General features: G+C 44.7%; 1 long non-coding RNA gene across 2 annotated transcripts; it reads right to left on the bottom strand.

The window, feature by feature from the left end:
• Nucleotides 1–19,739: 19,739 nt before the first annotated feature.
• LOC132394592 (uncharacterized) lies at nt 19,740–53,593 on the bottom strand. 2 transcript variants are annotated; one of them, XR_009512383.1, is made up of 4 exons: nt 51,046–53,593; nt 37,982–38,222; nt 33,701–33,803; nt 19,740–21,665 (listed from the first exon to the last, which is right to left on the bottom strand). It is a non-coding gene; the product is annotated as an uncharacterized LOC132394592 (long non-coding RNA). The 2 variants fall into 2 exon arrangements; XR_009512384.1 differs by lacking the exon at nt 51,046–53,593 and having other exon boundaries at nt 37,982–38,345.
• Between the last annotated feature and the right edge of the window lie 10,361 nt (nt 53,594–63,954).

Raw genomic sequence — 63,954 nt, 5'->3', positions numbered from 1 at the left:
CTTTTGCAGGGCACTGCAGCTGGAGTTCAGGAAGTATACCCAGCCTTGTTGAGTTGTGGTCGATCATTGATCTCCGAAATTGTGACTAAGATGCCGCCTCATTGTAATATTGTCAACTGTTGGTGTGGCGGCAAAACAAAATCCGAAATCAAACTGAACAATTGTCACCAGCCTACGACCCCAGACAGAGTTGTTCTACCTGCTTGACTCACCCTCGACTCCAATTAAATGTGTGTTCCAAAGAGTCTAATCAATATTCGATTCTTTATTAGCAATTAGAAAACATGCAATATCGAAGCAATATTAAGTGATATTAAGCAGTCAGCAAAACTAATCTGTTGACTTGTTTGATTGCTTGACTAATCTGTTGGAGTTTTTTGAGGGTGTAACAAGGATGTTAGACGAGGGTAAGCCAGTGGATGTTGTGTACCTAGATTTTCAGAAGGCATTTGATAAGGTGCCACATAGGAGATTGGTGAGTAAAATCAGAGCTCATGGCATTGGGGGCAGGGTTTCAACATGGATAGAAAACTGGTTGGCAGATAGAAAGCAAAGGGTAGCAGTGAATGTGTGTTTCTCGGACTGGCTGGAGGTGACTAGTGGGGTACCACAGGGCTCTGTATTGGGACCACAGCTCTTTACGATTTATGTCAACGATTTAGATGAGGGCATTGAAAACTATATCAGCAAGTTTGCTGACGATACTAAACTGGGTGGCAGTGTGACATGCGAAGAGGACGTTAGGAGAATACAGGGAGACTTGGATTGGCTGGGTGAGTGGGCAGATACTTGGCAGATGTCATTCAATGTGAATAAATGTGAAGTTATCCACTTTGGAAGCAGGAACAAGAGGGCAGAGTATTGTCTGAACGGTGTAGAGTTAGGTAAGGGAGAAATGCAAAGAGACCTAGGAGTCCTAGTTCACCAGTCAATGAAGGTGAATGAGCAAGTGCAACAGGCAGTGAAGAGGGCAAATGAAATGTTGGCCTTTGTTACAAGGGGAATTGAGTACAAGAGCAAGGATGTCCTTTTGCATTTGTACAGGGCCCTGGTGAGACCACACCTGGAATATTGTGTACAGTTTTGGTCTCCAGGTTTAAGGAAGGACATTCTGGCAATTGAGGAAGTGCAGCGTAGATTCACTAGGTTGATTCCTGGGATGGCAGGGCTGTCTTACACAGAGAGATTGGAGAGAATGGGCTTGTACACGCTGGAATTGAGGAGATTGAGAGGGGATCTGATTGCAACATATAAGATAATTAAAGGATTTCATAGGATTGAGGCGTGAAATATGTTCCAGATGTTGGGAGAGTCCAGTACCAGAGGGCATGGATTGAGAATAAGAGGTCAGTTATTTAAAACAGAGTTGAGGAAAAGCTTCTTCTCCCAGAGAGTTGTGGAGGTGTGGAATGCACTGCCTCAGAAGACGGTGGAGGCCAATTCTCTGGATGCTTTCAAGAAGGAGCTAGATAGATATCTGATGGATAAGGGAGTCAAGGGATATGCGGACAAGGCAGGGACTGGGTATTGATAGTGAATGATCAGCCATGATCTCAGAATGGCGGTGCAGACTCGAGGGGCCGAATGGTCTACTTCTGCACCTATTGTCTATTGTCTAAAACATGAACTCTGCGTTTCCAAGCTATAACATACAAAGGAATAAGCAACAGTATGATACTTATTCAATTTGCTTTTACCAACGCCCCACTAATGTGACCACTTATTATAATAAAAATAATTAACGTGCAGCACAGAAATCATGAACTTTCACTGGGGCCAGCTTCATCAGTGTTTGTATCTCTAATTTGGTTGAAGTTCATTTCACCCTGGTTAGAGTTCGGATCACCCTGGTTACAGTTCGGATCAACCTGGTTAGAGTTCGGTTCACCTTGGTTAGAGTTCTGTTCACCCTGATCAATTATGGTGTGTCTCAGATTTGAAATTAGCTGTTTGGCCTGCACAGTTGCCGTCTCTGCCGCCATATTCCCCAACTCTACCTTCATCTTGTTCCATTTCTTCTTTTCCAACGCTTGTTGATACTTGAACTTGTAATATCCCTCCTCGGTATAGTCACAATAAGTCCATCTCGGAATGAATTTTACTAATACCAGTAAGAACACAGATACACCCAGTATAATGCTACCAGTTTTCTGTCAAGATATAAAAAAACAAGAAGCTTATAAACAGATATTGAGCTTGTGCAGCTGCTGAAATTGATCAGGTATTTTTTCAATGAGGTCATCTATTGCTCCAATACTCATTCCCTGTACTAAATCCATATCATATTATTCCGTTCTAATCTAAAGAAAGCCATCAATCGCTGCTTTGTACGCACTCAGAGTGAGCCAGGTACCAACTGGTGAAGAACTGCAAACTGTCACTACCCTCAAACTAAAGAGCTTCCCCCTTTGTATTTACTTTGAATGCCCACAAGGAAATGAATGTCAGGGTATGAGAGGTTGGAGGTGTTGTGAACAGTGTGGAGGGGTGTCAGAGGTTACAGCGGGACATCGATAGGATGTAAAGCTGGGCTCAGAAGTATAAGGTGGAGTTCAACCCAGATAAGTGTGAGGTGGCTCATTTACGTGGGTCAAATATGATGGCCGATTATAGTATTAATGGTAAGACTCTTGGCAGTGTTAAGGATCAGAGGGATCTTGGGGTCAAACTCCATAGGACACTCAAAGCTGCTGTGCACGTTGACTTGGTTAAGAAGGCAAACGGTGCACTGGCCTTTTCAACCGTGGGATTGAGTTTAGGAGCCAAGAGGTAATGGTGCAATTATATAGGACCCTGGTCAGACCCCACTTGGAGTACTGTGCTTAGTTCTAGTTGCCTCACTACAGGAAGGATGTGGAAACCATAGAAAGGGTGCAGAGGAGATTGACAAGGATGTTGCCTGGATTGGGGAGCATGCCTTATGAGAAAAAGTTGTGTGAATACATCCTTTTCTTTTGGAGCGACGGAGGATGAGAGGTTACCTGATCGAGGTGTATAAGCTGATGAGAGGCATTGATTGTGTGTATAGTCATTGGCATTTTCCCAGGGCTGATATGGCTAACAAGAGTGGGCACAGATTTAAGGTGCTTCCAAGTAGGTACAGAGGAGATGTCAAGGGTATGTTTTTTACACAGAGAGAAGCGAGTGTATGGAATGGGTTGCCGGTGACGGTCGTGGAGGCGGATGCAACAGGGTCTTTTAAGAGACTCCTGTATAGGTACACGGAGCTCGGAATAATACAGGGCGATGGGTAAGCCTAGTAATTTCTAAGGTAGGGACATGTGACATGTATATCCTTACATAATAAATTTACTTTGAACTTTTGAACTTTGACCTTTGCCGACTGCGATGCCCTTTGACACTAACCCCATTTCCCTACATTTATTCCGTATCCCTTACTCTTTTCGTTTGTAAGTACTTAAATTTAACTATTTCTGTCTCCAACGCCTCATCTAGCACCTCTTTCCAGAATTTCACCACCATTTTGTGGAAAGCCTAACGTTCAAATCACCCTGTAAATGTCTCCTTCTCACTTTAAACCTGTGCAATCATTTCTATGTCAGTTCTGGGCGCTTTCTCGCATCTGAATTATGATGCGCCGGGGCGGTAACGGCGCGGATAGATCCACTGGCCAGAGACCTGCACTGTTATAATCGCAGACTTTAAGCAATATCTGACGATACTCACCCGGGACCAGAAGCAATGCTCGAGCAGAGAAGACGAAGTTTCGAGGCTGCAAAACTCTTTGCAATTCTGATGGCCGTGCGTCCGGTTGACTGAAGGGGCGAAATAACAGGCGACATAGTCCCCATCTTGTAGTAAAATAACAACCCATATGACAGATGGGATCGATATTTGCATCAGTGTGTTAATTGCAAAACAAACTTGGTTGAAGGTGTTCCAGCAACAACAGCATCCATTGTTACTTTGCGACTGTGAATCACACTTTGGACAAGAAGTGCACTTTCTACAATCGCAATCACACTTTGGACATCATCGCAACATCCACTGTACGTTTCACACTTGAGAAATCGTTTGCACTTTCCACACTCGGGACATCCACTGCACCTTCCACACTCGGGACATGGTCTGCACGTTCCACACTTAAACATTCGCCGCGAACGGGGTACCATCATCATACTGATGAGAAGGAGGACGACTGTGGGTACACTAAAAGCAAGATCCGAATGGATAGCGTTCCATTCCGGATCACAGGGACATGGGCTGTTTTTCTCCACCAGATACTCTAGTCCATACAGAACTGCTGTTAATGCTGTATTGCCGAGGAAGCTCAAAGCGGTGGGAACGAGGTTCGACAAGAGTTCTTTTAGGTCTGCCCACTGATCCATCGCAGTCACACAGTTCTCTGGCTCTCACACTCTTAGTAAAGCAACCGTCACAGCACTGGGCGCAGAGATGAGCTGGAGTTCTTATTTAATCCGCAGAAGGGGAGGTTACGGAAGGGTTGTTGCAAACTCCTCAGTAAATTTCGGAACACGCCTTCCTTAATACAGATAAAATATACATTATGCATTGTGCATAACTTTACTTACATTCAGTATGTCGTTCGGCCTAAATATTGAAGATGTAATTGGTTCTGTACATTTGTAGTGTCAGCGCCTCTGTCATCGGGTCACTGTTACCACTCACGCTGTTGCTTCTGGCCAAGGAAGAAATTTCCAGTGTTTAGTCCCTCAAAGTCTAATGCGAAAGGAGGTTCAACGGTAGACCGATATGTGTCCCCGGGAACAGCCAGTAAATCAGGTAACTCGTTTGAACCCCTTGCATTCTCCTGCAGACCTTCCTTGCAAATCGACTCTCCGTACGGAAACTGGGCATTGATCCACGCATATCGCAGTCGTCCCGAGGGCCGTGCTGTGTTGGTAGTGTGACTGTCAGCGGGATTCTTGTTGCTAAACATCCTTTGCCTTGCTCTGTTCCCTGCATGGTAACTGACTTCACCAGTCCCTGGTTATTCTGAATATTTAAGCTGTGAATTGTGCTGTTCCTCACTCAGTCAATTAGCCAACGCTTGATCGTGTGTCTGTCTTGTAATCGAGTGCGCTTTCCTTTTGAATGTTTTTTTGCCTTGCCTTGCAATTTTTATATTGTGGACTGGTTTGATTTTAGAACTTTTGATTCAGTCTGTTGTGTATTTTGGAATTGCTTGCCTGTTACTCTTTTACTCTTAACCATAAAACCATATAACGATTACAGCACGGAAACAGGCCATCTCGGTTCTTCTAGTCCATGCCGAATGCTTACTCTCACCTAGTCCCACCAACATGCACTCAGCCCATAACCTTCCATTCCTTTCCTGTCCATATACCTATCCAATTTTTTTTTAAATGACAATACCGAACCTGCCTCTACCACTTCTATTGGAAGCTCATTCTACACAGGTACTGCTCTCTGAATAAAGAAGTTCCCCCTCGTGTTGCCCCTACAATTTTGCCCCTTAACTCTCAACTCAGGTCCTTTTGTTTGAATCTCCCCTATTCTCAATGGAAAAAGCCTATCCAGGTCAACTCTTATCTATCCTCCTCATAATTTTAATTAGATCTATGAAGTTCCCCCCTCAACCTTCTATGCTCCAACGAATAAAGACCTAACTTGTTCAATCTTTCCTTGTAACTTAGATGTTGAAACCCAGGTTACATTCTAGTAAATCTCCTCTGTATTCTCTCTATTTTGTTGACATCTTTCCTATTTTTCTTATGTCCGGCCTTCTGATTTAGTTTATTGCTTTTGTTTGGAACTGCGCTGGAAGGCAAAATATCCAGTAAAGTACTTGCCTTTGACCATCCCACACGGACCGTTCCCCTGCAGCGACTGCTGGGCATTCCGTGTTAAGACCATAAGGCATAGGAGCAGAATTAGTCCATTCAGCCTATCGAGTCTGCTCCGCCATTCCATCATGGTAAATCTCGGATCCTGATCATTCCCATAACCGTTGATGCCCCGACCAATCTGGAAACTACTAATTTTCGCCTTAAATATACCCACGTTCTTGGCTTCCACAATTGCCTGTGGCAGAAGATTCCTCTCGCTGGCTTCACTACTCTCTGGCCAAAAGAAAATCCTCCTTACTTCTGTTCTAAACAATCACCCCTCAATTGCGAGGCCATGTCCTATAGTTCTGGACACCCCCACAATCGAAAATATCCTCTCAATATTCACCTTATCTAGTCCTTTCAACATTCAGCAGGTTTCAATGAGATCCCCCGTATTCTTCTACATTCCAGTTCCTCTTGTGTTAATACTTTCAATCCCAGAACCATCCTCATGAACTTCAGAGGTCAGAGATTGACAAGCCGCTGAAATTGTATAGGTGAGGAGTGAAATCTAAGTGATTCAGGTTCACGGGATAGTGGAGAGAAAATATGGGATTAATGTGGGGAAAGAAATACATTAGAGAAAATATTGACTTTATTCGCCACATGCACTGTACATCGAAACGTTCAGTGAAATCCATCACCTGAGTCAATGACCAACACAGTCCCAGGATGTCCCGGGAGCATCCCGCAAGTGTCGCAGGCTTCCGACACTGACATAGCATTCCCACAACGTACTAAGCCTAACCCGTACAGACAGTACTGTGCAGAGGTTAAGGAGCAGATATATAGCTAAGGTGCCTAAAGCTTTTCACAGTACGATGCTAATTGTATGTATTGTACTATACTGTTGCCGATAAACAAACACACAAATTTCATGAAATTTCATGCCTCTCATGCCTCAAGAGGCTGTATAGTCCGCATATGCCTCATTTCTGTTTTACACTTTCTGTCAATTATTACACTCCTGAAAGAGCCGTTTATGTACTTTGTTCGGTCCTCCAGGAATTTACTATTCCTGCGCTGTTCTTCTTTCTTCTGTCTCCCGTCTAATCTCTGACAATCTTTTCATGCCAATTTGCTTGACCAAACATGCTGTCCAAATTCTGTTATCTTTCTGTTTATCCGCCACTATGTTCGACGCCCAGATGCTTCTTGCTGCACAGTTGTTATTCGTTGTTGACGTTTCGTAGCCATGGAGTTTTCTTCTATTTCTCAACATCGTACAAGTTCAGATGCAAACGCAACAATGCATTCGACTTCAAAGTAATTCTTGCTCAAACACTGGTTCACATAACTTTCTTTTTTCCCCAATAGAAATAGGACAACCTGAGTTATTCTATAGATAGTGATGCAACCTCTCCCTCAATGTCACAAAAACAAAGGAGCTGGTTGTCATTTACAGGACGAATGCAGATGGGCTAACCCCTATTGTCATAAATGGATCTGGGCTTGAGAGGGTGAACAGCTTTTACATACCTCAGCATTCAAATCACTGACGACCTCAGCTGGGTGTTGAAAAAGGCCCTGAAATCCTAAGCACTTTCAATAGGGGTGCAATTGAAAGCATCCTGACTGACTGTATCACTGCCTGGTGTGGGAACTGTAACTCCCTCAATCGTAGGATTCTGCACAGAGTGGTGCAGACAGCCCAACAAATCTGTAGATGTGAACTTCCCACGATTCAGGACTCTTAAAAAGACTGTTCTGTAAAAAGAGCCTGAAGGTTTATTGGGGACCCGAGCTACCCCAGCTACTATCTATTCCAGCTGCTACCATCCGGGAAATGGTACCGCAGCATAAAAGCCAGGACCAACAGGGTCCAGTACAGCTTCTACTAGCCCACCAGACTGATGAGCTCACACTGATTTGAGTGTATTTCTATGGTATATTGTCTGTTCAATTCAATATAAGTTATTATAAATGACTATGATTACACATTGCTCATTTAGACAGAGATATAACGGAAAGATTTTTACTCCTCATGTTTGTGAAGGAAGGATCCAATTTGGTTGAGCAATGGCTGCTTAATCTCAGAACAAAGCAGTCCAATATTCAAAGGAAAAAAGTTTCTTTAAACTAAGATGCACTGCAACTAACAAAACATACTGGCAATAAGTAGCACCATGCTTACAAGAAAGCACAGAAGAATCATCTGGTGCAAAACTGAGCGAGATTGTGAATATGAAGGAGGGGGTGTAGAGCTTTGAATCAGACAAACTGAGTGAATGGTCAAGAACATAAGAAGAATTATCAATAAATTGGGAATAACTATGTAATTGACTTTTATTGAAAACAGCACGTGTTAATTTTATAAAATTGGAGATATGACCATGTTCATGTTGAAAGATACCTCGGTGTGTTTGCACTCAATATCAATGTGCTGGTGCACCACATGAGAAAAGAGAAGGGTCTTGCCCCAAAAATTCAATTGTTTACTCTCCCAGAGGTGACGCCCACTCACTGAGCTCCTCTCGTATTTTGTGTGTGTTGCTCAAGGTTTCCAGTACCCGCTGAATCTCTCCTGTAAACAGTATGTTGGTCTTTATTATCAACAAACAAGGGAAAATCTGCAGATGTTGGAAATCCAAGTAACACGCTCAAAATGCTGGAGCAACTCAACAGGCACAGCAGCATCTACGGAAAAGAGTACAGTCAACATTTTGGGCTGAGACTGTTCAACACGGCTGGTGAAAGGTCCTGCTGAAGGGTCTCAGCCAGAAACGTTGACTACTCTTTTCCTTTGATGCTGCCTGGCCTGCTGAGTTCCTCCAGTATTCTCTGTTTTGCACTTTATTATGATAGGACTGAGGTGGGTAACAAGTCCGATTGCAACCATAAATATGGAATAGGCAAGAAAGGCAAGTTTTCTTGCCTTAACCAAAAGGAATGTGCTTTCTGGAGAGTGAGTGTGGTGATGAGTTGTAGTTCTCTTAGCTCAGTGATTGATTTGACATATGAGGAGAGATTCGGATGAATAATGGGCTTCTAATTGATGTATTGAACATAGAACATAGAAACCTACAGCACATTCCAGACCCTTTGGCCCACAATGTTGTGCCGACCATGTAACCTACTTCAGAAACTGACTAGAATTACCCAACCGCATAGGCCTCTATTTTTCTAAGCTCCGTGTATTTTCTAAGAGATTCTTAAAAGACCTGAAGGTGTATCTGCCTCCACCACCATCGCTGGTAGTGTATTGGAAGCACCCACAGCACTCTATGTGAAAAACGCAGCCCAACATTCCCTCTGTACCTACTTCCATTAAAATTATGCCCCCTCATGTTGGGCATTTCATCCATGGGAAAACGCCTCTGGCTGTCCACACCATCAATGCCTCTCATCGTCGTATACACCTCCATCAGTTTACCTGTCATTCTCTGTTGCTCCAAAAGGAAAAGGCCAGGTTTATTCAACTTACTCTTGTAATGCATGCCCTCCAATCCAGGCAACAGCCTTGTTAATCTCCTCTGCACACTTTCTCTAGTATTCACATCCTTCCTGTAGTGAGACTGATTTATTAAATTGGTCCCACCCCATCACAGATATTCCCATGGTCTAATTAGGGAGAGCCATAATGGCCTTGTTTGGGTCAGATTGTGTTTTACCATCTTGATCGAATTTTTTGACAAGGTGACAAGAGACATTAATGAAGGTAGGGTAGTGGATGTTGTTACATGAATTTCAGTAAGGCGTTTGACAAAGTCCCTCATGTGACGCTAATCCAGAACATTGTGAAATATGGGGTCTGCAGTGAATTGGCTGTTTGGATTCAGAACTGGCTGGCGCACAGAGGACAGAGTGTCATGTTTGAAGGGGCTTATTCAAGTTGGCGGGCTGTAATTAGTTGTGTTCCACAGGGATCTGTGCTGGAACCTCCACAGAGAAATGGCAGATATAATTTAACACAGATTAATGTGAGGTACTGCACCTTGATAGGACAAATTCAAGGGGACAGTAAGGCAAGATCCTTAAAAGTGTTGCTGAGCAGAGAGATCTTGGGATCCAAGTTCATAGCTCCTTGAAAGTGGCTACACAGGTCCACAGGTGGTTAAGAAGGCTGATGGAATGCTTGTTTTTGTTAGTCAAAGCATTGAGTTAAAAAGTCGAGGTTATGCTGCAACTTTATAAAGCTCTATCTAGGCCACATCTGGACTCTTGCAAACAGTTCTGGTTGTCTCACTATAGGAAAGATGTAGAGGCTTCGGACAGGGTGCAGAAGAGGTTTAATGGGATTCTGCCTAGTTTAGAGGGCATGTAACACCACGAGAGGCTGAACAAGCTTGGGTTGTTTTCTCTGGGGTGGCAGAGGCTGAGGGGAGTTCTGAAAAAGGGTTGATTGATCAGAGCATGAAGGGCTGTGGGGAGAAGGCTTGAGATTGGGGCTGAGAGGAAGATTGGATCATCCATAATGAAATGGAAGAGCAGTCTCAATTGACCAAATGGTCTAATTCTGCTCATATCTCTTATGGTCTTATAAGATTATGTGAGGCTTAGATAGATTGGAGAGAGAGAGTATCAGTTTCCCAGGGTGGAAATATCTAACACCAGAGGGCATGCACTGAAGGTGAGAAGGGTAGGTTCAAAGGGGATATGAGTGGTAATTTGGTGCTCAGAGAGGGGTGGGTGTCTGTAATGTGCTGCCTGGTACAGTGCTTGAAGCAAATACTTTAGAGACTTTTAAGAGATGCTTAGATAGGCGATGAATGTGAAAAAGATGGAGGGATATGGACATTGTGTAGGTAGGAGGGGTTCATTATTGTGTGTTATTGATTTACTTTTTAGGCACAATGTGGTGTTCTACATTCTTGTTCCACCTCCTATGCTGCAAATCTAACAGATCCCCTGTAAAAGACCTCTGTCTCACTTACTAAGCCTACCTTATCTATGCCTCTCATAATCATTAATACATATATTATGTCTCCACTGAATTCCCTTCATATGATTCAAAATGATAATTGTGATTCATATCATTCTCTGTTCTATGACTCGATCTTGGATCCTTTCCTTTCCCTTCAACACAGAGCTGATTTTCTGGTTAAACATGTGTGAAATGCAGCTCACCTTTATGTTCCCACCTGAGCCGCTGTTCCCATGAGGGGACAATCGATGAGCCTCAGCAGAGGTCAGGGCAAGTGCAACACCTCCCAACTCAACCTATTGCCCACTCAATTGATTTAATAATTTATACCTTCTACCCCACTATTGTAAGCTGATGAAGTGTGTGAGAGAGTCTACGTTGATATTTATTTATTTGTTTGTTTATTATCACACTTTTATGGACCTGCTTGATTAATTATTTATTATAATAGCTTTGCATTTGGCTTCTTTTGCACATTAGTTCTTTATCTGTCTTGGCCTGTCGTTTTTCATTGATTCGATTATATTTCTTTGTTCTACTGTGACTACCAGCAAGAAATTGAATTTCAAACTGGTATATGGTGACATACTGTATAAGTACTTTGATGATAAATTTACTTTGAACTTTGAACATCAAAACATAGAATTAACTCTCAGATGGATTTCTGTCGTTAGTAGTCTATGAATAGGACAACAGTTGCACTGTATGGCAAAATAGTATTGGGAGGGAAAGAGGAGAGAGAGGGAGGGAGAGTGCAGGAGGGGGAGTGAGGGCGAGTGAGGTGGAGGGAGAGGGGTAGAAGGGGGAGAAGGGGAGAAGAAGGAGGCGTGAGGAAGAGGAAGAGAAAGAAAGAAATAGAGAGTGCAAGAGAGAAGGAGGCAGAAAAGAGAGAGAGAAATAAGTGAGGGAGGAGAGAGAGAGTATGAGTGAGAGAAGGAAAGAGAGAGGATAGAGAGAGGAGTAGAGAGACAAAAGGAGAAAGGAGGGAATTGATGCACCATCAATAACTCTTGGAGGCAGGAAGTGAACGATAGGCTTTTATTAGCAGCAAAAAGGGAGCCCACTACACCTCTGAGACTGAGGGAGGACAGTGCCCCAATCGCCTTTATACAAGGGTCTGTGAGAGGAGCCACAGGAGCAGTCAGCAGAGGGCGTGTCCAGACAGGTATACATAGTTTACCACAGGAATAGAGAGAAGAGAGGGAGAGGAGTGAGAGGAGGGGAGAGAGGAGAACAGGAGGAGAGAGAGTGAGAGTTGGCGAGAGGGAAGGTGAGAGGGGGGATGAGGAAGAGAAAAAAGAAATAGAGAGAGAAGGAGAAAGTGAAGAGAAAGAGGGAGAGGGGCAGAAGGGGGAGACTGAGGGAGAGGAAGAGAAAGAAAGAAATAGAGAGGGAGAGAGGAGGAGAGAGAGGAAGAGTAAGAGGATAGAGACAGGAGAGAAAAGGAGAAAAGGGAAAGAGGAGGAGAGACAAAGAGAAAGGAGTGAATAGAGAGAAGGAGAGAGTGAAGAGAGAGGAGGACAGAGAGGTGAAGAGATAGGAGGCAGAGTGAGGAGAAAAGAGGTAAGGAAGAGAGAGAAAATAGAAAGAGAAGTAGGAGAGAGAGGAAAAGTGAGGGAGGAGAGGAGAGAGAGAGGAAGAAAGAGGAGAATGAGAAGGAGAGAGGGAGAGGAGAGGAGGAGAGAGAGAAAGAGAGAAGAGAGAGAGAAAATAAAGAAGAGAGAGAAGAGTGGCAAGTTTAGAAGGAGAGAAGAAAAGTGAGAAAACAGAGAAGGAGAAATGAGGGGAGAGAGAAGCAGAGAGAGAAGGAAAGGAATAGGAGAGGGAGAAGGAGCGAGAAGAGGGTGGGAATGTCAGAGCAGAAGGAGAGAGGAAAGTGAGGGAGGAGAGAGAGAGAAAGAGAGAGGAAGGAGAGAGAAGAAAAGGAGAGAGAAGAAGGGAGGAAAGAGAGAAAAGAGGAGTGAGAATGAGCGAGAAAAGTGAAATAAAGGAAGAGAGAGAGAAGAGTGAGAGGGAAGGAGAGAAGAGAAGGACATAGGAAAAGGAGAGAGAGGAGGAGAAAAAATTGATGAGAGGCGAAAGTGAAGAGAGAGAAAGAGACAGATGAGAGAGAAAAGAAAGTATAGAGAAGGATACAGAGGTAAGGCGAGAAGGATAGAGAGAGGAAGAGAGGGGGAAGGAGGAGAGAGAAGAGGGAGGGAAGGAGAGAAGAGAAAGAAGTGACAGAACAGAGAGAAGCGAAGGAGAAGGGAAGGAAAGAGAAGATGGAGAGGGAATGAGTGAGAAAAGTGATAGAAAGGACAGAGCGAAGAGAGAGAGGGAAGGGGTGGAAAGAGGGGTGTGAAGAGGGGGGAGGAAAGAGGGGGCGGAAAGAGGGGGAGGAGAGAGCAGGAAGGGTGGGGAAAGGACAGATACAAAATAATAAATAAACAAGCAAATAATCAAAAGAATAAATAAATGCAGATATAAATAGATAGAGAGATAGATTTTAATCATCTCTTCTGCCCTGTGTATAAATGGGAGTAAGAACTACGAGGTGCCTTGGCAGTGAGGAGGTGTGGAGAATTGGTCCATTGAAGATCAACATGGCTGTCCACCTGTGGATCCACAAGAGATGGGCGAGGATTTTAATAAATATTTCCATACAAATTTTACTGTGAAGAAGAACACGGAAGAAAATGAGTCAAAGTAAGTTGTGATATCTCGGACAATGTACGGAAATGCAGAATATGACCAAATGAATTCTTGGACTTTTCTGGGAATCCAGAGAAGAAATTGCAGAGGCCCTTGTAGAAGTAATTGCATTATCTCCAGCCGCAGGTGAATCTCCGGAGATCGGAGGATGTCAAGTGTTGCACTGTTATTTAAGAACAGTAACAAATAGAAGCCGTAAACAACAGGCCAGCAAACCTGTTATCAGTTGTGGAGAGAATTCTAAGCAACCGAATATTTCAGCAGTTGGATAGACAAGGACTGATCTGGCTCTATGCAAGGGCAGTCATATCTCACACATCTATTAAGAATTCTTTGACGAGGTAAGCAAGGAGATTGGTGAGGACAGGGTAGTGGAAGTTGTCTATACAGACCTAAGCATGTCTTTCAGAAAGATCCTGTGAGAAAGACTGTGTGGAAGGTCCAATTGCATGTGATTTAGTGAGAGCTCGCTCTGTGCATACAGAATTGTCTTGAAGGTAGGTAGCAAAGTGTTACAGTGGAAGGTTGTTTATCAAACTTCAGGCCTGTGGTGTGCCACAAGGATGGCGCTGGGCCACAAATTTCCTTCATTTATTTCAACAATTTGCATCACAATGTATAAGATGTGGGTAACATTTCTGCATATGATATAATAGTAGGTTCTATTGTAGATTGTGAAGAAGGTTTCCAAAAAATAACAGGGGTATATTGATCCTCTAGGGAGTAGCCAATATCATTTCATCCTTCCCCGTTTCTTCTTAAAATTCTACTCTCTAATTTTACACTTCTCTATCCTGGGGAGAAGGACTGTGACGATGCATCTGATCTTTACTCCTCATGTTTGATAGGTCACTCTCCTATGTTGAGGGAGGGTGGGGAAGCATTGAAGTATCGAGCTCTTTAAATAACTCAAACCCTCCAGTCCCATGATATCCTTGTAGATCTTTGCAGATTAATGTAATCAGTTTTACAGCCGGGCGACCAGAATTGCACACAGTATTCCAAGCGTAGTCTCACCAGCAACTTGTCGTGAGTGTTTAACCCAGTTCATATCGGTAGGTCTGTGCAAGGCACAGATGCACAGAACAACCCTGGGAGAGCAGGTTGTTGGAGACTGGCAAACGGGAGTATTGGAATAAAAGAAGGCAAATGGACAATGAGTCGCTGTTACCACACCATCATGCCTTCCTTGTGAACAGAAAAGCTAAAAGATAGGATAGAGTTCAAATTAAATTTCTTATAATACCATAGGACCTAGAAGCAGAATTAGGCTATTCAGCCCATCGAATTTACTCTGCCAATCCATTATAGCTGATTTATTATTCCTCTCAACCCCATTCTCCTGCCTTTTCCCCGTATCCTTTGACACCCTGATTAAGCCTTCATTCTCCTGCTGAATAAATTCATCCTCATCTCTGTTCTAAATGGACGTCCTTCATTTCTGAGTCTGTGCCCTCGAGGTCCTTGACTCCCCCCCCCCCCAGTAAACACCCTGCTCCCATCCACTCTATCCAGCCCTTTCAAATTTCAATAGGTTTCAATGAGAGCCTCCTCATTATTTAAACTCCAGTGAGTACAGGTCCAGAGCAATCAAACTCTCCTCATCTGTTAACCCATCATTCTGGTGATCATCCCCTGAACCCTCTCTAATGTCAGCACATCTTTTTTTAGATCAGAGACCCAATTCTGCTCACAATACTTCAAATGTGGTCTGACCAATGCCAATAAAACATCAGCATTACATCGTTACTCTGGTAATCTAGTCCTCTCGAAATGAATGCTAACCTTGCCTTTGCCTTCCTCACCACCAACACAACATGCAAGTTAACTGTTAGGGGATCCTGCAAGGCTCTCTGCACCTCTGTGTTTTGAATTTTCTCCCCATTTGGAAAATAGTCCATACCTTTATTCCTTCTGCAAACATGCACTGCCATGAACTTTCCAATATTATATTTAATCTGTGACATCTTTGCTCATTCCCCAAATGTCTTATTCTTCTACGGACACCTTGCTTCCTCAACACTAGCTGCCCCTCCACCTACCTTCAATCTTCGAAAATCCTTCTGGGAATCCAGAAGACCATAGGACCTAGAAGCAGAATTAGGCTATTCAGCCTGTCAAGTTTGCTCTGCCAATCCATTATAGCTGATTTATTATCCCTCTCAACCGCATTCTCCTGCCCTTTCCCAGCAGCCTTTGACACCCTGATTAATCAAGAACAAATCTGGAATCTAATGATTCTTGAAAGATCATTTCTAACACCTCCACAATCTCTTCAGTTATGTCTCTTAGAACACTGGGGTGTAGTTCATCGGGTCTGTGTGACTCATCTACCAATATACTTTTCAGCTTCCCAAACACCTTCTCCTTACTAATAGCAATGACACTGATTTCTGCCTCCAGACATTCCCGCTTTCTGGCATTCTGCCGGAGTCTTTTACAGTGACAACTGATGTAACACTCAGCATCATAGGAAGTCAGTCCTACCTGTGGCCATCAAACTTTACAACTCCTCCCTCAGAGTGTCAGACACCCTGAACCAATAAGCTGGTCCTGGACTTATTTCCACCTAGCATGGTTAACTTATTATTATATAATTATTTATGGTTCTATATTGCTATATTTTATCACTTTTCTTGGTTGGTGCAGCTGTAACAAAACCCGATTTCCCTCAGGATCAATAAAGTATATCTGTTGTTATGAAGTTTCTCTACCATTTCTTTGTCCCCCATTGCTCCTCTTCATCATTATAATCCAGCAGTCCAATATTTGTCTCTGTTGCAAGGACGTGGCGGTGGATTGAACCCAAGTGCTGAACACGGGAGTGGAGGCTGAGGAGGGAGATGCTGCCATCATAGTGAGCGTGTGAAGGGTTGCAAGAGTGGTTGTACCCCAAGTCTTGGTAGATAATTCAGGAACAAGGCTAGACTTAGAACTGATAGTCCTAAACACCATGTAGTGAGGTTACTCGTACACGAGTTGACCAATGAACTGGCACCTTCTAGCAGTGGTCACAGGACTCTTATACTACTGTTTGATGGAATGCAGGTGTTGGTAATTATTGGAACCTGGGAATAGTTTGGGAACTAAACGAGGTGTTAAAGGCCCAATTCCTGAGTAAGCCAGCTAGGTGCCAGAAGGGACCATGACAGTCTCTCTTTTACTCCTTATATCCTGTACCAACACTGACCCCTGCAGCATCCAAAAGTCACCGGCAGCCATCCAGAAAAGATCTGCTTTAATCCCACTGATTCTCTCCTGCCAGTCAGCCAATCTCCTATTCATGCTCGTACTTTTCCCATTATATCATAGGCTCTTATTTTGTTAAGGAGACTCATGTGCAGCACATTGTTCAAAACCTTCTGAAATTCCAAAACAACAGTATTCATTGACTCTCCTTTGTCTATCCTGCCTGTTAATTACTTAAAAAATTCCAACCTATTTGTCCAGCAAGATTTCCTCTTCAGAAAACTATGCTGACTTTGGCCTATTTTATCATGTGCCTACAAGTACCCCAAAGCATCATCTTTAAAAATAGACTCCAACATCTTTTCAACCACTGAGTCAGGCTAAATGACCTAGAATTTCCTTTCCTCTGCCTTCTTCCATTCTGAATGAGTGGAGTGGCATTTCCAATTTTACAATCTTCAGGAACAAACCTGGAATCTAATGATTCTTGAAAGATCATTTCTAACACCTCCACAATCTCTTTTAGATCCCGGGAGTGTAGTTCATCTTGTCTATGTGACTTATCTACCAATACACTTTTCAGCTACCCAAACACCTTCTCCTTACTAATAGCAATGACATTGATTTCTGCCCACAGATACTCCCACATTTCTGGCATTCTGCCAGTGTCTTCTACAGTGACAAATTGTAAAATACTTATGAAGTTCCTCCATCATTTCTTTGTCCCCATTACTGCCTCTTCATCATTATATTCCAGGAATCCAATATTCATCTCTCTCTTTTACTCCTTATGTACTGTATCTGAAAAAAGGAATTTATCATCTTTTATATTATTAGTTAGTGTTCCTTTGTATTTCATCCTTTCTCTCAATCATCCAACTTCTCACTCGCTTTTGCTATATTATATGTCCTTTCCTCGGTGTCATGCAGTCCTTAACTTGTGTTGTCAGCACGGTTGCCTACCCCTGTCATTTGAGAACTACTTCTTCTGTGGGGAAATCTATCCTGCACTTTATGAACTATTCCCAGAAACTTTTGCCACCTCTGTTCTGCCATCACCCCATCATTATCCCCCTCCAATCCACCTGTGCAATCACATCTCTCGTGCTCGTTTATTGCATTACAATACTGAAACATGTGACTTACTCATTCGTAAGGCCAGTGATGTTGTGGGGGTGGAAATTGACTCTCTGTCGGTGGTGTCTGAAAAGAGGATGCTGTCCAAGTTGCATGCAATCTTGGACAATGACTCCTATCTACTCCATAATGTACTGGTTAGGCACAGGAGTACATTCAGCCAGAGACTCATTCCACTGAGATGTAACACTGAGCATCATAGGAAGTCATTCCTACCTGTGGCCATCAAACTTTACAACTCCTCCCTCAAAGTGTCAGACACCCTGAGCGAAAAGGCTGGTCCTGGACTTATTTCCACTTGGCATGATTAAGTTATTATTATTTAATTATTTATGGCTTTATATTGCTATATTTCTTCACTATTCTTGGTTGGTGCGGCTGTAACGATCCCAATTTCCCTCGGGATCAATAAAGTATGTCTATCTGTCTGTCTGTCTGTTATGCTTCTCCCTCTCAGATAGCAGTATGAATTCAATCACATTATAATCACTAACTACTCAGGGTTCCTTTCCATTAAGTTCACTAATAACTCTGGGTCATTCCACAACACCCAATCTAAGATAACCTTTGCCTGAGTAGGCTTAAGCACAAGCTGCTGTAAAAAGCAACCTCATAGACGTTCAACAGATTCTCTATCTTGTGATCCAACACCAATCTGATTTTCTCAACCCCTTTGCATATTGAAGTCTCCCATTACAATTGTGTCTTTACCCATATCATCTGCCCTTTCCAGCTCCTTTCGCAATCTGAACCCCCATGTTGCCTACTGTTGGGAGGCCTGTATTTGATTCCCATAATCGTTTTTTTCACTATTGCAGTTTCTTAATTTCACCCACAAAGACTAAACATTCTCTGATCTCTTTCTGAAGTGTAATTCCATCTCATACCAGCCGAGTCAAATAGAGCCTATGCCTTCCTGCCTATCCTTTCGATACAAAGTATATCCTGAGATGTTAAGCTCCCAACTACGGCCTCCTGTCAGCCATGACTCAGTGATGCACACAGAATTATATCAACCAATCTCTCATTGCTCCTTGAGCTCATCCACCTTATTCTGAATGTTATGTGCATTTAAATTCAGCACTTTCAGTGCCTCGCCCTTATGAATTTTGGCTCCGTGGTACAACTTACTTCTTTTCTCTATCTACTGTTGTATCCGATGATTGGTTTGTCATTCATATTACATATTACATCATCTACTTGTAAACCTCCTGGCTTATCCTCAGCTCTATCATACTGGTTCCCATTCCCCTGCCGTATCAGTATAAACCACTCCCAACAGCTCTAGCAAACTAGCCTGCAAGGATATTGTTCTCCCTGGGATTCAAGTTCAACCTTCGCTCCTGATGAAGGGTTTCGGCCCGAAATGTCATTATTACCTCCTCGCATAGATGCTGTCTGGCCTGCTGAGTTTTGCCAGCATTTTGTGATTTTTATTTATTTCCAGCATCTGCAGATTCACTCATGTTGCCTTCAAGTTCAACCTGTCACTTTTGTGCAGGTCCCACCTGCCCCAGAAGAGGTCCCAGTGATCCAGAAATCTGAATCCCTGTCCCCTGCTCCAATTCTTCAGCCACACATTTATATGCACCTCATTCAATTCTTATCCTCACTGTGATGTGGCACGGGAGTCAATCCCAAGATTATCATCCCCGAGATCTTGCTTCTCAGCTTCCTTCCCAACTCTCTGCATTCTGTTTTCTGGACCTCCTCCCTTTTTCTGCCTGTGTTGTTGCTACCACAGCTTCTGGCTGCTCACCCTCCCATTTCAGAATATTGTGAATGCATTCAGAAACATCTTGGATCCTGGCACCCGGGTGTGGGGTGGGGGGGGGGGAACTACCATCTGTGTTTCCTTTTTACGTCCACAGGATCGCCTGTCTTTCCCTCACACTGTTACAGACCTGGTAGAAGGACTGAAAGTCCAGCAGGAGGATTGGAAATTCAGTCAGTCAGGCTGTTTTGTCTTCGATCGATGGACACCAACGTAAATGTGCAGCAAGTTGTTAAGAGGGCAGAGTTTAGAATGATGAAGAGTCTCCACCTGAAATGTCGGCTGTTTATTCATTTCAATAGATGCTGTCTGACGTGCTGAGTTCAGCCTGCATTGGGAGCACAGTTCAGAAGGACTACCTCACTGTGACAGAGTACTCGGCCCAGCGAGCTTTTCGCTACCGACTGCGGAGCAATCACTCAGCAGTTCGTTCAACACGCTGGAGGAACTCAGCAGGTTGGGCAGCATCCGTGGAAATGAATTTACAAGGATGTTGCCTGGATTGTGGCGCATGCCTTATGAAAACAGGCTGAGGGAACTCGGCCTTTTCTCCTTGGAGCGTGGCTGACATCAAGCCACGAGTGTCAGTTGACAGAAAGCTGTGACTGATGGGTAGGTGATAGAGTGAAAAGAGAGGGAGGACTGAGGAAGAGGACTCTGGAGGGAATTTCAATAAACAATAGACAATAGGTGCAGAAGTAGACCATTCGGCCCCTCGAGTCTGCACCGCCATTCTGAGATCATGGCTGATCATTCACTATCAATACCCAGTCCCTGCCTTGTCCCCATATCCCTTGATTCCCCTATCCATTAGATATCTATCTAGCTCCTTCTTGAAAGCATCCAGAGAATTGACCTCCACCATCTTCCGAGGCAGTGCATTCCACACCTCCACAACTCTCTGGGAGAAGAAGCTCTTCCTCAACTCTGTTTTAAATAACTGACCTCTTATTCTCAATCCATGCCCTCTGGTACTGGACTCTCCCAACATCTGGAACATATTTCCTGCCTCAATCCTATCAAATCCTTTATTTATCTTAAACGTTTCAATCAGATCCCCTCTCAACCTCCTCAATTCCAGTGTGTACAAGCCCAAGCTCTCCAATCTCTCTGCGTAAGACAATGATGACAGCTGGAGGCACGGCATTGTGGATAAGCTAGTGGATAATGTTAGTGGCTAAGCTGGAGCTTTCTTCCCCGGAATGCTGCTGGTCACCCTCCAGAGTTTGATAGTAACTTCATGATAGGGCTTGGCTGTAGTCAATGGTTGCATTCTTTCTCCCCCAGATTCAGGAGTCTGCAGCTTCAAGGTCACAGGTTTAAGGAAAGAGGGGTAAAGTTTTAGAGACATAGAAAACCTAAAGCACAATATAGACCTTTCGGCCCACAAAGTTGTGCCAAAATTACAAGGGTTACCCATAGCCCTCTATTTTTCTAACTTCTATGTACCTATGCAAAAGTCTCATCAAAGACTTCTGTTGCCAGCAGCCTATTCCATGCACTCACCACACTTTGCATAAAATACTACCCCTGACATCCCTTCTGTACCTACTTCCAAGCACCTAAAGCTATGTCCTCTCGTGTTAGCCATTTCTGCCCTGGAAAAAAAGCCTCTGACCAACCGATCGATCAATGCTTCTCATCATCTTATACACCTCGATCAGGTCACCTCTCATCCTCTGTCGCTCCAAGGAGAAAAGGCCGAGTTCACTCAGCCTGTTTTCATAAGGCATGCTCCACAATCCAGGCAACATCCTTGTAAATCTCCTCTGCACCCTTTTTATGGTTTCCACATCCTTCCTGTAGTGAGGTGATCAGAACTGAGCATGGTACTCCAAGTGGTGTCTGACCAGGGTCCTATATAGCTGCAACATTACCTCTCAACTCCTAAGTTCATTTCCACGATTGAGGAAGGCCAATACACCGTATGCTTTCTTAACCACATAGTCAACCTGCTCAGCTGCTTTGAGCGTCCTATGGACTCGAACCACTAGATCCCTCTGATTCTCCACACTGCCAAGTCTTACCATAATTACCTCAATAATGAATTCCACAGATTCACCAGCCTCGGGCTGAAGAAATTCCTCCTTTATCTCTGTATGGGAGCCCTCTGGTTTCTCCTTGCATTCCCCAGAATCGGACACTGGAAGTTTTGAAAGGAAGGGTCCACTGCCTGAGTAGAAAAGCCAGCAGTGGGTTACTATAACAAAAAGGAGCTTTGACCAGTGACCAATTGGCATTTGGGATTGATTAACCAGAGCAAATTAAAGGAAGGCAGGGTCAAGAGCAGCAGCCATCATTGCAGTGGCCATTGTCTCAATGGACAGAGTCAAAGTGATGATCTTGAGGCTTTAGCTCTTCAAGGCTTCAGTCAGAGAAATCAAAAAAGCCCAAGGTTAAGTTTTGTTCCTTCCCTTCTTTATACCTGGTCTGCTAGAACAGTAGAGATGCCAGGCAGGATGGCGGAATGCTCCTCTTGTGGAATGTGAGAAGACAGGAAGACCTCCGATGTACCTGAGGACTGCAACTACGAGAAGTGCATCCAGCTGCAGCTTCTAGCAATCTGTATTAAGGAGCTGGAACTGGAACTGGATGAACTCCGGATCATTTGGGAGGATGAGGGTGTGATGGATAGGACTTACTGAGAGGTCGTGACACTCAAGGTGTAGGACACCAGGTGACAGTCAGGAAGGGGTTAAGGAGCCAATGAAAGTACCCCTCACCAACAGGTAATTGTTGTTTGAGGGTGGGTTGACCTAACAGAGGAAAGTCACAGTGAGTCTGCCTCTGCAACTCAGAAGGAAAGCATGGAGAAGAGGCATGCTGTGGTGATAAGGGATTCTTTAGTTAGGGGAACAGACAGGAGGTTCTGTGGATGAGAACAAAACTGCCAGATGATGCATTGCCTCCTGTGCGCTGGCGTCTGGGATATCTCAGATCAAGTCCTCTGCATTCTTAAGTGGGAGGGTGAACAGCCAGAAGTTGTGGTCCATATGGTTACCAATGACATGGGTAGGACAAGTGATGAGGTTCTGAATAGAGAGTTCATGGAATTAGATGCTAAGTTAAAGGGTAGGACCTCCAGGGCTGTGGTCTCAGGGTTGCTAGGGAGGCCAGAACTAGGAAGTTTATGCAGTTTAATATGTGGCTAAGGAGTTGGTGTCGAAGGGTGGGAATAGGATTTTGGATCATTGGGCTCTCTTCCAGGGTAGGTGGTGTTATGTACCCCGTAACTGGGTGTCAGACCAGCAGAGATAGAAGTATCCGTTGGAGTCTGGTGGTATTATATTTAAAGGTGTTTATTAATAAAAATAAGCAAAACCATATCAATAATGCAAATATACATATAACACAAGGTAGCAGTAATAAACCTAAAAACGTAGGAATAATAATAAGCAATAATAAACAAGCTTTATCGATGTCTAGGGGTAAATTAATTGTCATAGAATATAAATTTCAGTTCAGTTCATGAGTGCTCAGGTAGTTATTCTTTTTGTGGGGGGTGAGGAGAGAGAGAGGAGAGAGGAGAGAGAGAGATATGTAACAGCTATAGCAGCCAAACCTTCCTTTGCTTTCTTAATCCGTTGTATCATTGTGGTTATTCAGTTATGACCCCTCTGGTCTTCAGCTAGACCGTTCTTCTGTGGTGGGCTCGTCACTCTGGCATGAGTGGACACATACACAATTCCCCACTGGCCCTGCTTTTACACTGATAGCCTTACTGATTGACCTCCTGGTTCGGTCTTCGAAGCCTCCACCTTTCTGTGGGTTCCCAACACTCAGTCAGTGTCCACTGGTGGGTCTGGAGGGTGTCTCTCCAGACCTGTCTTTTTATCCCTACTAAAGGGGACTCAGCTATCCATCACTACTGAATGACCGTGTCCATTAAATCAGGCCACTCCTACAGTCCACTGAGGAATGTTATTGAGCAAACTATTGTCCTTGCAGTGAAACAGTAAATAATTCAAAAAGGAGTCACAATACAGTTAATCAGCAAACTCCCTCTTATCTGTTGCAGATGTTCTTGCCTGTTTTTCGTCTCTCTTTCTCATGGTCAGCATAGCAGCAGTAATAGTTCGTGGTTCTCCGGGGGGGGGGGGGGATGGTTAACTTTTTACCCCATTGTCCATCAGGTCTGTTTATTACTCATAACAATGGGACCTGTATGAAGGGACGGATAGTGCCTGAACTGGAGGGCGACTAATATCCTAGCGGGAAGTTTGTTAATGCTGCATGGTGGGATTTAAACTAGAGTTGAAGGGGGATGGGAACCAGAGTGCAAGAACATTTGGTGGAGAAGTTGTGGAGGCAGATGTTGGCAAGTTCTCAGACAAAGTTAGAATTCAAATGGTTGAGCATGATGCAACTAGTATCCTGAGCTGCATATATTTCACTATAAGAAATATTATAGGGAAGGTGGCTAATGGTGCTGAAAATGAGGTAGCTGGTTGACAAACAGAGACAATGTGTGGTAAGGAGAGGTTGTTTATAGGACAAAATTACAATCAACAGGATGAGTTGTAATTTACGAAGTGGACAGAGTTGAAAAGGGTGAATACAAGTCTATAGGTGTTATATTTGAATGTGTGCCATCTACGGAATAACATAAAATGAACTTTATTCTGTCTGTGCAAATACATAACAATTAAAATAAAGGCATGCATGCAGGAGATGGCTTTAACTGGTGGTGATTTACCACACTAAAGTAATTCCTCTGCATCAGTTCTAAATGGGCATCCTTCAATCCAGAAGTCGTGCCCTCTTGTCCTAGAATCACCTACCATGGGAAATAACTTTGCCATATCTAATCTGTTCAGGCCTTTTAACATTTGGAATGCTTCTATGAGATCCCCCCTCATTCTCCTGAACTCCAGGGAACACAGCCCAAGAGCTGTCAGACGTTCCTCATCCGCTAACCCTTCCAGTCCTGGAATCATTGTTCTCAATTCTGGGAATGAAAGGGTTAATGCGTGAGGAGCGTTTTCTGGCTCTGGTCTTGACCTTGCTGGAGTTTAGAAGGGGGGGGGGGTTCTCAGTGAAATTTATTAAATATTGAAAGACCAAGACAGAGTGGAAGTGAAGATGATGTTTCCAATCATGGGGGAATCTAGCACCACAGGACCCAGGCACAGAACAGAGATTAGGAGACCTTTGTTTAGCCTGAGGTTGGTGAATCTGTGGAATTCATTGCCACATATGGCGCTGGAGGTCAATGGATTGAGTATATTTAAAGCAGATGTTGACAGGTATTTGATCAGTTTGGGCCTCAAAGGTTACAGGAAGAAGCCAGAAGAATGGGGTTGAGAGAGATAATAACTCAGCCATGCTGGTAAGGCTCATTTGGCTGAATGGCCTAATTCTGCTCCTTTGTTTTATGGTAATGCAGCTGTTGTAAATTGTGTCTGATATATAAATGAGTTGTATACTCACCCTAATGGGAATGCGAAGAGAATAAAATGGGATCCATGTAACTGGATGTCTGATCATTCTAATGTCTGAGATGTTCCAAATTATTGCTCTGGAATTAAATTTTGGATTCCACAATAATATGTGGGGGAATTCAAACTGGGGTCAGAGTGGAGGATGCCTTACATTTCATCCAGATCTCTGCATTATTCATTTGTAATGTGATTACAGAGTATTGGCTATGTCTCTTGGTAATCCCTGCCTTCAAAGATCAAATTGGACAGTAGTAAAACTTCAAAGTTCAAAGCAAGTGTATATCAAAGTACGTATGTCACCATATCCTACCCTGAGATTTTCTTGTGGGTGTTCACTGTAAGTACAAAGGAAAGCAGTAGAATCAATGAAAAAAACACACACAAGACAGGCAAGCAAGTGACATGCGAAAGACAACAAGCTGTGCAAATGCAGAAAGAAAAAATGGCAAAATAATAAAGATAATAAACAAATAAGTACTAAATAGCTAGCATGTGAGATGAAGAGTCCTTGAAAGTGAGTCCATGGGTTGTGGGAACAGTTCAGTGCTGGGGTGAGTGAAGTTATCCCCTCTGGTTCAAGAGCCTGATAGTTGAGGGGTAATAACTGTTCCTGAACTTGGTGATGTGGGTCCTGAGGCTCTGTGATGATGAAAGAGCCGGGCAGATTGCAGATTGGTTACTTTACCTGCCAATCAAACTGCTAACGATGCACTTCAATTTGCCTTCTGTCTTCTGAAACATGCACTGGGTATGTGCTGGCGGCAACTCACAAGTATCACCACACTTCTAGTGCTCACATAGCATGCCCACAACTCACTGACAAGCACTGGTATGTCTTTGGAACATGGGAGGAATCTGGAGCACATGGAGGAATCTCACAGAGTCACAGGGAGAATGTACAAGCTCCTTACAGGAATCAGTGGGAATCAAACCCCAATCTTACATCTGGTTCCATGATACTATGCTACTAATCTATATGCAGACCAATCCTAAATTATGTATGTCTGCTTTATGGACATCAGTGCATCTCCACCCAGTGGCCGCCTTTTAGGTACCCCATAATAATATTACCTAGTAAAGTGGCCACTGACTGTATATCTGAGGTCTTCTTCTGCTGTAGCCCATCCACTTCAAGGTTTGATGTGTTGTGCAACCAGAGATGCTCTTCTGCACATCAATGTTGTAATGCGTGGTTATTTGAGTTACTGTTGCCTTCCTGTCAGCTTGAACCAGTCTGGCCATTCTCTGACATCTCTCATTAACAAGTAATTTTTGTCCACAGAACTACCACTCACTGGATTCTCTTTGTTTCTTTGTACCCCTCTCTGTAAGCTCTAGAGACCATTGTGTGTGAAAATTCCAGGAAATCAGCAGTTTCTGAGATAATCAAACTGTCCTGTCTGAAATCAACAAACATTCTACAGTCAGACTCACTTAGATCACATGTCTTTCCTTTTCTGGTGTTTGGTCTGAAGAACAACTGACCCTCTTGACCACGTCTGCATGCTTTTATGCATTGAGTTACTGCAACATGATTGGCTGATTAGAGATTTGCATTAAGGAGAAGTTGTACAGATGGAGCTAGTAAAGTTATCACTGAGAGTATGTTTTACACTGCTGGGGACCGGTGCTCCCTGGTATTCATACACAGCTGGGGACTGGTGTGGGAGTATAGAGTTGTGTGTTGGTAGAGTACGAGTGTATGAGCTCCCATAAAGTGCTGCACACACATTCCCCATAAGAAGCTGTGTGTGTGTATGCCACATTGAGTTTTGTATTGTATAATTTGTGGACAGAATCTTAAGGATCTCTGTTAATTTAAAATAAAACGTTGATGGCTAATTTAAAAAAAGCTCTTCATTCCCTAGAGACTATCATACTCCCAATTTTTGAAGAAATCTGGGCTTTTTCTTTTATAATAGTTGCTGAAATAATCATTTCCAGGCATTCACCTACACTGAGTCACACTTCCCACTGAATTAAAACAATATTTATTGGCAAGAGGATGGAGGCAAGGGAATATCTGGCTTCAGATGAAGAGCACTGCAGCTCAGGCATTTCCTTCCCAAAGCCAGTCTATCCAGAATGGAAACATGGCTATCTCTCCTTGCTGTGACTCAAGAAGTCTCTAAATATAGACTTTGTTTCCAAAGCATTACTTTGAAAACTTCCCCAAAATTTCGAGTTGTGTGAAAGGGAGGGATAGTGGGTGAGGGTAATCATGCACTAACACTGTGTTTCCTGCCTATAAAATTATTGCAACGCATATTCATTTGCCTGAGAGGGGGGGAGGGGGGAGAGAGGGGGGGGGAGAAAAATTATTGCAACACATATTCATGTGCCGGGGGGAGAGAGAGAGAGGGGGGAGGGGGGGATTAAAATTACTGCAACACATATTCATGTGCCGGGGGGTAGAGAGAGAAGGGGGGAGGGGGGGATTAAAATTACTGCAACACATATTCATGTGCCGGGGGGAGAGAGGGGGGGTATTAAAATTATTGCAACATATATTCCATATATTCATGTGCCGGAGAGGGGGGGGGGAGAGGGGGGGGATTAAAATTATTGCAACACATATTCATGTGCCGGGGGGAGAGAGGGAGGGATTAAAATTAGTGCAACACATATTCATGTGCCGGGGGGGAGAGACAGTGGGGGATTAAAATTATTGCAACATATATTCCATATATTCATGTGCCGGGGAGAGAGAGGGGGGGAATTAAAATTATTGCAACACATATTCATGTGCCGGGGGGGGAGAGAGAGGGGGGGATTAAAATTATTGCAACATATATTCATGTGCCGGGGTGGGAGAGAGGGTGGAGTGAGGGGGGATTAAAATTATTGCAACATATATTCCATATATTTATGTGCCGGGGAGAGAGGGGGGGGAGGGAGGGGGGGAGTGAGAGGGGGGTAGAGAGGGTAGTAGAGAGGAGGGGGATTAAAATTATTGCAACACATATTCATGTGCCGGGGGGGGGGGAGAGAGGAGGAGAGAGGGGGGAGAGAGGGGGGTAGAGAGGGTGGTAGAGAGAAGGGGGTTTAAAATTATTGCAGCATATATTCATATGCTGGGGGGGTAGAGAGGGGGGAGAGAGGGGGGATTAAAATTATTACAACACCTATTCATATGTCGGGAGGGGGGGGAGAGAGGGGGGATTAAAATTATTGCAACACATATTCATGTGCCGGGGTGGTAGAGAGGAGGGGGATTAAAATTATTGCAACACATATTCATGTACCGGGGGGGGGAGAGGGGGGAGTGAGAGGGGGGGATTAAAATTATTGCAACACATATTCATGTGCCGGGGGGGGGGGGAGAGAGAGGGGGCGAGAGAGGGGGGGAGAGGGGGGGATTAAAATTATTGCAACACGTATTCATGTGCTGGGGGGGGAAGAGAGGGGGGGGAAGATTGTGGTATGCTGAATTGTCAGGTGAATGATTAGTTTTTCATGTACTCCACATCATTGTCTTTATTGGTGGCTTGGTAAGTGGAGGGTGCTGATTTTTTTTGTTGAAGTGGGTAGGGGTTGGGGAGGGACATTGCTTTGCTGCTGCTTGTGTGTGGGAGGGAGAGTAAGCAGGGCATTGGGGTTCTAACTATCACTCATTCTTACAGGCCCAGTTTTTGTGGATGCCTATGAAGAAGAATTTCAGGATGTATTTCTCTGATATTAACTGGACTATTGAACTATCTTTTCTTTCTCACCCTCCAACTCACTCAGGCACCAACATAATGTTCCAGTGGCCAACACAAGATTAGAATCAGAATCAGAGACACAAAGTGTCACCAGCATGTCATGAAATTTGTTAACTTAGTGGCAGCAGTATATGGCAATACATGATAATATTGAAACAATAAGCAAATCAATTACAGTCAGTATATGTGCATATTAAGTCCCATTCATGGCTTGGCTTCACAAACAAAGATTTAGGAAGGGGGCTGCCCATATCTGCTGCAAGTTCACTGGTGGCTGACAAGGTCAATACGGGACTGTCACAGGGGGACATGGAATGGATCCAAGTGCAGGCCACAGGCACTGAAGTACTCAGGGCAGGACAGGAATAACTAAAGGGTAGAGCAAGATGGGGAGATCATGGCTTGCAAGGGGGAGATGGCATGCAGGTGTAAAACTGGGGTTCAGGCAGGTTCCCAGAGTCCATGGCTAGGCTGGGTCCCATAGTTCAAGGCAAGACAGAGTCCTCCACCAGGTAATGGTAATCTGGCCTGACCTATCTGACAGAGGCAAGGGGTAGGAAAGGGGCAGAGTCCTCCAGGCATGACTCCTTGGCAGGGCCACCTCCCAGGCATGAACACAGAGGCCTGGGCAAGGCATAGGAAACCTGGGCAGGTGCAGGGTACCACCCATCAGAAGCAAGGGGTAGGAAAAGGGGCAGAGTTCCCCACCAGGCTACAGCAATCTGGCCTGACCTACCTGACAGAGGCAAGGGATAGGAAAGGGACTAGGTCCAGGGTGACTCCAAGACTGACTCACAGAAGTAGTTCATTAGCAGTGGGTTCTCCAAGCCAGGGCAAACAGGAATGAAGACCAGGCAAACAGCACCAGCAGGACAAACACAACACACAAGTCAGAACAGGGAAAACAGGGCAACCAGCTCAACACAGGACAATGGGGTCCGGGTCCGAACCCGAACCCCCATTAGGCTCAGTCCGAGGATGCCCTATAAACACCTGCCAGCTGAATAGGCAACAGGTGTGCCTCCTTAAGCCAAGAGGATCCTAATTGGCTTAAGGGTGACAGGAGGGACGGCTGCAAGACCCGGAGTCCGGAGTCCGTGGACCGGATCAAGACCCGGAATGTGGGCTCCGGACCTGACCATGACAGGGACAGGCAGACCTGGCCACAGTGGCTGCAAAGGAAAATCTGTTCTGGGTTTGGTGCTGCTGTGTCGCGGTTCTTCCTCCTTCCCTTTTCATTCTCAAGGCCGGCCCTGCGTGCGTTCTCGAAGGAGGAGACAGACTGGTGAATGGTATGTCGCCAGGCCTCGCAACCGGAGGCCAGAGTAGACCGCTGGCGATGGTCAATGTGACAGGCACCAAGGGATTTCTTCAGAGAGTCCTTGCACCTCTTCTTCAGTGCCCCCCTGTCATGATGGCCAGTGGAGAGTTCGCCATACAGCACAATCTTGGACAGGCGATGATCCTCCATCCTGGAGATGTGCCCTGCCCAGCGCAGCAGCGTCTTCATCAACATGGCCTCGAAGCTGGTGACCTCCGTCTGTTCGACGACTTCAATGTTGGTGACCAAGTTACTCCAGTGGATGGTGCAGAGGCAGCGCTGGTGAAAATGCTCAAGGAGTCGTAGGTGGTGACTGTAGGTGACCCAGGACTCGGAGCCGTACAGGAGGGTGGTCAGTACAATGGCTCTGTACACACTGATCTTTGTGCCTTTCTTCAGATGCTTGTTGTTCCAGACTCTTTCTCACTGCCTGCCGAGTGCGCTGTTTGGCTTTGCCAGTCTGTTGTCAATCTCTTCGTTGATCTTGGCATCTGACGAGTTGGTGCACCCCAGGTAGCTGAACTGGTGGACTGTCTTCAGCTCTTCCTCGCCGATGGTGATGCAGGGAGGGTGGTTATCTTCCTGAGGTGTGGGCTGATGGAGAACTCCTGTCTTCTTCAAGCTGACTTCCAGTCCGAGAGCTCGGCAGCCTCTGTGGAGCAGTATGTTATACGCTGCAGGGCTGCCTCTGTGTGGGCAACAAGGGCAGCATCGTCGGCGAAGAGAGGCTCTCGGATGAGTTGCTCCAATGTCTTGGTGCGGGACTGTAGTCGCCTCAGGTTGAACAGGCTGCCATCGGAGCGGTATCGGATGTAGACACCGTCCTCGTCATCAAGGTCTTCCGTGGCTCTTTTGAGCATCCTGCTGAAGAAGACGGTGAAGAGAGTTGGCACGAGGACGCAGCCTTGCTTTACACCATTGCCTATTGGGAAGGGCTCTGAGAGGTCATTGTTGTCTCTGACTTGGCCACGCTGATCTTCATGTAGCTGGATGACCATGCTGAGGAACTTTGGGGGCATCCCAGTCGTTCCATGATTTGCCACAGACCTTCCCTTCTCACAGTGTTGAATGCTTTGGTAATGTTGACAAACGTCATGTACAGTCCATTGTTCTGTTCCAGACATTTCTCCTGGAGCGGCCTGAGAACAAATACCATGTCGGTGGTGCTCCTGTTGCCTCTGAAGCCACACTGGCTCTCTACGAGGTGTTCTTCTGCAATGACGGGCACCAATCTGTTCAGGAGTATTCTTGTGGGAATTTTCCTGTGATGAAGAGCTGAGTTATCCCCTGATAGTTGGAGCAGTCGAACTTTTCCTCCTTGTTCTTATACAGGATGATGATGTCTGCATCACAGAGGTCCTGTGGTAGTTTGCCTTGTTCCCAGCAGCAGACAAAGAACTTATGGAGTTTGGTGTGCCCCCATGCTTCCAAATCTCTGGTGGGATTCCATCAACTCCTATTGCCTTGCCACTTTTCAGCTGCTCTACGGCCTTGATAGTCTTGCATATTAAATAGTTAAATTAAAAATAGTGCAAAAGCAGAAACAAATAATAAAAGAGAAGTTCATGCTTTCAATGTCCATTTAAGAATTGGAAGGCAAAGGGGAAGAAACTATTCCTGGATCACTGAGTGTGAGTCTTCAGGATTCAGTACCTTCTACCTGATGGTAACAATGAGGAGAGGACATGTCCTTGGTGACAGGGGCTCTTAATCAGTGATACTACGTTTCTGAGGCACCATGCCTTGAAGATGCCTCGGATTCTATAGAAGCTAGTACCCAAGATGGAGCTGACTAAATTTACAACTTTACAACTTTTAGATCCCGTACAGTAGCACCCCACTCCCAAAACCAGACAGTAATACAGTCTGTCAGAATGCTCTCCAGAGTATATCTCTAGAAGTTTGAGTGTCTTAGGTGACAAACCAAATCTCCTCAAACTCCTAATGAAATATAACCATTGTCTTGCCTTCTTTATCGCTGCATCAATATATTGGGACCAGGTTACAGTCTCAGAGATCAGGATACCTAGGAACTTGAAATTACTCACTCTCTCCATGAGGATTGGTTCATGATCCCTCATCTTACCCTTTCTGAAGTCCACAATCAGCTCTTTCATCTTACTGACGTTGAATGCAAGCTTGTTGTTGTGACACTACTCAACTAGCTGGTACATCTCTCTCCTGTACACCCTTTTGTCTCCATCTGAGATTCTACCAACACTGTCAGCAAATTAATAGATGACATTTGAGCTGTGCTTAGACCCACAGTCATGTGTATATAGAGAGCAGTGCAGTGGGTTAAGCACATACCTCTAAGTTGTGCCAGTGTTGATCATCAGTGAGCAGGAGTTAGTAATACCAATCCACACAGTTTGTGGTCTTCAGGTTAGGAAGTCAAGGATCCAATTGCAGACAGAGGTACAGAGACCCAGATTCTGTGGCTTATTGGTCAGGACTGTCAGAATGATGGTGCTAAATGCTGAGCTATAGTTAATGAGCAGCATCCTGACATAGGTGGTTGGGTTATCCAGGTGATCTAAGGCCATGTGAAGAGCCATTGAGATTGTGTCTGCTGTAGACTTATTGAAGTGATAGGCAAATTGCAGTGGGTTCAGGTCCTTGCTGAGGCAAGAGTTTATTCTGGCCATGACCAAGTTCTCAAAGCATTTCATCACCATAGACATGAATGCTGCTGGATGATATTCATTCAGGTAGCTCCCAGTACTCTTCTGGGGCACTGGTATAATTGTTGTCCTTTTTAAGCAGGTGGGAACTTTCGACTGTAGCAATGAGAGGCTGAAAATATCCTTTCAATACCCATGTTAGTTGGTTGGCACAAGTTTTCAGAGCTTCTCTGGGTACTCCATCAGGGCTTGCTGCCTCCTGAAAGACAGCCTGACACTGGCCTCCAGGACAGAGATCATAAGATCACAGGGTGCAGCATGGATCTTCACAGCTGTAGTTATATTTTCCCTTTCAAAATGGGCATAAAAGGTGTTGAAGTTATCTGGCAGTGAAGCATCACTGTCATTCATGCTATTGGGTTTTGCTTTATAGGAAGGAATGTCCTGCAAACAATGGTAGAGTTCTCATGAATCTGATGTCACCTCCAACCTTGCTGGGAATTGTCTCTTCACTCTTGAAATAGCCTTCCAAAAGTCATACCTCATTTTCTTATATAGATCTGGGTCACCAGTCTTAAATGCCACAGATCTAGACCTCAGCAGCCAATGAACCTGCTGGTTCATCCATGGCTTTAGGTTAGGAGCAAACAGCAGGTTCTCATAGGCAGGCACATCTACACAGGTTTTAATGAAGTTGCTAACAATTGTGGCATACTCATCCAAATTCAAAGATGAATTCCCGAGTACTGTCTAGTCCACTGATTCAAAGCAGTGGGAAAAGAGTCACCACACTTCCAGTGCCAACATCACATGCTCACTAACCCTAACCATACCTCATTGAAATGTGGGAGGAAACCAGAGAAGCCGGGGTCACAGGAAAGCATAAACACAAGAGATTCTGCAGATGCTGGAACTCCAAAACAATGCACACAAGATGCTGGAGGCACTCAGCAGGTCAGGCAGTATTTATGGAGAGGAATAAACAGTCCACGTTTCACGTCATCAGGACTGGAAAGGAAAAGGGCAGAAGCCAGACTAAAATTCCTTCTTCTTCAGCCCTTTATTTCAACCACTTATCCCCTCCCAGCTTCTTCCTTCATTCCCTCACCTGGTCTCACCTGTCACCTTGTACTCCTTCTCTTCCTTGACTTCTTCTTCTGGCTTCTACCCTTCCTTTCTAGCCTCGATGAAGGATCTCAGCCCAAAAAGTGGCTTATTCCGCTGTGGAGAACAGACAATTAACATTTTGAATCAAGACACTTAATCAGGACTGGACAGGAAGGGGGAAGAAGCCAGGATGAGGAAGAGGGTCGTGGGGAAGGAGTACAAGGTGGCAGGTGATAGGTGAAACCAGGTGAGGGGGCAAGTGGGTGGCTGGTTAGGATATGGGGGAATGACATAAGAAAATAGTAGGTGATAGCTGGAAGAGGTAAAGATTAGATTGCTGCCTGTACGTTGCTGAGTTTAGGGCAGGTCCCCTATCTCCGGTGGTATTCAGGGCTTCCTTCATCATGTCAGCATCTTCTTCTCAGTTTTCACTACTGTCAGTCATGCAAGTCCCAGGTGGAGACTCAGGAATACTGCCGTACTCAGATGTAGAAGGATTCTTCACTGCTGTTTCTGTAACAATTTTGTTTTACCAGTTAGGGTTGTTAGCCCTGAGCTGAGCCCCTTAACCTGGAGGACCACTGGACCACTCTTAGTCAATCCTCTATCCTCTGTCCTGTCTGGCTTGGGTAACCCTCCCAAGAGCCAAAGCAGGTAGCCCTGACTCCAGCCAACATAGTTGTCTGAGTCATTGAGGCACACAAGCCTCCAAACCAGGACAAGGTTGTGGTCCTCTTGAAGGGGAAGAGGTGAAAGGGCTGAAGATAAAGTAATCTATTAGGAGAGGAGAGTCGACGATAGGAGAAAGGGCACAAGAGAGAGCTGATAGACAGGTGAGCAGAAGAGGTAAAAGGGTAACCAGAATAGTTGTCTAGTCCTGTTAAAGCATCTCAGACCGAAATGTCAACTGCTTATTCCCCGTCCTGCATCTTGTGTGTGTTACTCTGGATTTCTAGTATCTGTAGAACCTCTTGTGTTGCTGATTTGGAGATTCAGCTCTGGATACTGAGGGGTGTTAGGACAGGCATTGGGATTGAAGATGGTCTGAAATCTTGAGGAAGGGTGGCAGAGGATGGAATTTTGACGTTCCCTAAAGACAGCTACACTCTCAATGTAAATAGGCCTGATGCAAGTTCAACTAATGAAAAGTTTGTTGGTCTCATGAACAGAGTGAGCATAATAAATGCAGAATTGGTCCTTTGTGTGAACTTCACTCCATCCTAATAGTTGCTACCACTAAAGGAAAGAGCATAAAACATCTGTCAGTACCCACTCACAAAATGCTGAAGGAACTCAGCAGGTCAGGCAGAATCCATGGAAATGAATAAAGAGTTGATATGTCAGGTCATGATGAAGGTTCTTGGTCTGAATCATCAGCTGGTGATTCACTTTCATAGATGCTGCCTGGCCTGCTGAATTCCATCAGCATTCTGTGTGTGGTACTCTGAATCTCCAAAGCCCTCTGAGGCAGAGAATTCCGCCAATTCCCCACCCTCTGGGTGAAAAATTCTTCTTCATTCTTGTCCTAACCGTATTCTGACCATGTAAAGCCCTGTCTCGAGACTCTAAGCCGAAAAAATGTCTTTCTTCCTGCAGTCTGTCCAGTACTGCTGTTGTAGTTCCTTACCTACCCTCCTCTCTCGGTGTCAAAAAACTACATCTGATCTCCCCTCCCTATATGTTCCTCCAATCACAATAAAATTATGCCCTCTCATATTAACTTATTCCACCATGGAAAAACAGCACTGTGTCTTCACTCTACTGCCTCTTATACACCTCTATCCAGCCACCTCTCATCTCCTTTTCTCCAAGAAGCTCTAGTTTGCTCAATCTTTCCTCATAACATATTTTCTGTAATAAACCACACGGTATAGGAACAGAATAATGCCATTTGGCTCATCAAGTCTGCATTCTTCAATTACGTGAAGAACAAAAGAATGACAGGAGTGAAGGTAGGACTGATTAGAGATAAAGGTGGGATGATGTGCCTGGAGGCTGTGGAAATGAGCAAGGTCCTCAATGAATACTTCTCTTTGGTATTCACCAATGAGAGGGAACTTGATGACGGTGAGGACAATATGAGTGAGGTTGATGTTCTGGAGCATGTTGATATTAAGAGAGAGGAGGTGTTGGAGTTGTTAAAATACATTAGGACTGATAAGTCCCTGGGGCCTGATGGAATATTCCCCAGGCTGCACCACGAGGCGAGGGAGGAGATTGCTGAGCATCTGGCTAGGATCTTTATGTCCTCGTTGTCCACAGGAATGGTACCGCAGGATTGGAGGGAGGTGAATGTTGTCCCCTTGTTCAAAAAAGGTAGTTGGGATAGTCCGGGTAATTATAGACCAGTCAGCCTTACGTCTGTGGTGGGAAAGCTGTTGGAAAAGATTCTTAGAGATAGGATCTATGGGCATTTAGCGAATCATGGTCTGATCAAGGACAGTCAGCATGGCTTTGTGAAGGGCAGATCGTGTCTAACAAGCCTGATAGAGTTCTTTGAGGAGGTGACCAGGCATATAGATGAGGGTAGTGCAGTGGATGTGATCTACATGGATTTTAGTAAGGCATTTGACAAGGTTCCACACAGTAGGCTTATTCAGAAAGTCAGAAGGCACGGGATCCAGGGAAGTTTGGCCAAGTGGATTCAGAATTGGCTTGCCTGCAGAAGGCAGAGGGTTGTGGTGGAGAGAGTACATTCAGATTGGAGGGTTGTGACTAGTGGTGTCTCACAAGGATCTGTTCTGGGACCTCTACTTTTCGTGATTTTTATTAATGACCTGGATGTGGGGGTAGAAGGGTGGGTTGGCAAGTTTGCAGATGACACAAAGGTTGGTGGTGTTGTTGATAGTGTAGAGGATTGTCGAAGATTGCAGAGAGACATTGATAGGATGCAGAAGTGGGTTGAGCAGTGGCAGATGTAGTTCAACCCGGAGAAGTGTGAGGTGGTACACTTTGGAAGGACAAACTCCAAGGCAGAGTACAAAGTAAATGGCAGGATACTTGGTAGTGTGGAGGAGCAGAGGGATCTGGGGGTACATGTCCACGGATCCCTGGAAGTTGCCTCACAGGTAGATAGGGTAGTTAAGAAAGCTTATGGGGTGTTAGCTTTCATAAGTCGAGGTATAGAGTTTAAGAGACGTGATGTAATGATGCAGCTCTATAAAACTCTAGTTAGGCCACACTTGGAGTACTGTGTCCATTTCTGGTCGCATCAGTATAGGAAGGATGTGGAAGCATTGGAAAGGGTACAGAGGAGATTTACCAGGATGCTGCCTGGTTTAGAGAGTATGGATTATGATTAGAGATTAAGGGAGCTAGGGCTTTACTCTTTGGAGAGAAGGAGGATGAGAGGAGACATGATGGAGATGGACAAGATATTAAGAGGAATAAACAGAGTGGACAGCCAGCGCCTCTTCCCCAGGGCACCACTGCTCAGTACAATAGGACATGGCTTTAAGGTAAGGGGAGGGAAGTTCAAGGGGGATATTAGAGGAAGGTTTTTCACTCGGAAAGTGGTTGGTGCGTGGAATGCACTGCTTGAGTCAGTGGTGGATGCAGACACACTAGTGAAGTTTAAGAGACTACTAGACAAGTATATGGAGGAATTTAAGGTGGGGGGGTTATATGGGAGGCAGGGTTTGAGGGTCAACACAACATTGTGAGCCAAAGGGCCCGTAATGTGCTGTACTATTCTATGTTCTATTAGCGGAGGAACAATTGATTCACAGATTGAGAGGAAGCTTTGGACAGGTCGGGGAGAAGAGTTTTAAAAAAGAGCATTTGCAGGGCTCAGCACATTAGTGGTGGACCAATTGATTCAGGATATATTAGCAGGAGCAAATGAGAGTAAAGCAGGGTCAAAGCAGAACGCCCATTGTGTGAGTGGACCAGTGTAGGAATGGGAACTTGAGGTTTTGGCTCACGAGGCTCCGACAGGGAGGGACAGGTCAGTATCAGGTAAGACTGTTGTTGTGGTTGAATAAAAGTCACTAAATTACAGCTAATTAAATAAAGTAGGGATAATGCAGGATCAGGAGATGTGTTGTAGCTACATGATGTGGGAGCTGGTGGACCCCATTGTGGTTTTTGGTGACCACATCTGCAGCAACTGGTTATTTCTTCAGCGGTTTGAACGGGGCACGACTGCACAAACGCATGGATGTCAGCCAGTGAAAACAGCGAGAAGAGTTTAAAAAGAAGACAGATTCAACATCAGAGAAGAAGGAGACAGACTAGGAAGGCTTTGGCTCAATGGGGCTTTGACGATAACGGGTCGAGGCGAGGTAGGTTACCTGTGTAGAATACAGACAGAAAGTATGTGTGTGAGGCCAGATTTCTGTGCTCGGTGTCAGTTGTAGGAGATCCAGGAGATTCCCAGCCTCCTGAACAGCCACATTTGCACCGGGTGTGTCGAACTGCAGCTCCTTAGAGACCATGTTGAGGAAATGGAGATGCAGCTCGATGACCTTCATCTGGTCAGTCAGAGTGAGGAGCTGATACAGAGGAGACGTAGGCAGGTAGTCACTCCGGAGCCTGGGGAAACAGATAATTGGGTCACAGTCAGGAGAGGGAAGGGCAAGAAGCAGGTGCTAGACAGTACCCCAGTTGTTGTCCCCTTAACAATAAGTACTCCTGTTTGAGTACTGTTGGGAGAGATGGCCTACATGGGGGAAGCAACAGTAGCCATGCCTCTGGCACAGAAGGGTAGGGAAAGGAGGAGGAAGGCAGTAGTGATAGGTGACTCTATAGTTAAGAGGGCAGAGAGGCGATTCTGTGGACGCAGGAAAGGAATGCGAATGGTGGTTGCCGCCCAGGTGCCAGGGTCCAGGATGTTTCTGATTGTGTCCGCAATACCTTGACGTGGGAAGGACAACAGCCAAAGGTTGGAGTACATATTGGTACCAACGATGTAGGTAGGAAAAGGGAGGAGGTCCTGAAAACAGATTATAAGGAGGTAGGAAGAAAGTTGAGAAGCAGGACCTCAAAGATAGTAATCTCGGGATTACTGCCTGTGCAACGTGACGGTGAGTATAGGAATAGGATGAGGTGGAGGATAAATGTGTGGCTGAGGGATTGGAGCAGGGGACAGGGATTCAGATTTCTGGTTCATTGGGACCTCTTTTGAGGCAGGTGTGACCTGTACAAAAAGGACGGCTTGCACTTGAATCCCAGGGGGACCAATATCCTGGTGGGGAGTTTTGCTAAGGCTCTTGAGGAGAGTTTAAACTAGAATTACTGGAGGATGGAAACCGAACTGAAGTGAAGGAGTAAAAGGAGGTTGTCTCACAAATAGAGAAAGCTTGGAGACAGTGCAAAAAGGAGGATAGGCAGGTGATAGAGAACGTATGTGCTCAGACCGATGGTTTGAAATGTGTCTATTTTAATGCAAGGGGTATTATGAACAAAGTGGATGAGCTTAGAGCATGGATCAGTACTTGGAGATATGATGTTGTGGCCTTTACAGAGACTTGGATGGCTCAGGGACAGGAATGGTTACTTCAAGTGCTGGGTTTTAGATGTTTTAGAAAGGACAGGGAGGGAGGCAAAAGAGGTGGGGGCGTGGCACTGTTGATCAGAGATAGTGTCACAGCGGCAGAAAGGATGGATGCTATGGAGGGATTGTGCATGGAGTCTCTGTGGGTGGAGGTTAGGAAAAGGAAGTGGTCAATAAATTTACTGGGTGTTTTTATAGGCCGCCTAATAGTAACAGGGACATTGAGGAGCAGATAGGGAAACTGATCCTCGAAAGGTGTAATAATATCAGAGTTGTCGTGATGGGAGATTTTAATTTCCCAAATATCGATCGGCATCTCCCTAGAGCGAGGGGTTTAGATGGGGTGGAGTTTGTTAAGTGTGTGCAGGAAGGTTTCTTGACACAATATGTAGACAAGCCTAAAAGTGGAGAGGCTGTACTTGATCTGATATTGGGAAATGAACCTGGTCAGGTGTCAGATCTCTCAGTGGGAGAGCATTTTGGAGATAATGATCACAATCTATCTCCTTTACCATAGCAGTGGCGAGGGGTAGGAACAGACAAGTTAGGGAAATGTTTAATTGGAATAAGGGGAAATTTGAGGCTATCAGGCCGGAACTAGAAAGCATAAATTGGAAACAGATGTTCTCAGGGAAAAGTACAGATGAAATGTGGCAAATGTTCAGAGGATATTTGTGTGGAATTCTGCATAGGTACGTTCCAATGAGACAGGGAAAGGATGGTAGGGTACTGGAACCGTGGTGTACAAAGGCTGTTTTAAAATTCATCAAGAAAAAAAGAAGGGGTTGCGAACAGTTCAAAAAACTAGGTAATGATAGAGATATAGAAGAATTTGGAGCAAGAAAGCTGCGAGTGAATTGCTGATTTTTCAAAGCAAAGGGAGTTTTTTTACTAGTCGTGTTAAAGAGAGATGAGACTGCACAGGCATGTAACGTCTGCCAGTAGAGCGCGAAAGGTTTAAAAAGGCAAGGAATCTTCAACGGTTTTTAATCTGGACCAAGAAGACTGTGAATGAACTGCTGATTTTTTGGAGCGAAGGGAGTTTTTTACTACTTGGTTTAAAGAGAGGCGAGACTGCGCAGGCATGTGACATCAGCCAGTAGAGCATGAAAGGTTTAAAAAGAAGACCGCCGTATCCGGCGGGCAGTGGAGTGAGAGGCAGCAGAGTGACAGGGCTTGGGCTCAACAGGCTTAGGTGGTAACGGGATGAGGCGAGGTAGGTAGTACGTGTGTGAGGCCAGTTTTCTGTGCTCAGTGTCAGATGTGGGGGTTCCTGGAGTCTCCCGGCCTTCGGGATGGCCATATCTGCGCCAGGTGTGTCGAGCTGCAGCTCCTGAGGGACCGAGTTAGGGAATTGGAGATGCACTTAATGACCTTCGCCTAGTCAGGGAGAGTGAGGAGGTGATAGAGAGGAGTTACAGGCAGGTGGTCAAACTGGGGAGACAGACAAGTGGGTAACAGTCAGGAGAGGGAAGGGGAAGAGTCAGGTACTAGAGAGTACCCCTGTGGCTGTACCCCCTGACAATAAGTACTCCTATTTTAGTACTGTTGCGGGAGATGGCCTACCTGGGGGAAGCAACAGTGGCCGTGCCTCTGGCTCAGAAGGGTAGGGAAAGGAGGAGGAAGGCAGTAGTAATAGGGGACTCAATAGTTAGGGGGTCAGATGGGTGATTCTGTGGACACAGGTGTTACATACCCGTGACACGTGACAGTGGTGTACTTGTCACGTGACAGGTGCTGAAGCTATACTGGACTTGAGGTAATGGTCTTGTGATGGTGAAGTGACATCATTTTCCCGCCAGTAGAGGTCATGTGACAGGTTTTTTTTTACAGGGTATAAAAGGAGGACCCCTCCCTGTGAGGAGGGGCAGTTTGTGGCTGGATTTGCCATGTTGACTTCATGCCACTGCGTGATTTAATGTTATGACGCAGTTTAGTTGAAAGATGGAGTTTTATTTAATGCCTAAAGTTTAAAAGGTCATTGCCAGCAGTTTCTTTATTATACTGCTAGTTGAAAGTCAGTGGAGAGTGAAGATCGGAGTTCGGGAGTTAAAAGATCGAGGAAAGTCGATTTCGACGGTGAAACAAGTTCGATCTTGTTTGATCCTCATTCGGAAGGAATTTGTTGTCTGTGCTCATGTTAATCCCTGTGAAATAGCCAAAAGGATTGGGTACAGTTTTGTAAAGGAAAGGTCAGTGCCTTTAAGCCGTTTCATTTTCCATCTTCGTAAGTTCTTTGTGGGAAAAGTATAGTTCGACTGGGAACCGCAGCAAAATGATGTGAAAGAGAATTTAAATCGTCTTAAAAAGTCTCTCCCTTAAATGGACTGTAAGCATTTTGAACTTTTGCAATACTACTTTGAAGAACTGTGTTTGCAACATCGCTTTAAAAACTGTTTAAGCTTCATTGCTTTAAGAACTGTTTAAGCTGCCGCACAACAGCTGACTTCCGGTTACGTGAGTGGTTTGTTTACTTTTGGGGTTTGTTTTTCAGTGTTTAATAAATGTTTTATTTGTTATAAAAACCCCTGCCACTCATATATTTATTGTTGCTGAATCCGTAACACAGGAAAGAAACTCGGATGGTAGTTTGCCTCCCAGGTGCAGGGTCCGGGATGTTTCCGATCGCATCCAAGATATCCTGCGGTGGGAGGGAGAGGTCATGATACATTTTGGTACCAATGACATAGGCAGGAAAAGGGAAGAGGTCCTGAAAAAAGACTACAGGGAGTTAGGAAGGAAGTTGAGAAGCAGGTCCACAAGGGTAGTAATCTTGGTATTACTGCCTGTGCCACACGACAGTGAGAATAGCAATAGGATGAGGTGGAGGATAAATGCGTGGCTGGGGGATTGGAGCAGGGGGCAGGGATTCAGATTTCTGGATCATAGGGACCTCTTTTGGGGCCGGTGTGACCTGTACAAAAAGGATGGGTTACACTTGAATCCCAGGGGGACCAATATCCTGGCGGGGAAGTTTGCTAAGGTTACTAGGGAGAGTTTAAGCTAGTATTGTTGGGGGGTGGGAACAAAACTGAAGAGACCGGGGAAGAGGAGGTTGGCTCAAAAATAGAGAAAGCTTGTAGACAGTGCGAGAGGGAGGATAGGCAGGTGATAGAGAACGTATGTGCTCAGACCGATGGTTTGAGATCTGTCTATTTTAACACAAGGAGTGTTGTGAACAAAGTGGATGAGCTTAGAGTGTGGATCAGTACTTGCAGATATGACGTGGTGGCCATTACAGAGACTTGGATGGCTCAGGGACGGGACTGGTTATTTCACGTGCCGGGTTTTAGATGTTTCAGAAAGGACAGGGAGGGAGGCAAAAGAGGTGGGGGCGTGGCACTGTTGATCAGCGATAGTGTCACAGCTGCAGAAAGGATGGATGCCATGGAGGGATTGTGCATGGAGTCTCTGTGGGTGGAGGTTAGGAAAAGGAAGTGGTCAATAACTTTACTGGGTGTTTTTATAGGCCGCCTGATAGTAACAGGGATATTGAGGATCAAATAGGGAAACTGATCCTCGAAAGGTGTAATAATATCAGAGTTGTCGTGATGGGAGATTTTAATTTCCCAAATATCGATTGGCATCTCCCCAGAGTGAGGGGTTTAGGTGGGGTGGAGTTTGTAATGTGTGTTCAGGAAGGTTTCTTGACACGATATGTAGATAAGCCTACAAGAGGAGAGGCTGTACTTGATTTGGTATTGGGAAATGAACCTGGTCAGGTGTCAGGTCTCAGTGGGAGAGCATTTTGGAGATAGTGATCATAATTCTATCTCCTTTACAATAACATTGGAGACGGATAGGAACAGACAAAGTAGAAAAGCGTTTAATTGGAGTAAAGGGAATTATGAGGCTATCAGGCAGGAAATTGGAAACATGTTCTCAGGGAAAAGTATGGAAAAAATGCGGCAAATATTCAGGGGATATTTGTGTAGAGTTCTGTATAAGTATGTTCCAATGAGACAGGGAAGTTTTGGTTGGGTACAGGAACCATGGTGTACAAAGGCTGTAATAAATCTAGTCAAGAAGAAAAGAAAAGCTTATAAACGATTTAGAGAGCTAGGTAATGTTAGAGATCCAGAAGATTATAAGTCTATTAGGAAGGAGCTTAAGAAGGAAAGGAGAGCCAGAAGATGCCATGAAAAGGCCTTGGTGGGCAGAATTAAGAAAAACCCCAATGCATTCTGCAAGTATGTGAAGAGCAAAAGGATAAGACATGAAAGAATAGGACCTATCAAGTGTGACAGTGGGAAAGTGTGTATGGAACCGGAGGAAATAGCAGAGGTACTTAATGAATACTTTACTTCAGTATTCACTATGGAAAAGGATCTTGGTGATTGTAGTGATGACTTGCAGCAGACTGAAAAGCTTGAGCATGTAGATATTAAGAAAGAGGATGTGCTGGAGCTTTTGGAAAGCATCAAGTTTGATAAGTTGTTGGGACCAGATGAAATGTACCCAGGCTACTGTGGGAAGAGAGGGAGGGGATTGCTAAGCCTCTGGAGATGATCTTTGCATCATCAATGGGGATGTAAGAGGTTTCAGAGGATTGGAGGGTTGTGGATATTGTTCCTTTATTCAAGAAAGGGAGTAGAGATAGCCCAGGAAATTATAGACCAGTGAGTCTTACTTCAGTGGTTGGTAATTTGATGGAGAAGATCCTGAGAGGCAGGATTTATGAACATTTAGTGAGGTATAATATGATTAGCAGCAGTCAGCATGGCTTTGTCAAGGGCAGTTGGTGCCTTACGAGCCTGATTGAATTTTTTGAGGATGTGACATTGATGAAGGAAGAGCAGTAGATGTAGTGTATATGGATTTCAGCAAGGCATTTGATAAGGTACCCCACACAAGGCTTACTGAGAAAGTAAAGAAGCATGGGATCCAAGGGGACATTACTTTCTGGATCCAGAACTTAGCTTGCACACAAGTGTGGTTGTAGATGGGTCATATTCTGCATGGAGGTTGGTGACCAGTGGTGTGCCTCAGGGATCTGTCAGGGACCCCTTCTCTTCGAGATTTTTATAAATGAAAGTAATCTCCCTGGATGAGGAAGTGGAGAGATGGGTTAGTAAATTTGCTGATGACCCAAAGGTTGGGGGTGTTGTAGATAGTGTGGAGGGTTGTCAGAGGTTACAGTGGGATATCGATAGGATGCAAAACTGGGCTGAGAAGTGGCAGATGGAGTTCAACCCAGAGGTGGTTCATTTGGGTAGGTCAAATATGATGGCAGAATATAGTATTAATGGTAAGACTTTTGGCAGTGTGGAGGATCAGAGGGATCTTGGGGTCCAAATCCATAGGACACTCAAAGCTGCCTCACAAGTTAACTATGTGGTTAAGAAGGCATACGGTGTTTTGGCCTTCATTAACTGTGGAAATGACTTCAAGAGCTGAGAGATAATGTTACAGCTATACTGGACCCTAGTCAGACCTCACTTGGAGTACTGTGATCAATTCTAGGTCATCTGACTACAGGAAGGATGTGGAAATATAGAAAGGATGCAAAGGAGATTTAAAAGGATGTTGCCTGGATTTGGGAGCATGCCTTATGAAAATAGGTTGAGGGAATTTGGCCTTCTCTCCTTGGAGTGATGTAGGATGAGATGTGACCTGATAGAGGTGTATAAGGTGATGATAGGCATTGACTGTGTCGATAGGCAGAGGCTTTTTCCCAGGGATGAAATGACTAACACGAGAGGGCACAGTTTTAAGGTGAGGGGATGTCAGGGGTAAGTTTTTTCTTACGCAGAGAGATGAGTTCGTGGAATGGACTGCTGGTGACTGTGGTGGGTGTGGATACAACAGGGCTTTTAAGAAGCTCCTGGATAGGTACATGGAACTTAGAAAGTTAGAGGGCTATGGCTAACCCGAGGTAATTTCTAATGCAAGTACATGTTCGGCACAGCATTGTGGGCTTGTATCATCTCTCACTATTGCCTTGATCTCATCCTTAATTAAGAGCGCTACCCCACCTCCCTTTCCTTCCTGCTTATCCATTTGTATTACCTGATAGCCTTGCATATTTACTTCCCACCCTCTCCACCCTGCAACCACATTCCTGTAACGGCCACTACATCATACCCCTTTGTACTGATTTATGCCATAATTTCACTGACCTTACTTTGAATACTAAAGGCATTCAGATAAAGTGCCTGTCATGAAGATACTAAGTAAGAACTCCAGAGTGACTTCAAGTTTCATTTTAAGAACTTACTAACATGATATTATGGAGTGTCTGCAGCAGTCTACACCACCAACAGAGCTCTGATTTTTTGGGTTATACGGTGCTCATATTTATTCAGCAAGACAAACAACTTTCACATGATTTTGTTCAGTATCCCACAGATAGTAGATGATCAATTGTTGAAAATTTATGTCAATTGTCTCTCAGCGCGAGTCTAACAATCCTCTTTATTTTTAGTTATCAGGACTCAGAATTTATTCCCGGATGCATCCTCCTTCCTGGTTCCATGGGCTTCATATCCTGTCTATTTGATTTCCTGATGTTGTGATTATCATCCAAGGTTATTCTTGACATGCATCAGCAGTCTTAAGTCCAACTGCTCCAGAATGGCTAAGTATCCCATCATACACTAGTTTTAACCATTTCCACCACAAATCCCTCTTTGTTGATCTTTCTTATCAACACTTAAAGATTCGTATTCCCTTCGTTCTGAAAAGGGGGCCCATAACCCACTGGGTAAGGGTGCATTCTTAAATATTCCTCTTCATTGTAACTATCCTCTTCCGTGGTGAGATTGTGCATAGAGTAATGCTACCGTCTCCCCTGACTTTGACTTTGTGCAGGCGCAGACCCAGGGAATGCATAGTTGTATGACACAATGAACTACCACCGCTAAGCTGACCAGGGCAATGAGGCCGTAAAAGAGGGGCTGCAACCCAGAAAATATTCCTTCGCCTAACACTGACCTAACATTAGCTAAAGAAATCCCAGCCTTCTGAAGGGGCTTGAGAGTTCAGTCTATGTATTTCATCTCATAGCTGGGTCATATGTTCTAACACATGGGTCATATTTTCTGAAGCATCGGGTACATATGTGCAACATTCTTTCCCCACTAACGCACAGACCCCTCCTTCCCAGGCTAATACGTAGTCTAGAGCCATTCTGTTCCACAAGGTCACCAATCAAAGATTTTGCATTTCTTGGTTCAGAGTGACAAATCCCTTATAGTCTCATTGGTCAACTGCCCGTTCTAAACTTATATTGTCTATTGTATGGACATTGTTTACTGCACTTCACCAGGGGAATAATCCTGATAATGTCTTATTATTAGGACTGGAAAGGAAAAGGACAGAAGCCAGACTAAAATTCCTTCTTCTTCAGCCCTTTATTTCAACCACTTATCCCCTCCCAGCTTGGTCAACTGCCCGTTCTAAACTTATATTGTCTATTGTATGGACATTGTTTACTGCACTTCAGCAGGGGAATAATCCTGATAATGTCTTATTATTAGGACTGGAAAGGAAAAGGACAGAAGCCAGACTAAAATTCCTTCTTCTTCAGCCCTTTATTTCAACCACTTATCCCCTCCCAGCTTCTTCCTTCATTCCCTCACCTGGTCTCACCTGTCACCTTGTACTCCTTCTCTTCCTTGACTTCTTCTTCTGGCTTCTACCCTTCCTTTCTAGCCTCGATGAAGGATCTCAGCCCAAAAAGTGGCTTATTCCGCTGTGGAGAACAGACAATTAACATTTTGAATCAAGACACTTAATCAGGACTGGACAGGAAGGGGGAAGAAGCCAGGATGAGGAAGAGGGTCGTGGGGAAGGAGTACAAGGTGGCAGGTGATAGGTGAAACCAGGTGAGGGGGCAAGTGGGTGGCTGGTTAGGATATGGGGGAATGACATAAGAAAATAGTAGGTGATAGCTGGAAGAGGTAAAGATTAGATTGCTGCCTGTACGTTGCTGAGTTTAGGGCAGGTCCCCTATCTCCGGTGGTATTCAGGGCTTCCTTCATCATGTCAGCATCTTCTTCTCAGTTTTCACTACTGTCAGTCATGCAAGTCCCAGGTGGAGACTCAGGAATACTGCCATACTCAGATGTAGAAGGATTCTTCACTGCTGTTCCTGTAACAATTTTGTTCTACCAGTTAGGGTTGTTCGCCCTGAGCTGAGCCCCTTAACCTGGAGGACCACTGGACCACTCTTAGTCAATCCTCTATCCTCTGTCCTGTCTGGCTTGGGTAACCCTCCCAAGAGCCAAAGCAGGTAGCCCTGACTCCAGCCAACATAGTTGTCTGAGTCATTGAGGCACACAAGCCTCCAAACCAGGACAAGGTTGTGGTCCTCTTGAAGGGGAAGAAGTGAAAGGGCTGAAGATAAAGTAATCTATTAGGAGAGGAGAGTCGACGATAGGAGAAAGGGCACAAGAGAGAGCTGATAGACAGGTGAGCAGAAGAGGTAAAAGGGTAACCAGAATAGTTGTCTAGTCCTGTTAAAGCATCTCAGACCGAAATGTCAACTGCTTATTCCCCATCCTGCATCTTGTGTGTGTTACTCTGGATTTCTAGTATCTGTAGAACCTCTTGTGTTGCTGATTTGGAGATTCAGCTCTGGATACTGAGGGGTGTTAGGACAGGCATTGGGATTGAAGATGGTCTGAAATCTTGAGGAAGGGTGGCAGAGGATGGAATTTTGACGTTCCCTAAAGACAGCTACACTCTCAATGTAAATAGGCCTGATGCAAGTTCAACTAATCAAAAGTTTGTTGGTCTCATGAACAGAGTGAGCATAATAAATGCAGAATTGGTCCTTTGTATGAACTTCACTCCATCCTAATAGTTGCTACTACTAAAGGTAAGAGCATAAAACATCTGTCAGTACCCACTCACAAAATGCTGAAGGAACTCAGCAGGTCAGGCAGAATCCATGGAAATGAATAAAGAGTTGATATGTCAGGTCATGATGAAGGTTCTTGGTCTGAATCATCAGCTGGTGATTCATTTTCATAGATGCTGCCTGACCAGCTGAATTCCATCAGCATTCTGTGTGTGGTACTCTGAATCTCCAAAGCCCTCTGAGGCAGAGAATTCTGCCAATTCCCCACCCTCTGGGTGAAAAATTTTTCTTCATTTTTGTCCTAACCGTATTCTGACCATGTAAAGCCCTGTCTCGAGACTCTAAGCCAGGGAAATGTCTTTCTTCCTGCAGTCTGTCCAGTACTGCTGTTGTAGTTCCTTACCCACCCTCCTCTCTCGGTGTCAAAAAACTACATCTGATCTCCCCTCCCTATACGTTCCTCCAATCACAATAAAATTATGCCCTCTCATATTAACTTATTCCACCATGGAAAAACAGCACTGTGTCTTCACTCTACTGCCTCTTATACACCTCTATCCAGCCACCTCTCATCTCCTTTTCTCCAAGAAGCTCTAGTTTGCTCAATCTTTCCTCATAACATATTTTCTGTAATAAACCACACGGTATAGGAACAGAATAATGCCATTTGGCTCATCAAATCTGCATTCTTCAATTACGTGAAGAACAAAAGAATGACAGGAGTGAAGGTAGGACTGATTAGAGATAAAGGTGGGATGATGTGCCTGGAGGCTGTGGAAATGAGCGAGGTCCTCAATGAATACTTCTCTTTGGTATTCACCAATGAGAGGGAACTTGTTGACGGTGAGGACAATACGAGTGAGGTTGATGTTCTGGAGCATGTTGATATTAAGGGAGAGGAGGTATTGGAGTTGTTAAAATACATTAGGATGGATAAGTCCCTGGGGCATGATGGAATATTCCCCAGGCTGCTCCACGAGGTGAGGGAAGAGATTGCTGAGCCTCTGGCTAGGATCTTTATGTCCTCGTTGTCCACAGGAATGGTACCGCAGGATTGCAGGGAGGTGAATGTTGTCCCCTTGTTCAAAAAAGGTAGTTGGGATAGTCCGGGTAATTATAGACCAGTCAGCCTTACGTCTGTGGTGGGAAAGCTGTTGGAAAAGATTCTTAGAGATAGGATCTATGGGCATTTAGCGAATCATGGTCTGATCAAGGACAGTCAGCATGGCTTTGTGAAGGGCAGATCGTGTCTAACAAGCCTGATAGAGTTCTTTGAGGAGGTGACCAGGCATATAGATGAGGGTAGTGCAGTGGATGTGATCTACATGGATTTTAGTAAGGCATTTCACAAGGTTCCACACGTAGGCTTATTCAGAAAGTCAGAAGGCACGGGATCCAGGGAAGTTTGGCCAGGTAGATTCAGAATTGGCTTGCCTGCAGAAGGCAGAGGGTTGTGGTGGAGAGAGTACATTCAGATTGGAGGGTTGTGACTAGTGGTGTCTCACAAGGATCTGTTCTGGGACCTCTACTTTTCGTGATTTTTATTAATGACCTGGATGTGGGGGTAGAAGGGTGGGTTGGCAAGTTTGCAGACGACACAAAGGTTGGTGGTGTTGTTGATAGTGTAGAGGATTGTTGAAGATTGCAGAGACATTGATAGGATGCAGAAGTGGGTTGAGCAGTGGCAGATGGAGTTCAACCCGGAGAAGTGTGAGGTGGTACACTTTGGAAGGACCAAGGCAGAATACAAAGTAAATGACAGGATACTTGGTAGTGTGGAGGAGCAGAGGGATCTGGGGGTACATGTCCACAGATCCCTGAAAGTTGCCTCACAGGTAGATAGGGTAGTTAAGAAAGCTTATGGGGTGTTAGCTTTCATAAGTCGAGGTATAGAGTTTAAGAGACGTGATGTAATGATGCAGCTCTAAAAAACTCTAGTTAGGCCACACTTGGAGTACTGTGTCCATTTCTGGTCGCATCAGTATAGGAAGGATGTGGAAGCATTGGAAAGGGTACAGAGGAGATTTACCAGGATGCTGCCTGGTTTAGAGAGTATGGATTATGATTAGAGATTAAGGGAGCTAGGGCTTTACTCTTTGGAGAGAAGGAGGATGAGAGGAGACATGATAGAGATGGACATGATATTAAGAGGAATAGACAGAGTGGACAGCCGGCACCTCTTCCCCAGGGCACCACTGCACAGTACAAGAGGACATGGCTTTAAGGTAAGGGGATGGAAGTTCAAGGGGGATATTAGAGGAGGGTTTTTCACTCGGAGAGTGGTTGGTGCGTGGAATGCACTGCTTGAGTCAGTGGTGGATGCAGACACACTAGTGAAGTTTAAGAGACTACTAGACAAGTATATGGAGGAATGTAAGGTGTGGAGGTTATATATGAGGCAGTGTTTGAGGGTCAACACAACATTGTGAGCCAAAGGGCCCGTAATGTGCTGTACTATTCTATGTTCTATTAGCGGAGGAACAATTGATTCACAGATTGAGAGGAAGCTTTGGACAGGTCGGGGAGAAGAGTTTTAAAAAAGAGCATTTGCAGGGCTCAGCACATTAGTGGTGGACCAATTGATTCAGGATATATTAGCAGGAGCAAATGAGAGTAAAGCAGGGTCAAAGCAGAACGCCCATTGTGTGAGTGGACCAGTGTAGGAATGGGAACTTGAGGTTTTGGCTCACGAGGCTCCGACAGGGAGGGACAGGTCAGTATCAGGTAAGACTGTTGTTGTGGTTGAATAAAAGTCACTAAATTACAGCTAATTAAATAAAGTAGGGATAATGCAGGATCAGGAGATGTGTTGTAGCTACATGATGTGGGAGCTGGTGGACCCCATTGTGGTTTTTGGTGCCCACATCTGCAGCAACTGGTTATTTCTTCAGCGGTTTGAACGGGGCACGACTGCACAAACGCATGGATGTCAGCCAGTGAAAACAGCGAGAAGAGTTTAAAAAGAAGACAGATTCAACATCAGAGAAGAAGGAGACAGACTAGGAAGGCTTTGGCTCAATGGGGCTTTGACGATAACGGGTCGAGGCGAGGTAGGTTACCTGTGTAGAATACAGACAGAAAGTATGTGTGTGAGGCCAGATTTCTGTGCTCGGTGTCAGTTGTAGGAGATCCAGGAGATTCCCAGCCTCCTGAACAGCCACATTTGCACCGGGTGTGTCGAACTGCAGCTCCTTAGAGACCATGTTGAGGAAATGGAGATGCAGCTCGATGACCTTCATCTGGTCAGTCAGAGTGAGGAGCTGATACAGAGGAGACGTAGGCAGGTAGTCACTCCGGAGCCTGGGGAAACAGATAATTGGGTCACAGTCAGGAGAGGGAAGGGCAAGAAGCAGGTGCTAGACAGTACCCCAGTTGCTGTCCCCTTAACAATAAGTACTCCTGTTTGAGTACTGTTGGGAGAGATGGCCTACATGGGGGAAGCAACAGTAGCCATGCCTCTGGCACAGAAGGGTAGGGAAAGGAGGAGGAAGGCAGTAGTGATAGGTGACTCTATAGTTAAGAGGGCAGAGAGGCGATTCTGTGGACGCAGGAAAGGAATGCGAATGGTGGTTGCCGCCCAGGTGCCAGGGTCCAGGATGTTTCTGATTGTGTCCGCAATACCTTGACGTGGGAAGGACAACAGCCAAAGGTTGGAGTACATATTGGTACCAACAATGTAGGTAGGAAAAGGGAGGAGGTCCTGAAAACAGATTATAAGGAGGTAGGAAGAAAGTTGAGAAGCAGGACCTCAAAGATAGTAATCTCGGGATTACTGCCTGTGCAACGTGACGGTGAGTATAGGAATAGGATGAGGTGGAGGATAAATGTGTGGCTGAGGGATTGGAGCAGGGGACAGGGATTCAGATTTCTGGATCATTGGGACCTCTTTTGAGGCAGGTGTGACCTGTACAAAAAGGACGGCTTGCACTTGAATCCCAGGGGGACCAATATCCTGGTGGGGAGTTTTGCTAAGGCTCTTGAGGAGAGTTTAAACTAGAATTACTGGAGGATGGAAACCGAACTGAAGTGAAGGAGTAAAAGGAGGTTGTCTCACAAATAGAGAAAGCTTGGAGACAGTGCAAAAAGGAGGATAGGCAGGTGATAGAGAACGTATGTGCTCAGACCGATGGTTTGAAATGTGTCTATTTTAATGCAAGGGGTATTATGAACAAAGTGGATGAGCTTAGAGCATGGATCAGTACTTGGAGATATGATGTTGTGGCCTTTACAGAGACTTGGATGGCTCAGGGACAGGAATGGTTACTTCAAGTGCTGGGTTTTAGATGTTTTAGAAAGGACAGGGAGGGAGGCAAAAGAGGTGGGGGCGTGGCACTGTTGATCAGAGATAGTGTCACAGCGGCAGAAAGGATGGATGCTATGGAGGGATTGTGCATGGAGTCTCTGTGGGTGGAGGTTAGGAAAAGGAAGTGGTCAATAACTTTACTGGGTGTTTTTATAGGCCGCCTAATAGTAACAGGGACATTGAGGAGCAGATAGGGAAACTGATCCTCGAAAGGTGTAATAATATCAGAGTTGTCGTGATGGGAGATTTTAATTTCCCAAATATCGATCGGCATCTCCCTAGAGCGAAGGGTTTAGATGGGGTGGAGTTTGTTAAGTGTGTGCAGGAAGGTTTCTTGACACAATATGTAGACAAGCCTAAAAGTGGAGAGGCTGTACTTGATCTGATATTGGGAAATGAACCTGGTCAGGTGTCAGGTCTCTCAGTGGGAGAGCATTTTGGAGATAATGATCACAATTCTATCTCCTTTACCATAGCAGTGGCGAGGGGTAGGAACAGACAAGTTAGGGAAATGTTTAATTGGAATAAGGGGAAATTTGAGGCTATCAGGCCGGAACTAGAAAGCATAAATTGGAAACAGATGTTCTCAGGGAAAAGTACAGATGAAATGTGGCAAATGTTCAGAGGATATTTGTGTGGAATTCTGCATAGGTACGTTCCAATGAGACAGGGAAAGGATGGTAGGGTACTGGAACCGTGGTGTACAAAGGCTGTTTTAAAATTCATCAAGAAAAAAAGAAGGGGTTGCGAACAGTTCAAAAAACTAGGTAATGATAGAGATATAGAAGAATTTGGAGCAAGAAAGCTGCGAGTGAATTGCTGATTTTTCAAAGCAAAGGGAGTTTTTTTACTAGTCGTGTTAAAGAGAGATGAGACTGCACAGGCATGTAACGTCTGCCAGTAGAGCGCGAAAGGTTTAAAAAGGCAAGGAATCTTCAACGGTTTTTAATCTGGACCAAGAAGACTGTGAATGAACTGCTGATTTTTTGGAGCGAAGGGAGTTTTTTACTACTTGGTTTAAAGAGAGGCGAGACTGCGCAGGCATGTGACATCAGCCAGTAGAGCATGAAAGGTTTAAAAAGAAGACCGCCGTATCCGGCGGGCAGTGGAGTGAGAGGCAGCAGAGTGACAGGGCTTGGGCTCAACAGGCTTAGGTGGTAACGGGATGAGGCGAGGTAGGTAGTACGTGTGTGAGGCCAGTTTTCTGTGCTCAGTGTCAGATGTGGGGGTTCCTGGAGTCTCCCGGCCTTCGGGATGGCCATATCTGCGCCAGGTGTGTCGAGCTGCAGCTCCTGAGGGACCGAGTTAGGGAATTGGAGATGCACTTAATGACCTTCGCCTAGTCAGGGAGAGTGAGGAGGTGATAGAGAGGAGTTACAGGCAGGTGGTCAAACTGGGGAGACAGACAAGTGGGTAACAGTCAGGAGAGGGAAGGGGAAGAGTCAGGTACTAGAGAGTACCCCTGTGGCTGTACCCCCTGACAATAAGTACTCCTATTTTAGTACTGTTGCGGGAGATGGCCTACCTGGGGGAAGCAACAGTGGCCGTGCCTCTGGCTCAGAAGGGTAGGGAAAGGAGGAGGAAGGCAGTAGTAATAGGGGACTCAATAGTTAGGGGGTCAGATGGGTGATTCTGTGGACACAGGTGTTACATACCCGTGACACGTGACAGTGGTGTACTTGTCACGTGACAGGTGCTGAAGCTATACTGGACTTGAGGTAATGGTCTTGTGATGGTGAAGTGACATCATTTTCCCGCCAGTAGAGGTCATGTGACAGGTTTTTTTTTACAGGGTATAAAAGGAGGACCCCTCCCTGTGAGGAGGGGCAGTTTGTGGCTGGATTTGCCATGTTGACTTCATGCCACTGCGTGATTTAATGTTATGACGCAGTTTAGTTGAAAGATGGAGTTTTATTTAATGCCTAAAGTTTAAAAGGTCATTGCCAGCAGTTTCTTTATTATACTGCTAGTTGAAAGTCAGTGGAGAGTGAAGATCGGAGTTCGGGAGTTAAAAGATCGAGGAAAGTCGATTTCGACGGTGAAACAAGTTCGATCTTGTTTGATCCTCATTCGGAAGGAATTTGTTGTCTGTGCTCATGTTAATCCCTGTGAAATAGCCAAAAGGATTGGGTACAGTTTTGTAAAGGAAAGGTCAGTGCCTTTAAGCCGTTTCATTTTCCATCTTCGTAAGTTCTTTGTGGGAAAAGTATAGTTCGACTGGGAACCGCAGCAAAATGATGTGAAAGAGAATTTAAATCGTCTTAAAAAGTCTCTCCCTTAAATGGACTGTAAGCATTTTGAACTTTTGCAATACTACTTTGAAGAACTGTGTTTGCAACATCGCTTTAAAAACTGTTTAAGCTTCATTGCTTTAAGAACTGTTTAAGCTGCCGCACAACAGCTGACTTCCGGTTACGTGAGTGGTTTGTTTACTTTTGGGGTTTGTTTTTCAGTGTTTAATAAATGTTTTATTTGTTATAAAAACCCCTGCCACTCATATATTTATTGTTGCTGAATCCGTAACACAGGAAAGAAACTCGGATGGTAGTTTGCCTCCCAGGTGCAGGGTCCGGGATGTTTCCGATCGCATCCAAGATATCCTGCGGTGGGAGGGAGAGGTCATGATACATTTTGGTACCAATGACATAGGCAGGAAAAGGGAAGAGGTCCTGAAAAAAGACTACAGGGAGTTAGGAAGGAAGTTGAGAAGCAGGTCCACAAGGGTAGTAATCTTGGTATTACTGCCTGTGCCACACGACAGTGAGAATAGCAATAGGATGAGGTGGAGGATAAATGCGTGGCTGGGGGATTGGAGCAGGGGGCAGGGATTCAGATTTCTGGATCATAGGGACCTCTTTTGGGGCCGGTGTGACCTGTACAAAAAGGATGGGTTACACTTGAATCCCAGGGGGACCAATATCCTGGCGGGGAAGTTTGCTAAGGTTACTAGGGAGAGTTTAAGCTAGTATTGTTGGGGGGTGGGAACAAAACTGAAGAGACCGGGGAAGAGGAGGTTGGCTCAAAAATAGAGAAAGCTTGTAGACAGTGCGAGAGGGAGGATAGGCAGGTGATAGAGAACGTATGTGCTCAGACCGATGGTTTGAGATCTGTCTATTTTAACACAAGGAGTGTTGTGAACAAAGTGGATGAGCTTAGAGTGTGGATCAGTACTTGCAGATATGACGTGGTGGCCATTACAGAGACTTGGATGGCTCAGGGACGGGACTGGTTATTTCACGTGCCGGGTTTTAGATGTTTCAGAAAGGACAGGGAGGGAGGCAAAAGAGGTGGGGGCGTGGCACTGTTGATCAGCGATAGTGTCACAGCTGCAGAAAGGATGGATGCCATGGAGGGATTGTGCATGGAGTCTCTGTGGGTGGAGGTTAGGAAAAGGAAGTGGTCAATAACTTTACTGGGTGTTTTTATAGGCCGCCTAATAGTAACAGGGATATTGAGGATCAAATAGGGAAACTGATCCTCGAAAGGTGTAATAATATCAGAGTTGTCGTGATGGGAGATTTTAATTTCCCAAATATCGATTGGCATCTCCCCAGAGTGAGGGGTTTAGGTGGGGTGGAGTTTGTAATATGTGTTCAGGAAGGTTTCTTGACACGATATGTAGATAAGCCTACAAGAGGAGAGGCTGTACTTGATTTGGTATTGGGAAATGAACCTGGTCAGGTGTCAGGTCTCAGTGGGAGAGCATTTTGGAGATAGTGATCATAATTCTATCTCCTTTACAATAACATTGGAGACGGATAGGAACAGACAAAGTAGAAAAGCGTTTAATTGGAGTAAAGGGAATTATGAGGCTATCAGGCAGGAAATTGGAAACATGTTCTCAGGGAAAAGTATGGAAAAAATGCGGCAAATATTCAGGGGATATTTGTGTAGAGTTCTGTATAAGTATGTTCCAATGAGACAGGGAAGTTTTGGTTGGGTACAGGAACCATGGTGTACAAAGGCTGTAATAAATCTAGTCAAGAAGAAAAGAAAAGCTTATAAACGATTTAGAGAGCTAGGTAATGTTAGAGATCCAGAAGATTATAAGTCTATTAGGAAGGAGCTTAAGAAGGAAAGGAGAGCCAGAAGATGCCATGAAAAGGCCTTGGTGGGCAGAATTAAGAAAAACCCCAATGCATTCTGCAAGTATGTGAAGAGCAAAAGGATAAGACATGAAAGAATAGGACCTATCAAGTGTGACAGTGGGAAAGTGTGTATGGAACCGGAGGAAATAGCAGAGGTACTTAATGAATACTTTACTTCAGTATTCACTATGGAAAAGGATCTTGGTGATTGTAGTGATGACTTGCAGCAGACTGAAAAGCTTGAGCATGTAGATATTAAGAAAGAGGATGTGCTGGAGCTTTTGGAAAGCATCAAGTTTGATAAGTTGTTGGGACCAGATGAAATGTACCCAGGCTACTGTGGGAAGAGAGGGAGGGGATTGCTAAGCCTCTGGAGATGATCTTTGCATCATCAATGGGGATGTAAGAGGTTTCAGAGGATTGGAGGGTTGTGGATATTGTTCCTTTATTCAAGAAAGGGAGTAGAGATAGCCCAGGAAATTATAGACCAGTGAGTCTTACTTCAGTGGTTGGTAATTTGATGGAGAAGATCCTGAGAGGCAGGATTTATGAACATTTAGTGAGGTATAATATGATTAGCAGCAGTCAGCATGGCTTTGTCAAGGGCAGTTGGTGCCTTACGAGCCTGATTGAATTTTTTGAGGATGTGACATTGATGAAGGAAGAGCAGTAGATGTAGTGTATATGGATTTCAGCAAGGCATTTGATAAGGTACCCCACACAAGGCTTACTGAGAAAGTAAAGAAGCATGGGATCCAAGGGGACATTACTTTCTGGATCCAGAACTTAGCTTGCACACAAGTGTGGTTGTAGATGGGTCATATTCTGCATGGAGGTTGGTGACCAGTGGTGTGCCTCAGGGATCTGTCAGGGACCCCTTCTCTTCGAGATTTTTATAAATGAAAGTAATCTCCCTGGATGAGGAAGTGGAGAGATGGGTTAGTAAATTTGCTGATGACCCAAAGGTTGGGGGTGTTGTAGATAGTGTGGAGGGTTGTCAGAGGTTACAGTGGGATATCGATAGGATGCAAAACTGGGCTGAGAAGTGGCAGATGGAGTTCAACCCAGAGGTGGTTCATTTGGGTAGGTCAAATATGATGGCAGAATATAGTATTAATGGTAAGACTTTTGGCAGTGTGGAGGATCAGAGGGATCTTGGGGTCCGAATCCATAGGACACTCAAAGCTGCCTCACAAGTTAACTATGTGGTTAAGAAGGCATACGGTGTTTTGGCCTTCATTAACTGTGGAAATGACTTCAAGAGCTGAGAGATAATGTTACAGCTATACTGGACCCTAGTCAGACCTCACTTGGAGTACTGTGATCAATTCTAGGTCATCTGACTACAGGAAGGATGTGGAAATATAGAAAGGATGCAAAGGAGATTTAAAAGGATATTGCCTGGATTTGGGAGCATGCCTTATGAAAATAGGTTGAGGGAATTTGGCCTTCTCTCCTTGGAGTGATGTAGGATGAGATGTGACCTGATAGAGGTGTATAAGGTGATGATAGGCATTGACTGTGTCGTTAGGCAGAGGCTTTTTCCCAGGGATGAAATGACTAACACGAGACGGCACAGTTTTAAGGTGAGGGGATGTCAGGGGTATGTTTTTTCTTACGCAGAGAGATGAGTTCGTGGAATGGACTGCTGGTGACTGTGTTGGGTGTGGATACAACAGGGCTTTTAAGAAGCTCCTGGATAGGTACATGGAACTTAGAAAGTTAGAGGGCTATGGCTAACCCGAGGTAATTTCTAATGCAAGTACATGTTCGGCACATGTGGGCTTGTATCATCTCTCACTATTGCCTTGATCTCATCCTTAATTAAGAGCGCTACCCCACCTCCCTTTCCTTCCTGCTTATCCATTTGTATTACCTGATAGCCTTGCATATTTACTTCCCACCCTCTCCACCCTGCAACCACATTCCTGTAACGGCCACTACATCATACCCCTTTGTACTGATTTATGCCATAATTTCACTGACCTTACTTTGAATACTAAAGGCATTCAGATAAAGTGCCTGTCATGAAGATACTAAGTAAGAACTCCAGAGTGACTTCAAGTTTCATTTTAAGAACTTACTAACATGATATTATGGAGTGTCTGCAGCAGTCTACACCACCAACAGAGCTCTGATTTTTTGGGTTATACGGTGCTCATATTTATTCAGCAAGACAAACAACTTTCACATGATTTTGTTCAGTATCCCACAGATAGTAGATGATCAATTGTTGAAAATTTATGTCAATTGTCTCTCAGCGCGAGTCTAACAATCCTCTTTATTTTTAGTTATCAGGACTCAGAATTTATTCCCGGATGCATCCTCCTTCCTGGTTCCATGGGCTTCATATCCTGTCTATTTGATTTCCTGATGTTGTGATTATCATCCAAGGTTATTCTTGACATGCATCAGCAGTCTTAAGTCCAACTGCTCCAGAATGGCTAAGTATCCCATCATACACTAGTTTTAACCATTTCCACCACAAATCCCTCTTTGTTGATCTTTCTTATCAACACTTAAAGATTCGTATTCCCTTCGTTCTGAAAAGGGGGCCCATAACCCACTGGGTAAGGGTGCATTCTTAAATATTCCTCTTCATTGTAACTATCCTCTTCCGTGGTGAGATTGTGCATAGAGTAATGCTACCGTCTCCCCTGACTTTGACTTTGTGCAGGCGCAGACCCAGGGAATGCATAGTTGTATGACACAATGAACTACCACCGCTAAGCTGACCAGGGCAATGAGGCCGTAAAAGAGGGGCTGCAACCCAGAAAATATTCCTTCGCCTAACACTGACCTAACATTAGCTAAAGAAATCCCAGCCTTCTGAAGGGGCTTGAGAGTTCAGTCTATGTATTTCATCTCATAGCTGGGTCATATGTTCTAACACATGGGTCATATTTTCTGAAGCATCGGGTACATATGTGCAACATTCTTTCCCCACTAATGCACAGACCCCTCCTTCCCAGGCTAATACGTAGTCTAGAGCCATTCTGTTCCACAAGGTCACCAATCAAAGATTTTGCATTTCTTGGTTCAGAGTGACAAATCCCTTATAGTCTCATTGGTCAACTGCCCGTTCTAAACTTATATTGTCTATTGTATGGACATTGTTTACTGCACTTCACCAGGGGAATAATCCTGATAATGTCTTATTCCCCACAGAAATCTGAAGACCCTGTCTAGTTCAGGTGGTCTGCATGAGAAACATTGAGTGGTGGGACGATATTTGCAACAGAGGTAGACAATTTTCTCAAATAGCAGCACCCAACCCGTTGCTTATGGAGCCATAGGTATGCCCTAGACCCACAAATCCAACTTACCCCAGGCACCCTATATATTCCCATATAGGAGTAGAAGCAGGCCATTCAGCCCATCGGGTCTGTTCTCCCATTCAATCATGGGCTGATCCAATCCCCACTCCACCCTTTGATGCCCTAGCTAATCAAGAACCTATCTAACTCTGCCTTAAATGCACCCAATGACTTGGCCTCCACAGCCACTCGTGGGAACAAATTCCACAGATTTACCACTCTCTGACTAAAGAAATTTCTCCGCATCTCTGTTCTAAATGGACGTCCTTCAATCCTGAGGTTGTGCTAGACTCCCCTACCATGGGAAATAACTTTGCCATATCTAATCTGTTCAGACATTTTAATATTTGGAATGTTTCTATGAGATCTCCCCTCATTCTCCTGAACTCCAGGGAATACAGCCCAAGAGCTGCCAGATGTTCCTCATACAGTAACCCTCTCATTCCTGGAATCATTCACATGAATCTTCTCTGAACCCTCTCCAATGTCAGTATATCCTTTCTAAAGTAAGGAGCTCACAGCTGCACACAATAGCCAAATGTAGTTCCACAAGTGCCTTATAGAGACTCAATATCACACCCTGGCTGTTATATTCTATCCATCTAGAAATGAATGCCAACATTGCATTTGCCTTCTTTACCACTGACTCAACCTGGAGGCTAACCTTTAGGGTATCCTGCAGAAGGACTCCCAAGTCCCTTTGCATCTCTGCATTTTGAGTTCTCTCCCCATCTAAATAATAGTCACCCATTTATTTCTTCCACTAAAGTGCATGACTGTACACTTTCCAACATTATATTTCATTTGCCACTTCTTTACCCATTCCCCTAAATTATCTAAGTCTCTGCAGGCTCTCTGTTTCCTCAACACTACCCACTCCTCCACCTATCTTTGGATCATAAACAAACTTAGCCAAAAATTCATTAATCCCATAGTCCAAATCATTGACATACATTGTAAAAAGCAACGGTCCCAACACTGCCCCCTGTGGAACTCCACTGGTAACTGGCAGCCAGACAAAATAGGATCCCTTTATTCCCTCTCTCTGTTTCCTGCCAACCAGCCAATGCTCCACCCACTCTAGTAACTCCCATGTAATTCCATGGGATCTTATCTTATCTTATCTTATCTTGCTGCACCTTATCAAAGGCCTTCTGAAAATCCAAGTACACCACATCTACTGCATCTCCTTTGTCCATCGTGCTTGGAATTTCCTCAAAGAATTGCAGTAGGTTAGTCAGGCAGGATTTTCCTTTCAGGTAACTTTGTTGGCTTTGGAGAGAGATCATTTTGAGCTCCGAGTACGGAAATTGTAGTTGACCCAAATTTTGGATTAGAATTAAAATGCTGGGCTTTATTTTGGCTTTGGTGCATGGCCTCTGAATGTTCTCTTTCTGTGTGAGACCCTGTGGATCTCAAAGGGGGGATTATATTGAGAAATATACCTGACATAATCATTATATATACCTGAAATATAATCACTATGTACTAGCTATTTACTATACTATGTAATCACTTCTAGGTACTGAATATTACTATGTATTATTTTACTAGACACATTTTGCTCTGTATTGTTTTACTAGATACTTTGTACTCTCTTAGCTGCATACTGTGGCAATTACAGAACACCTATTTAGCTAGCAGCACTATTAGCTGAAATGTACCCCATGTATTACACTCATCTTTTGTTTAGTAAGAGATAACGGTGGTGGACAGGACAGTGCGAGCAGGAAATTTAATGTGAGAGAGGTTGTCTGGAAAAATAACCTTGGCCAGGAATAGGGCCCCAATGTGAACTGGAAAGAAATACTTGTGGCGCACCGAGAGCTAGGCAAGAGCGTTTGATTAGTTAATGTATAGATGATATGCAACTAAAAATTGATTGGGTATGCTGATAAAACCGAAATGTAACTGAGATAAGAAATTACTATAAAGAATGCTGTACACCGGAGCTCGGTGGGCTTTCGGTGACAAGTTCATTGCGTGCCTCAGCCTTTGTTTGCAAATAAAGGTTTAAACTTCTCGAAGAATTGTCTGCGTCTCCTGGTCATTTCAAGTAACCACGACACCCTTTAAGGCTTTGGGGTCCACTTTGAGTGGATAAAGCTTCCTGAGGGCCTGCCATACCCTCTGCCTCACTCTGTCAAACCCGTCTCCATCAGTTCTCGGGTCGTTCGAGTTTATTATGCCAGCCATTTCCATTAGTTCGTTAAATTTGGAGGTTCCCATCAACCTTATCAATAGTGCCTTCAAATCTCCCATAGCCAATAATCGTCCCGTCGTTTCTTCTTCAGAGGCGCTAATCCGTTTCCCTGCTCCTTCACGTAGACTGGGCAGTGTTTTTCAGCCCTTCTAGGTCCTGGGATCCCCAAGGGATGTACTGCACTTGTCCTGATCCTTTAACTAACAACAGCATCATTCTTCCTCCTCATTCTTACCTACCCGGCTCTCCTCCTCGCCTAACTCCCAATCTGTCTCAGGGTATGTCTTTACTGCCTCCCGCACAAATTTCTCCGGGGTCCTCTTCTTCCTTCGGTCTCCCTGTGGAGTCCTTCCTTTATGTCCTGATTCAATACTTGGTCGGCCACTGGAGTAATTTTCACATCTCCTCTGGCAAACCCCTCTCAGTAACTTATCTAGCTCTCTCTCTACTTCTGAAAGTTGCTTCCATACTGCCTCCTTCTGCTCTTCTAGGCTTCTGCCTCCTACCTCCCCCACAAATTCTCACATCCTTTCTCTCAGCACTTAACTCTTGCTCCTCCAATGAGTCACCTTCTCTTTCTTCCTGTCCGTGTCTGTACACCTGTGGCAGGGACTTCTCATGATCCTTACTCATGCTTGATTCCCTTCTCTCTTGTGTTTCTCTAAGACTCTCGTCTCCTACCTTCTTTCCACTTCCTCTTGAATCCCTCAGCTCTTCCTGCCCTGATGAGCCACTTTCTTTTCTAGTCTGTTCATTCTTACGGTATAACCGGTACTCTTCATACTCCTTTTCCTCTCTCAATTATTTCACCCATTCAATCTCTTCTTTCATTTCTCTCTTTGCCTGTTCCACCTTTATCCTTTTTGCCTGTATCTCCTTCCATATCACCACTTTTTCCTTCTTGTATTGTCTTTTATCTTCCTCATTATCCCAAACTTGGACTTCTCCCTGCATGTTTACTGTTCCCGTCAGCAGGGGGCACTGCTTAGGGGTTCCTTCCTCATTATAGGGAGGGGGCCATTCTGCTTCTTTCACATCCGGGTACGGAGCTGAAGCCAGCTTCTCACTGTACCTCTCTCTGTCTCTAACAGGCTGTTTCTCCAGCACCTTAGTGTCTTCCTCACTTGTAATCAATATTCTACCTGTTCTCTTCAGCCTCTCTCCCTCCGTTCTGAAGAGTTTTAGCACTTGCATTTCTCGTTCTCTTTTTTGCTCTCTTTTCTTAGATTTATCTTTTGGTTTGTAATTTTTGATTAGTGCCCCCATTTCTTCGCAAAAGTTTACATCAAACGTTCCTTCTCTTGGCTATTTTGTGACTAGATTCTTGGTTCTTTTTTCCCATTTTTCTGAAGTTTTTGTGATCTCACATTTATTTACTGAGAATTTTTTGCTCAGAATCTCGACTGCCGTTCCTTTACCTGTCATGGTGTCTCTCTTTTTAAGGTATTTCAGAGATTCACATTTCTTTTACTGGATAATACTATTTACTCTAATTCTATGCCTCGTCTATCATCTATCTACCAGTGCTTTAAACTATATATCAGACTGTCCTTGTTTCCTATTCCGTTCTACCTAGAGCGGTATTCACGAGGATTTTCTCTATGCACCTCGTCTATTCAGACCCTTATCTCTTAAGGCAGTATCCATGAGGATTTTCTCTATGCACCCTTCCCTGCCCGTTCAGACCTTCATTTCATACGAAGTGGTATCCACAGGGACTTACCAAAACCATATGGAATTTTTTTTCACTTGACTCCTTATTAACTTCTTCATACTTAACCCTGAGCCTCTGAGCCTCCTGTTAACCCCCGATTCTGCCAGATTCTTTGGACCGGTGAGACCCTTCGGCAGTGGTTCCACACTTCTGAGTCCCAGAGACCTCCCCAAAACCAACAGAATTCTTAGTCCAAATTGTCGCAAAAAGCTCTTACCTTTTCTTTGGGTGCACCTTTAATTCTGTTAGCCCTGTGGGGGTCCCTAGAGGACCGGGAAGCGTCCCCAATCTGCCGTTTCCTTTCCGTGAGTCTCTTCCCGGTCTTGCCGCGGTCATCAATTTT

The sequence above is a fragment of the Hypanus sabinus genome, chromosome 5 (genome assembly GCF_030144855.1).
Source record: "Hypanus sabinus isolate sHypSab1 chromosome 5, sHypSab1.hap1, whole genome shotgun sequence".
Taxonomy (NCBI): Eukaryota; Metazoa; Chordata; class Chondrichthyes; order Myliobatiformes; family Dasyatidae; genus Hypanus; species Hypanus sabinus.
The sequence above is the reverse complement of the archived record's forward strand: the minus strand, read 5'-3'. Positions and strand labels throughout refer to the sequence as shown.